Consider the following 72,089-nt stretch of genomic DNA (forward strand, 5'->3'; position numbering starts at 1 on the left):
AAGGCAGAAATCCTCAAATTAGCACCCCAACTTTTTCCCGCCAGCTTCTTCAGAAGACTGTTGCGTTTCTCTATCTTCAGGGCAATTCTTTCAAGATGGACCCGGAAGGTAAGGCTGCGGTCTATCTAGCGTGACCCCCACGCACTTCGGATTCAGCTCATATTAAGTGCATGTAGACACTACATATAAAATATGGGATTAAATAATCGATTTGAATCTTTGGATGAAAACACCGACTTCCTTCCCCCCCCCCCCCCCCCCCCCCCCAATTTCTTTTGGCAGCAGCTTGCTAATGGTGCTCACACTACTATGTTATGACGATCTATCCAGGATACAAACTCATTACCGCACTAGTGCACCGTCGCAAACCCACCCGGAAGCTTCGTCACAACGCACCATTCAACTAGATGCTATGCGGTTTCGGGCTTTTGACCACAACGGGTAGTCTAGACAGGTGACAAGTCTCCACAGATGTAGTAAGCGTGTTCATAAGCAGGATCTCGACTGCAGTCGATTGGCTGCTACCTAGGACTTCATGTCTTATCTTTTGATCTTGCTGGTGGAAAAGACTGGCCACATCTCCCCCAGTTTTGAAGATTCGATGTCCCCGCCCCCTCGAGGGATTGAATTCGTCCAAACCGACTTCCATCTCTTTATGCAGCTTTTTTCGAAGTCATGGAAGCTACGCACAAAGGTTGCGGGACTTATTTCGGGTTCGAAACGGGTGCACCGCTCATTATTCGCTAAACGCAAACGCTTGCGAATAGGCCACACGACTTTCTCACAAACGTTTGTCAATGACTTCCAGCTATTCGAAAACGGTTAAAATTTTGAAACGTTAGCAGTTAGGCCAGTGTTTCCCAAGCTCTTTGCATGTGGATGATATATAGCGTTCGTCTGGTCTTGGTGTTCTGTTTCAGAGCAAAATAAATATTTATAATTATAATATGTTTTCTCTATGGTCATTTGTTCGTGTTTCTAAGCGAGATTATTAATATATTTACTTATTTTTGTCTCGGATAATTTGTTGTTTAACGAGTTTTTATTTTCTTTTAATTTTCCTCCTTTTTTGCCACGATTATTTATAGAGCAGTAAAGTTAGGTGCCTCAAACGTAAACAAAGGTCGAGAAGCACGTGGCAAACCACATGTTCCTGTCTTGACAGCTCACGTTCCAATGTAAATAATAGAAAAAAATAACCTTTAAAATTTGGCTGTTAGGTGACAAAAGAAACACATATTCATAAATACTCGATCATGCATCAAATAATGTCTAGATATGGATATTTTATGGAACAAAAGGTAAAATTTTCTAAAATTTATCAAAAGTTACAGTCTATCTATTTTTAGACCAGAGCAAATTATTGCGCTGGTGTGAACAAAACGAGAATTATTCGGAGCCTGATTTTCATAATAATTTAGCCTTATATTATTATTTCTGCAACTGTTAGATTTTATGTAAACATATTTTCAATACTGAAAGTGTATTGCCTACAACTCAAACTACAAAATTGGGAGACCTATATTGTGCGTAAATTATTCCGGTCCCTAACGGAAATCACTAGCAACTTGTTATTGTTTACGTTTGGGGCACCTAACTTTACTGCTCTATAATATAACTCTCTCTCTCTCTCTCTCTCTCTCTCTCTCTCTCTCTCTCTCTCGCTCTCTCCCCCCCCCCCCCTTCTCTCTCTCTCTCTGATCATTTGATCGCGTTCTGAATGAGGAGATTTATTTATATTTTTATCTTTTTGGTTTATTTCTACCCATTTATTGATTAGTATGTACTTTTTGTTGCCTCTGATTATTATGTTTCCGATGAGATATTTATTTTCACCCCCCTCCCAACCTGTTTCTGAGCGAGATTAAAAAAAATATTTACAAAAAAATTTAACCATAGAAAAAGATCGGAAATGGGATTAATATCACAATTTGCAATATTTTATAGAAAATAGATAGATAGATAGATAGATAGATAGAGAGAGAGAGAGAGAGAGAGAGAGAGAGAGAGAGAGAGAGAGAAGGGGTGGAGCATTTATCATTCCTAAGAAAGAAGGGGGGGGGGGGTAGATATAGAAATTAAAAAGAAAAAGCAAACAGAAAAAAAAGTAGCCGCGCGATGGAACTCGTACACATAGTGTCAATTACAACAAGACTTCTCAGACAGACGGCTTACCCACTCGGCCACGCTAACCACATTTATATTTATATCATAGTAATTTATTATCCTTCGACTGATTTGTTAAGTAATTTTATACTTTTATTGATATTTTATTAGCTTTACATATTTCTATGTGCATCGCGACCGTTTTCTCGAAAGTGAATAAATGTTAAACAGAGCGGAGTTTTTAAAAAGCCGTTTGTGAATAAAATTAATATTCAGTAGATGGTCTAGGCTATAGACTGGTAGATAATCTCGGACAATCGTCATAATGTAAACAGTAGCAGTGATTGGCAGACACAGCAAACTACACAGGCTTTACTATGATGGTATGTGTCTAAATAAAATACCCACTGTTCTATCGCTTGATCAATAGAACTAACACAGAAAACTAGACTATATGTAAATTTAAACGTTTATTATGATCGAGAAAATCGTGTGATAACTCGCCACCCATCTGGCGGTATAAAAACAATAACAATGATCAGTGAGAGGTCGATTTCATTCACGTTATTGTTTGTAGTTAGACAACCATCTATGTTTGTCCGAGCACGTGTGAAGGTGTGTCACAAATTCCATGTTTTGATACAAATTTCGCGGCGGCGATGGGGGTTTGAACCCGCGACCTTACTGGTACGACAACTTCGCCTGGCCGGGGAGAGCGTGACTCTACCGTATGAGCTATCGACGATTGGAATAGGCCCTCCGTTTTCCGCTTTTCACCGTTCTCCTCTTTGGGAGTTCAAAACGGGTCCTCAGGAAAACAAACTTTGGGTATCAACGGCGTATCAAGACTTCCAGGTCACAATGGGGAAGGGGTCGGCAATTATTCAGTTTCCAAATTTAGTTCATACCACCGTCTAGGCCCTGGTCCCCAAACCAAGATCGCAAGCTTGCTAAAAAATTGAATGAAAAAAGTTGCACAGACTTTATTTGGTTCATTAATTTTTGAAAAAAAAGCATACCTGTACTGTACGACGTCCAGTCTATAACAACAAGACAAAAATAAAAGATAGAAATGTCGCCCACCGCTGATGATGTCGTTCGAGTAAAACCTAATGAATTTGTTCACGTTTTAGATTTGGTATGTATCAATCAATGTCAGAATCAATATTTATTTAAATGTGTTGTGATGATACAGGATATTAATTAACAATTACCATTACTTTGTTGTTCAAGAGATATGAAATTAGCTACGCTACAGACTATTTTATTACTGTACTCTCGCAACGCTCATTTTCTACGAACACGATGCACAGAAATGTGAAAGTTCGAACAGAGTGGACAGAAAATTCTGGCTAAATTGTCAAACTAGCATTTTTTAGGCATATTGTTGACGACAGATATGATCTAAGAATGACGTGTCGGCTCTGGGCTGTGCGCTTCACGCTGAACCATAGAACAGAGAACAGAAGTCGACCTAATTAACAAAACCGAAATCCTAAAACAGGAACAGAGGTTGAAAGACAGGAAAGCACAAACGCAGGATAGTGTAAAGGAAACGTGGGAATAGAAGACAAAGCAAGAAAAGAAACACCCCTTGAGCTAGTCTCGCGGGTTACACCCGAACCACCCACACAAAAGTATTAGTATGTCTAGATACCAGTTGATCCCGATTGCAAAATACTTTCTACAAAATCTATCATAACCAGTTGCCCAATGACTGCTGGGTGACATCTTGAGTTCTCCTGGGAGTGTATTGGTCCCTTTACTTGTAAAGTGAATGCTCTAGTCTTCATATTGAGCTATCTATAGTAGTATTGTGAACCACTATTTGTTCCCAAAGAATTTGTGCCAGTTTAGAAATACATGCAAATGTTGAAGGCTCCATACACGCATGGTTTTGATCCTGGTTCAGACCCCGATCAGGCAAACCAGGGTGAAAACGCAATGGGACGGTCCATCGCTCGCAAAGCCCGCCTTGCTTAATATTTTTCGAGGCGATCGGCGATCGGGGGCGTGGCAGTATAAGAAATTGGACAATTTTTTTCGGATTTTCGCTGTCTTGACGTCAGATTCGTGATCAGCGTCGAATTTACAATAGGTTTGATACCAAGAACTATGTTTTTACTCCAAAAATTGATGAAATTAGAAATAAATTTTAATTAATATTGAGGCTATGTGGCCGACAGAACAGTGCCCCTCCCTGTTTTATGATGGATCAAGTGGTATGACTCTCGCTTTCGGATCGGCAGGTTCAGGTTTCGAGACCCGCTCTGAGTGGCACAGAGTTAAGTCCTTGGAAAAGGCTCTTTACTCACATTCTCTCACCGTACTCGGGTGTAAAATGAGTACATGGCCGTTCGTTGTCTTTATTGGGAAAAAATGTCACATCGCCTGACAGGCGTCATGTCTCGTCTTTCAAGTTTAATATTGCTGTTGCCTTGGGACCCCTTGTAAAGCGCTTTGAGCACGTGGATATTGCGCCAAATAAATGCTGTGTTATTATTTTTTAAAAAATAATATTTTTATAAATGTTGTGCCAGGAAGAGGTAGATGGCAAAAGTTTCGTTCTTGATCATCGTAAAATTTATAAAGGATTTCATACAAAATAAAAAATAGGTTTCATAATTTTCAATGTAATGATATAATAATATGCCAGTTCTTTTTTTTTTTTTTTTTCCCTCATCCGTTGACGCGACATGACGGTCAACCTTGACACAGACATTTGGGATTGGCAGATGCCAAAAAGCCTTGACTACGTGATGACAGGGGTGGGCATTGTAACCTTGACTTATAATCTACAAACACCCCCCCCCCCCCCCCACAAAAAAAAAAATAAAAAAATAAAATAAAAAGAGCTGTGTGCGTGTGCGTGTGCGTGGTGGTGGTGGGGGGGTGCGAATGCGAGTAGTCCAGAGGAGTACCCGTTTAACCTGCCACGGGAGCACTGTCGATTTGTTTTACAAATAATAATAATAATAATAATAATAATAATAATAATAATAATAATGATAGTAATCTAAAAGCAATAACAACGGGTTGACTAACGTCAAATTAATTCCTTCTATTGATGCTCTGTGCTAAATTAAAATACTCACAAAGTCCGCCAGCCAGAAATATTACTCCAGCCCAAAAATTTACATGGACCCTTGAACGTTATAGTCTGATATATTTTAATGAGAACTAACCATAAAAATGGGTGTCTAAAAACAATAACAATGAGATGAGTGACATCAATTTGGTTCCTTCTATAAATATCCAAAAACTTTACTCACTCCATCCACTCTCTCCTCCTTCAATACATATGAATCTATTCTCTCATCACTTTGTTGTGCGTCTATGCATGTGGTCTTGTGAAATGACACTCGCCTTTGGATCGGACGGTACTGGATTCGAGTCCCGCTCTGAGTGGCGCACAATTGAGTCCTTGGAAAAGGCTCTTTACTCGCATTCTCTTACCTTGTTCACTGTTAAAATGAGTACCTCGCTGTTTACAACGTCGTCTCTGTCGGGAAACAATTGCAATATCGCTTAACAGTCATGTCTCGTCTAACATGTTTTTATGTTGGCCAAAGACCCTTATAAAGTGATTTGAGCACCTTTATTGAATATAGCGGTATATATAGCGCAAGTAAATTTTTCTCCCCTTCTCTTTCTCTCTCTCTCCTTCTCTCTCTCTCTCTCTCTCTCTCTCTCTTATAGCTATTGCTACATATGATGTGAATATCTTGGACGGTTATTGATGCTATGAGTTTAGGTAAAATGCTACAACATCCACCAGTCGGAAATAACGTACCGTCACACAAAACTATGAGTAACCTTGAACGTTAAAAGTCTGATTGATATAATTTAGTGAGAACTAATTACAGTGGAACCTCCCGATAACGACATGCCACGGGACCAAGTTTTTATGTCGTTATCCGGAGGTGTCGTTATTTAGAGGTTTCCAAGATGGCGGACAAAGTGGGCGTGGTAAGGCCCGCGGGACCAGGTTTTATTAACATTGACAAAACAAACAAAATATTGTAGTGTATTCCTCTTAGAGGGTTCTTGTGCGTGTGTCTGGATGAGACTTTTAGGTGATCTGAACTGAGTACACTGATATTGTGCTCTTGGAATCTACATCTGTTCCCTATTTAAACCAGTCCCCTTTGTCTTACTTTTTCTTATGTCATTTCAATTGTAAATATAGAATGTTTTTTACTATCCACTTTTCTTCCTTTTTACTGGCGCTGATATAACATAGATGTGTCACAGGCGCTGTAAAACCCTTTAAAACAAACAAAATTCCTCCTCCTCCTCCCACAAAAACACTACTACTACTACTGCTACTACTACTACTACTACTACTACTATACTACTACTACTACTATACTACTACTACTACTACTACTACTATACTACTACTACTACTACTACTATACTACTACTACTACTATTATTATTATTATTATTATTATTATTATTATTATTATTATTACTACTACTACTACGACTACTACTACTACTACTACTTATTATTATTATTATTATTATTATTATTATTATTACTACTACTACTTCTACTTCTACTACGACTACTACTACTACTACTACTACTACTACTTCTATCACCACATAATATCACATTTTCCAAGATTTTGTGTTTACTTGCTTACACTTACATTTATACCTTGGTTTTTATTAATGCATATCTCATTGGTTCAAGCAGGAATCGTTTTTATAAACTTTTGAGTACTCATACTCGGTATTTTTAGTATCAGATATCTACGAAAACTGCCGAAAATCGCCAAAATGATGTCGTTATTCGGAGGTTTTATCAAAAAGTGCGTCGTTATTTGGAGGTTATTTTTACTGATCTTAAATAGGAAAAAAATCGGGACCACGGGTCAATGTCGTTATCAGGAGGTTGTCGTTATTCGGAGGTGTCGTAATCGGGAGGTTCCACTGTACCAAAATGACTGCCTTAATACAATAACAAAGAGTGGAATGATGTCAATTTCGTTCCTTCAACAGTCTAATTGATATAATTTAGTGAGAAGTAATCACTATTGTGCGCAAGACGAAAGATAGAATAACAGACAGTAACTGGGATCGGTTCTGTCGGCCGCATAGCCTCACTATTAATTAAAATTTATTTCTAATTTCACCAATTTTTGGAGTAAACACACAGTTCTTAGTATCAAACCTATTGTAAATTTGACGCTGATCACGAATGAAAACAGCGAAAATCCGAAAAAAAATTGTCCACTTTTTTATACTGCCACGCCCCCGATCGCAGCTGTGTGTGGGCAAAAATCATCTGCGATAAACGCAGGGATCGGGTCACAGCGACCCAAAGGTAATCCGTACCGCAATCAGATGTCAGCGTCTATGGGGGGCTTTAGGTGCCATGTATTTAAATTTAGGAAGCGACTAACTATAAAGACATCTCACAGATACCAGATCCTAATGTAATGCTAGGTGCCTCATAATCTTTTTGACACTTAACGCCATGCTAGATATGTGAAAAATAATTCAAATAATGAAAGAGGGAAGCGGCTTTGGTCAGTTCGATTTTGTGGACACTGCTTGGATTTATATAAAATACGGTCATTAGAGTTCTAGCCAAAAGACATCTGCATATCATGGCCATGTCAATATAAAACGAATATTAGTTACATAAGACCCACTTTTAAAACTACATAAAGAAGTGTCATTCAAGGTAGAAATTCTTTTTAGATAGATATTGCTAAATTGTCATTGGTCAGGTGGCTGTGTGTCTTAGTGAGTGGTTAAGCTGTGAAACTTTAAGCTTGACTATCTGGGTTTGAGTCATGCAATGCCTGTCAAAATATATTGTGGTAGTAATTTAACATCATTGTCAGCATTATTTGAATACTATTTCTTATATTTTTGCTTGTTAAAAAAAATTCAAATGAATCAAGTAATAATGATATTCCAACGGATTCTTGGATAATGATTAATTTCTTTATTTTAGAGATAATCTAGGTTATTAATTATTAATTAACAATCTTGTATGACCACTTTTCATTAACCATAATAATGTTTTGGCTTTAAAAAACTTTCATGTCTTAACCCTCTATTCTCCAACTCCTTGGAAAAAAATAACAAAACAAAAAACAAACTCAAAGAATAAAAATGTGGCCCGCTTGATGGTTGGTCCCAAGAACTTTCTGCTCCAAACCAATGAAAAGCTAGTGTGTGGTCCATGCCCATCAATTGTCATTCCTCCTGGATTCTACTGTGTCATCAAAGATCCTGCCAGGTAAATACTGAAATTTAAAGCATTGGTTATAAGTCGATGATTGAAGGCAGTTTGAAGAAAAATGAATTTTGATATTTTTTGTATATGGAAAGAAAACACGACATTGGTGTTTTAGGTATCGGTTTATGCATGGCCTATAAGAGGAAGAGAGTGGTGGATTGGGGAAGGGAGAGGAAGGGGGAAGCTGTTGGGGACCATTTTAAAGAACGTATGAGAAATCTCTCCATGTTTTGATGTTTCAAGAGCCTTAGGAACATAGTATGGGTTTTATTCTGCCTTTGAATTTTGTTGTTGTTGATAACTTGAGACTGAGGCCATATTATATAAACAGTTTTGGAAATTTATGTTGTACATCTATTCACATGAAAATTTCTTATTTCTTGACTTCTTTTTAACATGTCATGTGGAGTCTTTTCTTCAGTTTATTCAAATTGGATATTTTTTCCACCTCTGATTTATTTGGTTTACAGAAATTATAATCCAGAAGTTATTGGAAATGCAGAGCTTAAACTTGATCTTGGCCAGACCAAAGTGCTCCTCCATAACCCTACTGTAAGTGAATTAGTTGGTTAATGTATTATTTTTTCTTGACATCACATATTCCAAACTTTAGTTATCTTTATCCTTTCTCTTTTCCTTAAATACATTCCGCTTATGGAGCAATCTATCTACCTGCCGATATGAAGTTTATAAAGAATATTGAGACTATTAAACATGAGCTTCATAATTTCAGGAAAGTTCCAGAATTAAAAAAAAAAATTTTGGACATAATTCTCAGTCTCAGTCGGTTTATGAAGAAAAATAGGCCTTAATTCATGTAGGTTTGCAATCCCAACATTTCTGCTAAGAAATGACTCTTGCCCCAGTGACTTCATTTTATTGGAAAGCTTAAAAACAGTTCAGGAAGAACAACTATAATGCTGACAATGAATTATGCAAAACTTCAGTCGCTTGGCAGAGAACACACTCTATTTTTTTTGTCAACATCATGCAGTTACTGCCAAAGCTTGATTGTCTTGTTTATATAAGATGTAATCCCTTTAAAAAATAAGTCATCAGTTGTATAACAGACATGCTAAGCTTTCGCTATATGTGTGAATTTTTGTTTCTTTTTTCACAGTGAATTTCCAACAGGCACAATATATCAATTTGTTTTATAATATATTGACTTGACTTGACTTAGAGAAAGAGAGACGGAGCAAACATAAACGGAAGATTTTTACAAATTACAGGTATATGGGGACAAACAGCAATATCAAAGACCACGAAGAAAGGAGTGTTGCTATCGGCTACCCCACTCCTGAGTGAATGCACACATTTGTTATTTTTTTTCAAATATAATAAGGGTATGGAATTTCCTCCCTTACTTCTTTAGACATTCTAACAGTTATGATGAATTTACTTGTCAATTAGAAAATATATCTGTCACAGGAGGACATAATTAATGTGATACAGACACAAATGTTGCATCTATCTTCAGTACTGAAGCTGTAACAGTATGGATTGGATTGGATTCGATGGGGATCCCTCAACCACCTCTTTTCTACTCTGTGTGAGATCTTTCCACCTTTCACGGTCTTCTGCCTTAAATCTTAGAGATAGAAGATCTTCTGTTGAATCTATTTTATGTTGACATTTTGTGTGTTTGATGTCCCTGCTTAACATGGTGTGAATTGTTGTTGGTGGTTGTCCTTTATATTGACCCTGTCCAGAGGTATTGAAAATTGAGTTCCTGGATTTGTTTGCTGGTGTTTTTGTGTCCCTTTTTAATACACGGCCATAAAGCCGCCATTAGACTTCTAAAATTTGATGATAGAGAGAGGTCTTTCATCACAATCGCTGTAGAGTGTGCTGTTGCTTATTATGCTCAAGACTTTCTTTAGTTGTTTCCTGTGAAAGCTATCAAATTTTTTCTCTTCACTTCGAGTTAATGCCCAAATATCAGTTTCATGTGAGTAGACTTTACAAGGGTTTTGTATGATTTGATCTTTGTATCGATTTTTACTTTGTATTTTTCAGCTCCCTTATCCACTCTATCCTGGTGAATCATTGGAAGGAGCCCCCAATTTTGGCAAAAACTCAAATGACTTTCATTCAGGATTAAAGCCACTACCTATCATCAAGGCAAAACATGCCATTAGACTGGAGGCCCAGATAGACATTTACGCAGATGGAAAGGATAGGATGGCTGGTGATCAATGGCAGCTAGAGGGACCCTTGACCTATGAACCTTGCCCAGGGGTGGTAGGTTGATAATGGATTAAACCTATCTTTACCAGTTATTTTCAATTTTCATCATTTTTACAATAATCTGTTTTACCCTTCCAAGACGTAATTGAATTTTGTTTTTTGTTCTTGTTCAAACAAATAAAGACTTTTATATAGGTTTTGATAATTGGGATTGAATACAAAATTTATTTTCAGGACATTGTTGGTCTTATAAAACCTAGGATCATCAAACATGGCCAGGTGCTACGACTGAAAGCTATTCAAGATACAGAGGACAGGTTTGGAGTGTAAGTGAATGTGCTATTAGAAATTTAAGATTCTTTTGTTTCTTCTATGTCATTTTGTTTAACATATTTTCAACATAACGACCACCACCACATCATCATACCTACAACCACCACCACATAATCATCCTTACCACCACCACGACTACAACCACCACCTCATCATCACCCCTGCCACCACTACTGCTACAACCACCACCACATTATTATCCCTACAGCTACTACTGTAACCACCACCACATCATCATCCCAACCATCACTTTACTACATCCACCACCACATCATTATCCCTACCACCACTACTACTACAACCACCACATCATCATTCCTACCACAACCACCACCACATCATCATCCCTACCACAACTATGACAACCACCACCACATCAGCATCCATACCTCAACTACTACAACGACCTATGTTGTAATTACACTTTCAACTTTTGGAATTCCTCTGAGTTGTGTCAGAAATTGCTGGGATACACATTTTGGATTGCATCACAATAAATTTTGATGACATTCAAATTTATCGGTTATGGTTGCATGGATGGGTCTTGGTCTACGCACTGAAAAATTTCCCCTTTTTTGTGACCAGTCGTATTCACCCCGGTTTTTTAAACTCATCAGGTCACATAAAACGGGAGAAGAATGGTTAATAAAGGAACCAGGATCTTATTTGCCTGATGTATTTGAACAGGTCAGTAGCCTACAAGATAGCATTGTCCATTAATAGTTATATTGTATTTGATTCAAATCATTTAACTATTGTTTTATTTTTTATGCTCATGATATCAAGTTAATTTTTCTTCTTTGGAAATGAACATTGTATTTTATTTGTATTTATAGAATACAATAATGCAATGAGCTTACTAATAAACTCAATTAATTCACATTGTTAGTATATATATTTTCAAGTTGAGGTTTTTGAGAGAAAAGAATTTGCAGCGGTCATCTTGTAGATGGTTTAATTAAATGCATTTTGTCATTGAAAGGAGTAGCAATTTAAATTATTGATTTTGGAAACAGACGAATAACAATGAAAAGCAAAAAAGGTATATGTAGGAAGTTTTGTTTTTGTTTTTTAAAGAAGTGACTGATTGTATGCAGCAACCCTTACTAACTACTCTATCTGGGGAAAATGTCTTTTACTGAATGGCTGTGTCATATTAAGTTGATGACGTTGATTGTAAGGAGTAGTAATTTTAAGTTATTGATCTGGTCTTTTAGAAACTGACGAATATAGATGATAAACACAAAGATGTACATAGCAATCTTGTTTGGTTTTGTTTTTTGTTTTTCTTTTCTTGTTGTTTTTATTCGTTTTTGTTGTTGTTGTTTTTTCCTTTTTGTGCAGTTAGACGGACTGTAACAACCCTTGCCAACTACTCTCTTTTACTTAGGAAAATCTCTTTTACTAAATAGCTGCGTTATATGAATGGATCATTTTCGTTATCAGCAGGTGCATTCTGTGTTAATTTGTCAAGTTTTGCAAAGTTCAGAATTAAATTTTAACGTTATGGGTATATATTTCTATATAGTAGGCATATTAAAATTTTTATAAAACATTAACATTTCATGAAAAGCCATGATCTAAATTTTCAAAACTGGTCATTAGTACAGGCTTTCTTAATCATGAAAAGTTGTGCTATTTTTCAAAGAAAAATCACCCAATAACTATGACCAGCGTTATTGCAATTTTCCCTTTGCATTTGTATCCAAATGATTTTGATTTTCAATAATATCAATCATCTGTAAGATTACATATGATGTGGGAGTAATAGACACAGGAAATTAACAAATTTGGAAAGTGATCCACATAACAAAAGGCTGAAAACATTTATATGACAACAATCAAATGAGACAATTTCAAATTCCTTCGTTAATAAAATAGAACTATCATATCATATAAATAAGGGTTGAGTAGATCTATTGACATTTGAATACCCTTTAAAGGTAAAGAAAGAGTCAAAGATCGGTGCAAATCTCAATCAGGCCATAAATAAAGATAATACCTAAATAACAGGTATGTAACAGTGAAACAGTAAGTTTTGACACACGAGAGATCATCTGCTTAACCAATTTGTTTGATCTAACATTAAATTTATCATTTAATTTAAGTTTAAGTCAATTATAAAGATTAACAAAACAAATGTGTTCACATGAAAAGGAAATATTTAAAGAAATCAAGAGTGTCAATTTTAATGTGATCTGGATAACAAGACAAAAAATTATGGGCAATAATTCATGGTTTTTCCTAATTCTGAAGTGGGACAGTCAAATCATCAAAGTTTATGATAACTTAAACATATTGGCTAGCATATAGTTTAGTTTCATTGAAATTTGCATTCTCAATTAGGAAAATTTCAGAAAATAAATTCCTTTGTCCAAAATCACCAGACAAATAGAAGATCCACCAAATACTCCTTTTGGCCTGTTTTACCATACATATATATATAATGATTCTTGCCCTACTCAAGTCGAATCATTTCTACTTCAATAAAACAAAAACTAATATTGAGTGTTTGCTTGTGAAAAGGTAGCTGAGGATAGTGATCTACATAATATGGAATGCACCAGCAACTAATGTCAAATACTTGTCAAACATTTTTTTTTCAGGTTATTTCAGTGAACGATATAATAGTTCTGACCACAGGAACAGGGTTGCACCTCAGAGCTACCCAAACATTGTATGACATGAATAAAAAAAGGTGATTATATCGTCAAAATTGGTCAATTCACACAAGCTTCAGAGCATCCCACTATCAAAATTTTAGACATTGTATTTCAAATTGTGAAAAATATCTTTAAATTTTATTTTAATTCAAATATTTGATTTCCTTTTTTTAGCAACTTTTTTGAGGAAAATGTTTGCCAACATGTCTCACTTGATTAAAATTCAGACTTTGAATTTCTTCCATGTATATGGATAATGATATACTTAAAAACTGAGACCCTTAGGCTAAATTGGTTTATATGATAATATGATATGTGATGATAAACACATCTCTTTTTTTTTTCTCTTTCTCTCTCTCTCTCTCTCTCTCTCTCTCTCTCTCTCTCTCTCTCTCTCTCTCTCTCTCTCTCTGTCTCTCTCTCTCTCTCTCTCTCTCTCTCTCTCTCTCTCTTTCTCTCTCTTACTCTCTCTCTCTCTCTCTCTCTCTCTCTCTCTTTCTTTCTCCCTCTTTCTCTCCCCCTCCCCCCTTCTCCCTGTTTGTGACTCTGTTTATTAATTGATCAATCTGTTTCCTTACTAAATAAAAAACGGAAAGATTTGAGAAAGAAGCTAATGCAACATTGGAGATGCCGACTGGTTGTTCAGTATTAGACAAGACCCTTTCATTTTCTGCCTTTGGCATTAGTGAATGGCCACACCTCAAGCTACTGGCATGTGGCATGAAAAAAAAAGTCCTTCAGAGCCACAAGGCCCATGGAGCCACAGTTTATCCCGGTTTCTCTAGTGTGAAACAGACACAATAGCAATTTCTTGCAACCCTTTGGAAAGGACGCTAGTCTATTGCAAAGTACTTTCTGCAGATCTAACAGACCCAACTACCCAATCACTGCTGGGTGGACAAGAGGGTCAGAAAAAAATCTCTCTGCACCTGGGATCGATCTCAGTCCTTTTGATTGTGAAGCAAGTGCTCTATCAACTGAGCTATCGGGACCCCCCATGTGTCATGACACCAAAACATGTTTACCAATAAAAAGGCTTTAGAAATCAATGAAACAAAGTTTTTGATTTCCACCCAGCCACCTCAATATATGTCTTGGTCATTTTAATTGCCTGCTGGGTACCCAATTGCTTACTATGCAGAAACATTGTTATTTCTTGCCAGTTTATCTCATTTATATGATTTCATTGTATTGTGAAACACGTTTGGCATTTTCCAAGCTTTAAAAGTGTTCTATTTAAATGTGAAGTTATTTTTTTTTTATTACGATAGTAATTATTTTGTTTTCCTCTGTAGTAATTTTATTTTGTTTGTTTTTGTTTGTTTGTTTGTTTTTCAACATAGGCTTGCTGGTGAAGAGTGGTTGCTTACCTATAATGATTGCCCTGAATATTATCCTGAAGTTGGAGTTGTAAGTATCTTCCTTAATAATTGTTAACTCTACTGCCGTGATAATCGGCATCTTTCTAGATTAAATTATTATATGATTCAATTAATAGCTGTTTCAATTTTATTCCAGGGGTCCCAATCGCTCAGTTGGTTGAACACCCGCTTCACATGCAAAGGGACCAAGATCGATCCCGGGTGCAGTTGAGATATTTATGACCCCCCTGTCCACCCAGCCGTAATGTAGCTGGTTCTATTAGATCTGGTGGAAAGTACTTTGTGATAGACTAGCTTCCTATCCAAAGGATAGCAAGTAATTGCTATTGTCCGTTTCATGCTATAGAAACCGGGATAAACTCCGGCTCCACGGGCCTAATGGCTCTGAAGGACTACTCAAATTTATTCCATCATGTCAATAAGTTCACCTTTCAAGGAAAAAGAATCTTTACTGGTTTCTTTCCAAATCAAACTCGTTACTTTATTGTCATGATTAATGATGAGTCTGTATAAATTTTTATTCATGTTCATTTGTTTTTTCTTTTTCTTTTTCTTTTAAAATTGTTTTTCGTTTTAATTTTATTTTACCATCATTTAATATCTTTTGGCATCAGAGGGGGGACAGTATACGACACAAAAACAAAAAAAATAGTTGTTTCTAGAGATTTGAAGAAAATTGACATAGAACTATTTAAAGCGGACCTCTCTCACTCTCTAACTACTGAGAAAGCAGTGACTGGTGACAATTTTGATAAAGCAGTTATTAGTGTTATGGATAAGCACGCACCTCTCACGACAAGATCTGTGAACATCAGAAAAGAATCACCATGGTACAATTTGGAGGTAAAACGTATAAAGAAAGAGAAAAGAAAAGCGGAGAAGAAATGGAAAAAATCTGGCCTGACAATTGATAAGGAAACTTACATATCATTCAAACATAGACTCAAAGAGGTGACAATTAAGGCAAAGCGTATCTACTATCTTGATAAAGTTGATAACATGAAAAGTCCGAAGCAATTTTATAAAATCTCAAATAAGCTTCAAGGCAAAGAGATCAACACAAGCCTGCCACACCACACTGACGACAAGCAACTCGCGGACTGCTTTGTAGAGTATTTCATTAATAAAATAACAACGATACGGAGTGAACTTGACACAGACGAAACAGAAGCAGAATATACCTCTTTTTATGGTGAACCCTTAACATCTTTCAAAGAAATTTCAATAAATGACACAAAGAAAACGATTCTCTCTAGTCCTAGCAAATCATGTAGGCTCGACCCCTTTACCAACATCCCTTTTGAAGGAGTGTATTGATGAACTTGCACCTTACATCACTGAATTGATTAATCAATCATTAAGGGAGGGAGTTGTTCCAGAAAGCTTCAAGAAAGCATTGGTGAAGCCATTGTTGAAGAAAGCGGGACTTGACAGTGATAATTTTAAAAACTTTAGGCCTGTATCAAATCTACCATTCATTTCCAAAATTCTAGAAAAGATTGTACTAAAACAACTTTCTTGTCACGTGAAACATAATAACCTCGATGAGTGCTTTCAATCGGCCTATCGGCAAAATCATAGCACAGAAACAGCATTGATGAGAATCACAAATGACTTGCTGCAAATTATTGATCAAGGAAAAACCACCATCCTTAGTCTTCTCGATCTTTCGGCGGCCTTTGACACCATCGACCATGCCATACTACTTCGAAGGCTACAAGTTACTTTCGGCATATCGGGCACTGCTCTAAACTGGTTTGCATCATATCTTACTCAAAGAACTCAATCAGTTTTAATTGGGGAAGTAACTTCGTCAGAGCGTGACCTTCATTTTGGTGTACCTCAAAGATCTGTTTTAGGTCCAGTCCTTTTTGTACTTTACACTTCCCCTGTTGTGAGAATCTTAGAGCAACATTCTCTCGCTTACAATATGTACGCCGACGATACCCAGATATATAGCATGTGTTTGCAATCCGATATAGTTTCAAAGATAACTGTTTACGAACAATGCATCAACCATGTGATGAGATGGATGTCTGTAAATAGATTAAAATTAAATGGCGACAAGACTGAAGCCTTATTCATTGCTAGTTTAAATAATAAGACAGATCCATTTACACTGGCACTGACAATCAACGATAATGACAAAATACAACTCACAACATCAGCAAAAAATCTCGGCATCACCTAAGAGAGTGATCTGTCTATGAACAAACATATTAACAATGTGAGAACAAGTGCTATCTGCATTCTAAGAAATATCAGAACAATCAGACCATTGATTAATAGGGAAACTTGCAACAAATTGGTAACATCTTTGATATTCCCGAAAATGGACTACTGCAATGCACTGTTTGTTGGTCTCACAAAGGACAAAATAAACAAACTCCAGTAAATACAGAACATGGCAGCCCGCGTTGTACTACAGAAAGACAGAAAAACTGCAGCTCCCGAATTACTACAGCAGCTGCATTGGCTGCCAGTGGACCAGCGGATTAAGTATAAATCTTCAACTATCGTTTTCAAATGCCTGGAGGGCTCGTCACCAGCATATCTCTCAAACCTCGTTGAACTGTATAACCCACAGCGATTGCTTCGATCAACGAACGACCTCAAATTGAAAACACCCCGCTGTCGAGTGAAGGCTGGGAAACGCGCCTTTCAGCATTCTGGTCCAAGGTTGTGGAATTTACTACCACTAGAGATACGTTCTTCGTCTTCACTAGAGGAATTCAAGCATCGATTGAAGACATTCTTATTCCGACAGGCTTTCTTTTGATTATGTGTATAATTAGCGTTGTTCGTGTACTGTGTTAGGGCTTCATGATTAAGTTAATCTATGTTATGCGCCCAGAGCCCTCCTGATGAAGGGATGTTTGGCGCACTATAAATCTATACCATTATTATTATTATTATTATTATTATTTTGGATTTATATGCTTTTATTTTTATTTCAACACCCGTTTCTAGATTCTGAAGTAAATTTTTAATCGTATTTAAGCCATAGAGGATGCTATCGCTCGCCACCGCCCGCTTCTGTATTGTGCAGGATCGCCCATGGTCACCCAGTATTTTTTTGTGTTAGATATACTCATTTTCAGTTCTGATTCAAGTTGTTTATTCTTCTTTTAGCCATGAACACATTGATTTTACTATAACTAAAAGAGTTCTTCTTTCGTTTCCACTTTACCGGTCACCGATTGAGACAGAGGTTACGGAGCTATGAATTTTTTATGGCTGAAAATAGTTAGAATTTGGAATTTTGTTTAAAATAGACGTTTATCATTCTTTTCATAGTCTTGATAATTTTATTAAATAATGTGTCATATATCATAGAAAAGGCAATTCATTCTTCTATTTTTTGATGTATGAATCATCTTTTTTTAAAACCTCATTCATTAGTAAACCAGAGTTATGCCCTTTACGTCAGCCATCTGAGGGGGGAATATTTGAAGAAGGTCAGCCCTTTAAGGGTTAAAGTAATTTTTGTTTTATTAATTCCCAACCTCCTCTGTGACTTTTAAATTAGCATGGAGCATTCAAATATTTGTGTTGTATAGGTTTAAGCTCTCTTAAGATGTGGCTATGTGGTCCAGTGGTATGACACTCACTTTCAGATCGGAAATTCCTGGGTTTGAGCATTGCTTGACAATTGGTTGCGTCCTTGGAAATGGCTCTTTACTCACATTCTCTCACCGTACTCAGGTGTAAAATGAGTACCTGGCTGTTGACAGCTTTGTCTTTGTCGGAAAAAAGCGTAATATCTCCTAACAGGCGTCATGTCTTGTTCTAATGTTTCGTGTTGCTGTTCATCAGGGACCCTTTGTAAAGCATTTTGAGCACGTTTAGTGAATATTGCACTATATAAAAGCTGAAGAATTTTTTGTTTGTTTGTTTTTTAAAAAATATTGTTGTAAACATGGATTTATTGTTTTACCTTTCCCTTTTGTAATAGGAAATTATCAAGCATGTTAAATCGATTGTACTGAAACAAGGCGAATATGCTGTTGTTCTGGATCCTATTGGCAATTGTTTTGAAGACAAACCACAACTTGGTCAAAAGAAACTCGTACTCGGTGAAGCTGATTTTTTCCTTCATCCAGGTAGCAATCACTTTTTATAACTTGCTAAGCCGTTTAATTCTCCTATGAACTATTTAATTAAACTATCTCAGTGACTTTTCTTCTTTCTTTTTTTATTTTTTTTTAAATGCCATGTCCATGTTGTGTGGCAATGGAGACTTGTATGACACTCGCCTTCAGTCCGGAAGGTCTAGGGTTCGTCCTGTTCTGAGTGCGGCATAGGTTAGTTTTTCTCACTGTACTCAGTTGTAAAATGATTACCTGGCTGTTAACAGCATTGTCTCTGTTCGAAAAAAAAATGTTATACTGCCTAACAGGCATCTTGTCCCCTTCAACATGTTAAATGTTGCTGTTGGCAAGGGACTTCTTGTTGAGAGCTTTGAGCACGTTTAGTGGATATTGCGCTTTATAAAAGTTTTATGTTTTCACTTTTGATAAAAGGTTTTAATGATATAAAAATTGAGTAATTCTCATAATTTTAAGACAGTTTAATTGAAATGCACTGTGTAAACAAGTTTTTAATGTTTTGTAAGGTGAAAGTCTGGAGTCAAACAAAATATGTGAATCATATTTATTGAGTGATCAAGAGTCTTTGGTCCTGCAAGCTGAGAAAGGTTTCATAGACGATTCTATGCCTGACGGTAAGTAGATTCATTAATGTAATGTTCTAATTCATATCAAATGGATTTGTCACATTGAGTGAAGAGTTGTAATATTTTGTTTGGGGGGGGAGGGGGGAGTGTTTGATTATTTTTTATCCACAGCTTATATTAATTTGTTCATAACTTTAATTCAGCAACATTTAATGATTTCCATGAACAAATTAGCAAAATATAATATTCGTGAAAAATTTTGCAATAAAACAGAAGAAGTATATGTGATAAAGAATGAACAGGATTATGGGCATTATGTCAATGTACAGGAATATTGGGAAGCATAAGGTATTGTCAATTGGAATTATATAGGGGCTCTTGAAGAAGATGACATAGGTTGCTTTTAGTCATGGATTTGAAGGAGTTAATTCTGGTGTTTTGTGTCCTCATGTCAGGAGTTTTTTTTTATAAACTCGAAAAGAATAAATTACAATAGTCAAATGAAATAGAAGCTTCAATTTCATTAAGGAACACAGATAATGTGGACGTTTTGGGTTTCCCCTTTGTCAACAAAACGAGGTGTATGAAAAGCTAAAGATGAATAAGAGATGGATTAGAAGTGCAATGTAATCAGAAGGTATGTTTGACGTAAATAGCTTGGTTCAATATTTTTTTTATATACTAGGTTATGTAACAAGGCAACCTGGAGAAACATGGATGATACTAGGACCTAGAGTTTATACACCCCCTGTTGAAGTCAAGGTGTTGAAGAGAAGGTGGGAATTTTATACGTTTTTCTTATTATTTAAATATTAATTACTAAATCCCCAAACAAAGAATGTGATCTTGACAAAATAACTACGCAATGTCAAGGTTTGCTCCTTTTGATCTTGTGCCCATAACGACCAACATTATTAATACGCCATTTTTGTCTAGAAGAGTCCCTTTTTATTATTAGACAGCAATTGTAAAACTGCTTAAAAAACAAAATCTCTGTCAAAATTACTTAAATGATAATCTCGCCCTTTTGAGCTTGCCTTTCTTTTTGAAAATTAGTATCAAAATAGCTTCTAATTTATCTTCATATCATTGATCTTTAAAAAAAATTATAGCCTGCATATCATTGTTACCATTCCTTTTAGACTGCCTTATAACAGTTTTTTATGACATTGTCTCAAGTGTCGACACTGACCAAACATATATTTTAAGTCACTTATATTTCAGTACTCTATTTAACACAATAGAACATTGTTTTCAAAATGTGTAAAAATGCAATGTTTTAAATCCAAAAGTACTGCACTTTCCCAAGTTCTGTTTCGTGTCCCATTTTGTTCAGTCTTTACTTAGGATGAAATGATTTCGATAATCATGCTTACGCTGATGACAATCAGTTATACAAATCTGTCACCAAAGAAAACATTCCTAAATTCATCTTTGAGTATAACAATTAACAAGGACTATCTTTCAAAATGACTGGAGTGAGATAGCTATCTTTATTTAAGATATTTCTTGAAAAAAATATTACAAGAAACCCCCCTGGACCATCAATCAGCTGTCACTTTTGGGAGTTGGCAAATTTATAACTTACATTTTGCTGATGACATTGACCTAATGTAATCTATTATTATTATTATTATTATTATTATTATTATTATTATTATTATTATTATTATTATTATTATTATTATTATTATTATTATTATTATTATTATTATTATTTTTTTCTTCTTCTTCTTCTTCTTCTTCTTCTTCTTCTTCTTCTTCTTCTTCTTCTTCTTCTTCTTCTTCTTCTTCTTCTTCTTCTTCTTCTTCTTCTTCTTCTTCTTCTTCTTCTTCTTATTATTATTATTATTGTGCGGCTATGTGGTCTAGTGGTATGACACTCGCTTTTGGATCGAAAGGTCCTGGGTTCGAGCCTCGTGCTTGGCGCATAGTTGAGTCCTTGAAAAAGAAAATGAGTACTTGGCCGGTAACAGCGTTGTCTTTGTCCGAAAAATTGTAATATCACCTAACAGGCGTTATGTCCCGTCCTACATGTTAAATGTTGCTGTTGACCAGGGACCCCTTGTAAAGCGCTTTGAGCACATTTAGTGGATATATATAAAAGCTCAATTTAATTTAATTTAATTTAATTTAGTTAATTTATTATTATTATTATTATTATTATTATTATTATTATTATTATTATTATTATTATTATTATTATTATTATTATTATTATTATTATTATTATTATTATTATTATTATTATTATTTTTATTATTATTAGATAGATTATAATTAGAGGAGTATATTCTATGCTCTATATCATAGACGAAAAATACTTAAGTTCATGAAAATTGATTTCAACAAGAAGTTTTTAAAAATACTTTTCCAGGAAGCATATTGTTCTCAGCGAAAATGAGGGATTGTACTTCCAAGATGTGACCACAGGACGGGTGAGTTATTATTTAGTTTAATTAGACTTAAGTCAATGGCACCTAAGCAGCAAAAAAAAAAAAAAAGACATGATGTCGGTGTAACAAAGTAACAAAAAAAAAAAAAGAATAACTAAAGAAAGAAAAATATTTGAGGAGAGTAGTGATTTGGAATTATCAAGTAAGTCAATTTCCTACTTCAAATCATTATTTCTCTTTAAAATGCAATTGTTGGACAGAATATATGTCTTGACTGAACAAATATGGTTTTCTTTATTCGATGTAGATAAACCTTTGTTGCATTCCATTTGAATCAAATCAATGTCTGATACAACAAAGAGGAGGAGAAATATAAAAACAGACTAGCTTATAACTTGAAATCTGAGATTGCTTTATTTACTTCCATAACAATGTCAATTTGAATGTGCTTATACCTATTCCAGTTTTCTTTTTTTCTTTGATTTGAGACATCATGATCGACACACATGGAACAAATTTATTATGAAAGATGAAGTGATCTTTAGTGTGCTGTAAAAAATTATTATATTACAAGGGGTGGAACTTAAAAGGACTTAAAATTGATTTGATTGATGTAAATTTTATGAAGGTTTGATGTCGTGATGGACAGGTGTGTTATGAATTATCTAGAAAATATTTTATAATCTGCAAGGTTTGTCTGAAAGGTCTTCCTTCCTATGCAATATTTTTTTTTTCTAATTGAAATGACATCAACAAATTTTGACACATTTTGCTTATAACATCACCTTTGGAAAAGCCAAACAACTTACACCTCCTTTGTGAGCAATTTGCTAAATCCATAGTTATAATTTAATGCCAGCAAAAATGTTGCAAAATAAGGACATTTTTTCGAACGGCTTGGACTTAGTGAGTTTCTTAGCTTTGAAGGGACATCAGGAATAAACATCCAGAAACGTTATTAAATTGTCTATGGAAATGCTTCTGTAGATGTGTTGACTGAGATGGTGACTTAAGGGAAAAATAAAAAAGGTAGCATTGTATAGCTGATATCCTAAGCTGTCGTTTAATGTTTAATTTTTATTTATAGAATGATCTGTTTAGAGCTTATGAAGGAAGAAATAAGACTTTTCAGTCAACTCTCGTAATAAGAAAATTTAGGTCTTTATTTCGTTGCAGTGCTTTCCTTACTTTACCATAACTTTAATTCTCTCAGCACCAGGAGGCACAAAAAGCCTGAACAGTTTCCCTCCATTTGCTCTGGTCCTTTGCTTCAGTTCTTGCTGCTTGCTGCCGTTGCTGTCCTAACACCAAATTTCTGCTTTAGTTGAAGCCCTGCCCAAGGTCATAGATGCCAAAAGATATACCAGCAATTCTCCTGCAGGGATCTCATCTGTTTCAATTGAATTCCTTGTTCGGTTTGGTTACAGTATGGTTTTTAACTAATTCAGTTGTAATCTTGTTCATTTGACATTTCTTCTTTTAGACGAAAAGGATTGTTTCATTAGAAATTAAAGTGGGCTGCCTTGGTAGAATAAGACTTTTTTATTCAAGAAGGTAAAAAAAACTGGTCTAGTTTGTCATTTCTCCATTTCATTTCAGCAAATATACAACTTATGGATGCTGTGTATGGGGGTCAGAGTTTGCATCAACATAGTTGTGCTGATTTTTTATAGTAGAATACTGAAACGTGCTTTATGAACTGTAGAGGGAGCATTTATTATAGAGGATGGCAGATGGCTATGATGCTGAAAGAGTCCCTTTGTCTTGTTTTGACCACTGCTCATAAAATCACGGGAAACCTTTATTGTTCATTGAACTAAATATTTTTTACTCTTTGTACTTTATAAGGTTTTTGTTAATATGGGTCCTCAAGCTTTTTTGCTGACTGATGACTGTGAACTGTGGGAGAAAGAACTCAGCCCTGAGACAGAACTTCTTCTAAGGTAATTTATAAATGGTTTTCCAAAAACCAGACAGTGTCTTCCATAGAAATAAAAAAGCACAAAAGAGTCTTTTATTCTTCCAACTCTCAGTCAGCAGACAATTTCTCTTTTTGGAAGCTTTTTGTTAAAGCAAGGGTTATTCTATGAGATAGTAAGAAGTAGGCACACTCTGATAATTTTTAGAATTAAAGCACCAACGATAATAAAGGTAATAATAACGATGAAAATGATGATAGTGATGATGATGATGATGATGATGATAATAATAATAATAATAATAATAATAATAATAATAATAATAATAATAATAATAATAATAATAATAATAATAATAATAATAATAATAATAATGATACTATTGATAATAATAATAATTGATTCGTATATATTTTACAGCAAAGGAGGTGGTTCTGGGGTGGGCACAATTCGTAAGATTGCCTACTTTGAGCAGTGTATTGACCCAAGCTATATCAAGGTAGGTTACCCTAAGCACATGATGATTATTTTTCTTTTTCTTTCATTGATTGAGCCCTCTTGCAATAATGCATTATATTTCAAATAATAGAAAGCTCATCGATGTTATGTACCTTAAGGCAAATCAGTCAGAGGAAAATTTCATATTTAAACTGTTATTTCTAATATTCTTCTTTTTTCTTATTTCTTTTCTGTTATACCCATATTATTTTTAAAAAAATATATATGTGAAGCAGATGTTGTTTTTTTTTTTGTTTTTGTTTTTTGTTGTTGTTTTTTTTTTCATTTTTAATGTGAACAGTTGTATTTGCTCAATGTACATATTCAATTAATATTTCCATCCATTCTCTCACAACAATAGGGTAGAGATAAAACAAAAGTGGTCACCTATCGCTGCCCCAGTAATACAGCTGTACAAGTAAATGATTACCAAGAGAAGAAGGCAAGAGTTGTCTTTGGACCTGATCTTGTAGTTCTTGGGCCATATGAAAATTTCACCATACTCAGTCTTAGTGGTGAGTCTTGCACAATGATATATGTTTCTTAAATTGTATTTTGTTAATATTCTTATAGAGAAAGCTGTAACAATTTTGATACAATTGTTTATTCTTTTTTTTTAATATAGAAAAAAAGTTTTATGTGCTTTTAAATTCATTTTTCAATGTAATAATCTGCCATTTTGGCATTGACAGCGTTTAAAATGTATCATTTACGTAGATAAAAAACAAAAGAAAAAAGTGTTTTAAAATTTTGTTCTTTAAATGGCCACTGAGGCTACTTAACGAACACAATGTAGGAATATCACTAAAATCAATAGATTCTTGTTGGAGTATTGCGGCCTTTGTGAATTTCTTCTTAGTTAAAACCTGATGGATATTGAGTGTTTTTTTAACAGATATTTCTTAACCTTTATTATAGATTTATCACTTTTCTTCGTTTTTATTTTTTGTAGACTACGAGAAAAATCACCTACAACCGTTTCTTTTTATCTGAACAGTCAATTTTGTAAAAAGGGCAGTGTGTGAGTTGGTTTCAGAATTTTTAAAAGTTTGCCATTTATATCCCTGTTGCAAATAATTAACACTGTAAACAATGTAAATCAGACACCTTTTTATAAGGCTTAAATGAGTGTCTATCATGAGGAGGGCGTTACATTGAACTCGTTAGATAATGCTTATGACTCCTGTCAAAAGTAACTTATCCACATTTAATTTTTGCATGCAATAAATGCCATTGATTGGGTCATGCAATTCTAAAATTTCAAGTGTTTATTTTTTTTGTCCAGTTTATATTTTGAGTCTCATCAAGTTTGAGACTGTTTGCACATCTCAGCTGTGGCTTAAAGCATTAAAAAAACAAACTTGCCAAATCCCCTTTATTTTCAGCTGGTAAACCCAAAAAAGCAGATGAACTCAAATCACTTTGCCTGATGCTTGGACCTGATTATATCACAGATATCATTGAGGTAAACATATTTTATTTCATTTTTAAAATGTGTTTCTTGACTTGAATATCATGTCTTAGAGAATGACTTGTCAGTCTACTTCCATACCTTTGAAATGACAATTAATAAGATCAGATTATTTGTTTGTCCTAAATAACCTCTCTGATATTTCCTTACATTTATATGTTATTGTAGTGTAATTTGTAACAAAGTATGCTAAAAACGGATGGTTGTTTATATTCATCATTATTCAAATTTCTGGTAATATATTGATATTATTTAGTCTTTTAAAAGGAAGTGGTGAAGACGTTTGGTTAAGAATTAAATCAGATTTGTTATTTTGTTTGAATCAAAAGTTGACTTTGGTGCAGTTTTAGAGCTCTTTTAAAATTACGAATTACTTATTAGTCAAGGTTGACAATCTTAAAGTTAAGATAAAAAATATAAACAATAATTTTTCCTGCTTTTTTTTTCTCAGGTGGAAACAGCTGACCATGCACGTCTTCGAATGCAGATTTCATTTAATAATCATTTTGAAGTGAGTTGAGATTTTATCAATGTAATCTTATCCATAGAGCACCTTTTGCCATTGCATTTTGATTTTTTGGAATTTTAATATTGTGTTTTAATTAAGACTTTCAGATGAAAATGATTAGCGGCGCTGCACTGCGGCTGACGCCTGGGTTATTCCAGTCTTCCATTGGAATAGACCCTAGAGACAAATTTCCCCTATGGGATGAATAAAGGGAGTTTTATTTTTTTAAACATTTATTTACAATGTTTTATCCAAAAAAGTCAAGTATATATTGTCATTTATCTAGTTATTAATACATATATCAAAATGTGATGAACACATCTTTGCCACAAATATATGTTTGAATTGCCTCTTTGTGTAAATGCACATACTTTTCCTTACATTAAATAAAAAGTCATTTGCATTTTGTCAATATTATATAAATTTCCTTTTTCCATTACAACTTATTAATAGGTTGACAAGACTGATCCTGTGGATGCAGCCAAATTATTTTCTGTTCCAGATTTTATTGGATTTGCTTGTAAAAAACTAGGTAACGATTACAAATCTCTCTTTTTTCTTCACTTGCTTGAATTTTTTTTTTCTGAATGAAGTATATAATGAGGTGTTGTTGCAGCTAATGATGTAGCGGCTAAATGCATTTTTATTTATTCTGTTTGCCGGAATCCTCTTACGTCAGACTGGTGATCTCTCTCTCTCTCTCTCTCTCTCTTCTCTCTCTCTCTCTCTCTCTCTCTCTTCTCTCTCTCTCTCTCTCTCTCTCTCTCTCTCTCTCTCTCTTTTCTTCTTATTTTTTTGTTGATATACCTAGAATTCCTAAGAACAATTCATAAATTATTCTGGTAGAGAAGTCTCCCCTCCCCCTTCTCTCTCTCTCTCTTTATTTCTTTCGCAACCATCCATTAAATCATCTGGTTATACAGAGATAATACATTAGAATAAAGCAATGGTGATTGGCTTAGTTTACTCTTCTTTCTTTTTACCTTTGGACTATGGCTTTAAATTTGAGAGATTCTTGGGTTGTATTTATAAGCTGAATAACCACTAGGTTTCGGTAAAAAATAAAAGATATTGTAGCCTGCTTTATAAAGTAAAAATCAAAACAAAACAACACTTTCTAGCCTTTTATTTGAAGAACATTGTAGACCTTTAACATGTGGAAAGAACAATTCATTAAATGTTTACAAAAAGTAAATTTATGTTTAATGATAAGAATGGATTTATACTAGTAATAGTAATATATTACATAATATCAATACAAAACTATGTTCCTGTTATTTTTACACTTTGCTTGTGTTTGACCGATAGACGGAGACATTTTCCTCCTTTTTGACAAATTGCTATTATTATCACTGAATAAAAAACACTCACCAAAACCACTACATCATCTCTACCACGACTACTATTACAACCACCACCACATCATCATCCCTAACAACACTACTACTACAAATAACACCACATCATCCCTACCACCACTACTACTACAACTACCACCACATCATCATTCCTACCACAACTATTACAACCACCATCACACAATTATCTCTAAAGGGCCACCACTACTACAACCACCACCAGATCATCATCCCTACCACCACCACTACTACTATAACCACCATCACATCATCTCTAAGACCACTACTACTACTACTACAATCACCACCACATCATCATCCCTACCACCACTACCACATCATCCCTACCACCACTCCTACTACAACCACCACCACACCATCATCCCTACCACCACTACTACTACAACTACCACTACATCATCATTCCTACCACAGCTACTTCAACCACCACCACACAATCTTGAATCCTTCCATGGTCGAGGCCGAGGGGCTATCCTTTTACCACCTCACCACAGTATTGCGCGTGTTGTAGCAATCAGTTCTCTTTCACAGGATTAACAGAGGCATGACGTGAACGTTTGCTACTTGCCCCCAGCCATCTATAGACTAGCGGGGATAGCACCACCACACATCCGCAGAGACGCACAGACCAAAGTCCAGAAATACAAATAAGAAAGTGACACCAGACATCCTGTTTATGAACATAAGGAGACTGAAATCTAGGAAAAGCTTCCTGACAACTGAAGGCATCCACCCAGACCATGCAGCCATATACAGAGTGCATTCATGGAAAGAATGGGACTGCTGCCCAAATGATGCCATTCAGGAACCCAAAGAAGAACTGCCAAGCGGAGTAAATCTCCCCAGGAAAGATTGGTTGACACTGAACCGGGCAAAGTCTAAAGTGGGGAAGACCAAAACAACCTTACAAAAATGGGGACTTTCTTCAGACTGCCGATGTCAATGTGGACACACGGCTCAAAATATGGACCACATCCTTCACGAGTGCGAACTTGGACCACATATCAGTGATATGGACCTGAGAGGCTGCACCCCTGAAGCCATCCAATGGATCCACCACTGGCGCGACATGATATGCTGATGACCACACAATCATCCATACGACCACTACTACTATAATCACTACCACATCATCCCTACCACCACTACTACTACAACCACCACCACATCCTCATTCCTACTACAATCACCAAATGTAATTACACTTTCAAATTTTGAAATTCTCCGAGTCGTGTCAGAAATTGCTGCAAGACAAATTTTGGATCACATCTCAGTGAATTTGAGTGAAGTTCAAATTTATAGGTTATGGTTGCATGGATGGGTCATGATCTTCACAATGAAAAATTTCCTCCTTTTATGTGACCAGTCATTCTCACCCCTGATAGCTATTGATATTAATTTGTCTATATTTTGTTTTCAGCACCTTATTTTATCAATTTGAAAACTGTCAACTCTCCTTTCTTTTGTGTGTTATTTGCTCTCAATTGCAATAATAAGCACTGAAACAATATTCCAAATTTGATATTTTTCAAAGCCCTACAAAGCCCTTGACGTTGACTTGTATCTCGTCCGCGCAAGTTTTCAGGTTTTTAAAAATTTGCCTGGTGGCATCCCTGTAAAAGCATCTGAATAATTTGAAGAGAATATAAAAAAAACATTTCCAATCCTAACCTCTCCCCCCCCCCCCCCCCCCTCCAAAAAAAGAAAAATGAAGGAAAGGCCTAATCAAGCGACGTCGATACCTTCTATTCTTCTATTTTAAAAGAAAAAAAAAATCAAAACGAATAGTTAAAACAACTTAAAGGCACACAACATTTATACCTACAGGAAAATAAATAATACATATTTGAATTATTTCCATTCATCCAGGTAGTCAAATCAGAGCAAGTGTCGCATTGACAACATTTGACGAGTTTCATCGTCATTCTGCTAAAATAATTCAAGCTGCAGTTTTTGGACCTAATTCTCTCAAGACCGGGAAAACTCTATTCAGATTTGATGTCAACAATCTGGTGAGTCCCAGTTTATTAATGTGTATAATGAACTATGTTTTTTGTGGTTGATTTGTTAAAATATTGAAACATTTTACATATAAAAAGGAAAGGAAAACAACAAAATTGTCTTAACTCTTAACATATAATCATCATTCATGAAAAGTATTATGATTTTGAAGGTAATTCAAGTATTGGGTGTGAGAAAACAACAGCAAAGAAGTATGGCACTATTTTAGTATGAAGTAGAAATCAAAGACATTCAGAAATTTACAAGCAACAAGAATATGACATTAAGTAATTACTTGCCAAATTTAATTAAAAATCCTCTATTGGTTAAGAAAATATGCCAGTTAAACCAGTCTTTCAAAAATGATGATAACAGAAGTTACAAATCCATTTGTTTTTCAACAAGACAGGTCTGATGGCTACATGCTTCTTAACTTTTCTGTTTCTTTTTCTTGCACTAGGTATATCTAAAGGTGATTAAATATTGATTGTAGCTTGAAAAAAAAGATAGAGATAGCAGATTGTTATGGATCGTTTTTTTCCCCCCTTCTTTTTAAAGGAAAGAAATACAATAGTCCTTGGAATCAACAAGTTCTGATCCAGTAGGATTTCTGTTTCAGAGAGGAAAATAAATATATCTGTTTTAAAACAATGAACACTATTTATTGTACCATGCATTCTATCAGAACTTGGATATATTAAGATGTTACCATCACTCCTACCAACTATGTAATACGGAGGCTGTTTATAACAAAAATGGAAACCTTATATGATTAATAAAATGCGAACTTTTTTTTTCAATTTTACCTCCATTAAGGTCATCAGTGGAATTGATATAGAAAGCATTGAGCCAGTTGATACAAAGATGAGAGACAGTCTTACCAAGTCTGTGCAACTTGCCATTGAAATCTCAACCAGGTTGGTGGATGGCAGTATCAGCATCTCTTATTTTTCATATGAAGATTCGGTTACAATCCAGAAGATTTACACTTACACTTTTTGAAATATATTGATTGCACTTTAGAATTATAATTAGATGGAAAATTCTTTCTAGATGTGGAATAATGTTAATTCCAAAACGATATCAATTTTAAAATTTTATTTTTGAAATATTCCCATGGAGATCTTAGCAAAATAGATGTCTGTCGTTTAAAAAAAAAAAAAAATCTAACCAGATTTAGGTCAATACAAATAGCCAACTTTAAAGATGCAAACACTGAACTTTCATTGAATTAAGTAAATGCCCATCACAATTTTTGAGGAAGCAACTGCAGAAATATTCTCTAAATACCTTCTTTAAAGTATTTGGTTCAATTCTAATAAGCTTCTTTTAAAGACATAATTCGCCCTTGGAACTTTTTAAAGTTTATACAAAAATTATAGAATTACACGGAAAATACTACAGTGGCTAAGTTTACTAGAATATTCACTATCAGACTCCATCATCACCTTTTAAATGACCCCTTCTATCATTTAGGAATGTTTTAAAAAAAGATTTTTCAACAACAACCAACTGCCTGTCGGCAAGACTTGTATTTCTGAAAAAATGAACAAAAGTGTTTGTTAGATTTAATGAACATAGATGAATCTTCTCATGTAGGGAGCCATTTCAGTATTTAATCATACAAGAAGCCAGTACTAAGGGCTTATTACACCTTAAAAGTACAAGGCTGAACAATATACACGAGTACGAAAGGGTTAATAGATTGTTATTAGCATAGTGTCTCTCAAGAACTTGAACCATCTTATTGTAAATACTTTTCTCTTTCTCAAAATCTTAGCTCCATTGAAGCAGCTGCCAAACATGAAGCAGACAGAGCAGAGCAAATTGCCAGAGGTCAATTAGAACGGCAAATTCTTTTGACAGAAAAAGATTCTGAGAGAGAACGAATCAAACTGAATGAACTAAGAGCCATTACAGCAGCTGTGGAGTCTACTGGTCAGGCAAAGGCTGAAGCACAGGCTCAGGCGGAGAGGGTTTTGATTGAATGCCAGAGTGAGATTGAAGGTAACGATGGTGATGGAATGATTTTACAGGCTTTTGCAAGACTTTACTGATTTGTTTTTTGCATTGCATTGTTCAAATCATCTTATTTTTTTCGGATTCTTTTACGGGTTAGAGATGTGAAAGCATATATTTAAATTAAGTATTTGCTTCCATTGAAAAATGATACTTAAAAGGAATAAAAACACTGGATTTTCACATACAGGAATATTGTTTGAATTGGTGTTTAACTTTTCTCCCAGCCTCTCTGTTAACTCAGCATTTGAACGAGGAGCTGTACAGTAATTGCGGCTATGTGGTCTTGTGGTATGACACTCGCTTTCAGATCAGAAGGTCCTGGGTTCGAGCCTTGCTCGGTGCATATTTGAGTCCTTGGAAAAGGCTCTTTACTCACATTCTCTCACTGTACTCAGGTGTAAAATGAGTACCTGGCTGTTAACAGTGTTGTCTCTTAACTAAATTAAATGTGTCAGGCTTAGGAAATGTGAAGATATGGTAATTGAATAGGATTGATTGCTCTAATTAATTTTTTAAATTTTTTATTGAGTACTTACTGTAAGTAATGCACTGATTGGGTAGCTAGCTGTAGCTTCCTATCTTCAGTGTAGCAAACATACACTACTATAAGTTATAAGATATTGTTTCTCCATGTCTGTAACTATAAATGTTAAATAAACTAGGGTCCAAAGGTAAGTCGTAACAGTAAAATTCTTTTTCTTTCATTCCGTAGCTGTAAAACTGAAGTCGGAGGCTGAGAAAATTTTACATGAGAGTGAGCTCTCAAATCAGAACAAGGTGAGAAAGTGATATTCTTAAAATCATCAGGTTATGGTTTGTATTTAATGATGTAATATAATGCCGTGAGAAAATGATAATGCATCAAGTGGCACTTTACTAGCTTCAATTAAAGAACAAACAGACAAAAGGTTGTTTTTTGTAATGTTTGACAGAAAAAAGGCAACTATATCATGGAAACATCATTTGTATCTCTGTTTTGAACAATGAAAAGTGATCCAAACACAGATAGACTGGTACTCAAAGAATAGTAGGAATAGCATCTTACATTGTCAAAAAGTGAGGACAAAGTGTTGAGTTAGAACAAATTGTTGAGTTAGAACATATTTTTCGACTTGAGAAATTTTTCCTGCCAATGTTTTGTGCCTGAATTTCTCATTTTGAATTTTAATAAACTGAATAAAACTAGATATTTTCAGAACTCTTTGAATTACTCGTCATTGTCACAGCCCCAAATACAAATAATAGGAAAATCATAACATATTCATTTTAGTAAGTCATGAAATGCATTTTAAAAAACACAAAATGTTGCTCTTTTTATTTGAGGTAACTATTACTTTGTTATAAATTTTTCAATTTTAAACCTTTGAATTTTACATCAGTTTTATGTTTGATTTTTCAGCTTCGATTTTCAGAGCTAGATTACATTAAGAGGAAGAATGAGATTGAGATTGCCAAAGCCAAAGCACTTTCCCAAGTTGAGGTAAGTCAGATGTGTCTGTATGATTCTGTTTTGAATTGTTTTCTATTCAAAATTTGATCAAAATGCCTAACTTTGTCAATAAACAGACCTACTCACGCAACAGTATTGGTCAACAAGCTATCCACCAACTTTCTTCAGTCCCTAATAAAAAAAAGTTAGCTAAGCCCTTTGCTCCGACTGTGTTATTTATAGTGTTACTAACTCCTTTTGCTGTCTCCGCAGTAGTAAATGAAAGTCTGTGCTATTGTTAGCCTTCTTCAAAAGCTCAATTCGCCATTTTTTTTGGACAATGGAACACTTGATACAGTGCAGTCCACTTAATCGTATCATTATCATTCTGCAGAAATCGCTCCATTTAAGTGGCATTCCAATTAACTGATTCCACTTGTAGTCTCCATTGGAAAACCTATCTTGCAGTGGTTCTGTATTTATATATATAATGATATAGAGCATCCTTTTATTTGTTTGTCTAAAATTTTCTTTTCTTTTTCTGTCTACATTTAACACAACATGTGAGTAGTTATGATGGTAGATGAAAGAAAATGTGTATCCGTATCTATAACTTTGCATTCCCTATACTATTGTCATTTCACTCATATTGCAAAAAAGAGGTAAAAAGGACACATGAATCCTATTCCACAATAATCCATAATACATTATACAATTTTAATCAAAATGACTCGTAAAAAGCAAATCAACCATTGCACCATTACCTGCGCTCTCATTAATCATTTATTGCTCACCAAGACGTCAAATGGCTTAGATACAACATATTACTATTACCAGATATAAGGGGATAGGTGGTGATTATCACAATGCCATTTTCAATTAACTGACCCTTTTGTTCATTTGGAGGCACGGGATGGCTTCAGTTTCATTCCTTGGGAATATTCATGTTTTTAAAAATTGGAAAGAAAAATTTTCTAAAACATTTGCTGAAGCTCTGAAATCATTCCAATTAACTGGCTTGATTCCGATTAAGCAATAGAAATTATATAGAAAAAATAACACCACAGACATATTGTTCCAATTAAGCAGCTGTTCCTATAAAGCAGCTTTCCAAATATTGGATTCTACTGTTTTAGTTATATTGGGATGAATAAAACTGCTTTGGCACAAAGGCAAAGTTACATGAAAATGGCTTTTGTTTTCATTTTTACAGTTGACTTTTGATTTTCAGATTCTTTTCTGACATTCTTTAAAACTATGATCTGGTTTTTTTTTCTGCTGACCTAAAAGGTATTGAGGGTGGTGTAAAAAGTAATTTTGAGTTTGAAAGAAGTTCAGATTACTCTGTTTTCCAGCATTTACAGATCTGAATATGATACTGTATATGACTGTACTAGCCTTCAAAAATTGAATTTATTTGTAAATTATGTAATTTGAGTCAAATGAATGGCCTTTACTGAGGTGAATAATAAACTGCAAAAATAAATAAAATAAATAAATAAGATAAAATTGCATTTCATAACTCTGGTCATCTTGAGTTTAAATTAAATTGAGAAATCTGGTTCACCCTGATTACTGGTTCACCAGATTAATATAGAGGGTCACATACTGTTGCTGTTGAGTTATTAATAATGACTGTCATTTTGAAAAATTACAAAATTTCACGCCTACTCAACCTGTTGCAATAGAGGTCATTAACTATGTCCGGGATGTTATGATAATAGATACAGCTTGCTCAAGATAAGATCCCATAGCCTGTACATATGATCTATGTCGTTAAGGTTTTATATCGATATTTTCCCCTTTGTGTTAATGTGTATTTTGTTAAAAAAGATATTCTACTAGCTTTTTTAATAAGCTGAATGTGTAATTTTCCACTTGAAAAAAATATATTTAAAAAACACATTGAGCATGTTGATAAAGTCATGGTCAAGCTTTGCATAGATATATTTATTTTCTGGAAAATCTTTTCTGCCGTCCAGTATTAGGCTTTATAACAACAAGCAATAATCATTTTATATAATTATTTCTCATTTTTACTTTTTAAAAATATAAATATTAATTTATTAATTTATTTGTTCTGCAATCTTTTCAATTTTCAATTTATAGTGACAGTTTTAACTATTTTACAGTGTTTGAAATTATTCATATTATAAAGCGCAGCTCTGGTTATAGAGCTGCTCCTTTTTTATATATATACATCCTATTTCCATTGTATTTTTATCTTATGTGTAAATTATAACACGTCTGTACAAAAAATTTCCTTTTTGGGATGCAATAAAGTATTATTATTATTATTATTATTATTATTATTAATTACAAAAAGCATATGTTGATAATACTTACTACTTAATCCTCTTTGGGCCTTGAGGCACATAGGGCATCCACCAGACATCTCCATTTTTTGCGATCGGCTGCTTTTGCGGTGGCTGTATTCCAGGACAGGCCTGCTTCCTTTAATTCTTTCTCCATGGTCCTTTGCCAGGTTTCTTTGTGTCTTCCCCGCTTTCTCTTCCCATCTGCTGTCCAGTACAAGGCTGTCTTGGGAAGTGACCCTTTTTCCATTCTGGCCACATGACCCAGCCAACGCCATCTTCTTCTTTTTATTTGGCTTTCAATGCATTTGTTGATAATGGCTCATTATAAATAATTGTAGTCATATTGGCATAATGTTTTAGTTTTAATACTGCTCAATAGGTCTTGGTCTTGAGTTCAATCCTGTCTTAGGCTCCATTAATTTTAAAGAATCACATCAAATAATCCCTATGTTTTATTTCTATTCAAGACGGGCAAGATGGCCAAAATGATTTCCACCATTGGCAAAGATACCATTGTGGCTATGAGCAATGCTGGACCTGCTAACCAGGTATGTCATTTAAATAAAATTCCCTTTATTCATCCCGTAGGGGAAATTTTTCTCTAGGGCCTATTCCAAGGGAAGACTGGAATAACCCAGGCATTAGCCACAGTGCAGCGCTGCAAATTGAGCTAGGGCTAGGTGACTTGCTCAAGGCCACACAGCTAGCGGCGGGTGATCAAACTCGGTACCTTTCAGATACGAAGCAAAGACTTAAACTTAATTTTATCGGTTCTCTGTATACAAGAGGCAGACTCACAACTGAATGGGCGTATTGTAAAAAAAAGAATTAGAGCTTTTATATAGCGCAATATCCACTAAATATGCTCAAAGCGCTTTACAAAGGGTCTCTGACCAACAGCAACATGTAGAACGAGACATGACACCTGTTAGGCGATATTACAATTTTTCCAACAGAGACAACGCTATTGATGGCCAGGTACTCATTTACACCTGAGTATGGTGAGAGAATGTGACTAAAGTCTCTTCCAAGGACTCAACTATGCACAGAATGAGGCTCGAACCCAGGACCTTCCGATCTGAAAGCGAGTGTCATACCACAACCCACAAAGTACTGTTTATCAATGTCTTTTTGAGTTGGCAACAGCAGCTGGACAGTTAACAATGAGTGTAAATTTAGTTGCCTATGAACTGTTATCAATGCCAACCTTCTTTGATACCTAAGATCTCTGGTATATTGTCAAAAGCTACAACTACAATTGATCATTCTCATTCGGCTTGTCAATAATTGGCATTTGATCATGATTCATAGAAAAGTGAGATTCAGTCTGTGCAGTTGCTGGATGGGTGACAATATTTCAATAATAGCAATTTTCTGCCTCAAGGGATGTGCCTTTTACTTTTGGTATGGTTTTTTATTGATGCTATACATTTGGGTAAAATACTCACAACATTCCGACACTCCCAGATTCCTGGGTGGGGTTCCTACCTCCCATAGTGGGCAGGGAGGTACTTGCTGTGTCTTCTATCCCCTCTTATCTGTTTTTCAATTGCTTTCTGTCTTTGTCTTGGAGTGAGATTGCTTGGTTTTTTCCTGACCTTGGTCAGAGTCCTTGGCTGAGAGGGAAACAGTCAAATGTGTAGTTATAGTTTTGGGAGATGATATTTTTTTCCTTGTAAATCATCTCTCTGTTATGTACTGTTACTCTTTTCATTTTTAACATATGATTTGTAAACATTTGAGTGTGTTCCCCGTAGTGGGGATCTGTGCTTGTGTCTGGATGAGACTTTTAGGTGATCTCAAACTAAGTACTTAGATGGTCTGCTCTTGGAATCTACATCTGTTTCCTATTTGAACCAATTCCCCTTTGTCTTACCTTTTTTTGTGTGCTTTTTAATTGTAATTCTAGAACTTTTTACTATCTCGGTTTCTTCCTTTTTACTGGCGCTGATATGACCTTATGTGTGTTGCAAGCGCCGTAAAACCCTTAAAAACAAAAACAAAAACAAACTTCCAGATTCCCGATCAGAAATTTTGCATTTATTTTGGTATGGAGTTACTGCAGTTGTTGCTCTCTCTCCCCCTCTTTCTTATTCTTCTTCTCTTTCTCTCTCTGTGTGTGTTGTTCTGTTGTTTTTGTTGCTACTGTTGTTTTTGTTTTTTCAAACATTGAATAATAATCTAAGGAAATGTAGTCGAAATAACACGCCTTTAGTAGATTTTAATAGGAAAAAAAAATAGTCACGCAAATAAATGCGGTAAAACACATTACAAATACAGCAGAGAAATAGGCAATAATCTGATGTTTTGTTGACACCTTGAATTAAACTAAAATCTACCTCTGATTGTCTTTAGTTGAAGTTCAATTTACTCCTCTGATATTTTTATATTTACCGACAATGATAAGAATCTGCAGAATTGGAGTGTCATAATACAGTTTTGGACCTATATTGTATATTTTAAGATCTCTGAGAGAGCCTCCCAAGGTCGGGGTTCCCGTCGAAGGTCGGGGTTCCCATCGGTCCAAACTCCAATAAAAGTCAAAAGCTGTATGATATTTTATTTTTCTTAATAAAATTGTGAGATAAGCTTTGAAAGTAATGAATTTTGTCAAATTTATATTTTTAAAGTAGTTTTTGTTCACTTTTCCCAAAACATTTTTAAAATAATTTTTCAGGTGAAACTGTTGTCAGGACTTGGCTTGGAGAGTGTTTTGCTCACTGATGGCAACTCGCCCATCAATCTACTGACCACTGCCCAGGGATTAGTGTCTCAGCCCAACAATTAGGAATTGAAGCACAATCCTAGATATCATCAACTATTGACCTGTTAGTGGATGATACAATTATTTCGTACACATTTGCAATGACATATGCAATGAAAATCGACTTTCAAGATTATCAAATTTATTAAGAAATAGTCAAGATATGCTTTTCACCATATTGTTTATGTTAATATTGGAAAATAAATAAAATTGCCTTACTTTCAGTGCAACTGCCTGATAATGTTTTTAAGGTCTGTGATTTAAATTTTTATTATATTAATGCAGATAGATTGTTTGTTACCGGTAATACATAGTTAATTAAAAATTGTTTATATTATCAACTTAAAAGTCACCAATTAAAGTTATATTAAATGATTATTTTTACTCTCATATTTTTATAAAAAGAGTTTTTATCATACATATTTCAATCTGTTGTTTTATTAATAATTTAAATATACTTTCTCACTTTCTTATAACTATATATATATACAGTAAAATTACTTTAAACCGAAAGAAGCTAAACCGAAAAATAATAAATTGTAGTTTCTTCATTATCTTTGTACAAATTCTTCCGATGAACCGAAATACTTCTAAGCAGGACTTTCTTTAAACCGAAACAACTTGAGAGCACCTTCCCTTTTTCTCTCTCTATTTTTCTTCAAAAATTCGGGAAAGGGGCCACACGTAATAATGCCCGGCGTAAGTATATAAGAAGAGGGCGAGGGGTGGGGTGTAGGCAAACATTTCAATCACAGCACTTGGGCTTGACCAACACCACAATCGCGCAGACTGGAAAAGGAAGACAACGGGTGACTGGCAGGGGAATGGGGGAGGTATGGCTGTAGAATCACGCAGGCGAGATGTTCTCGCTTGTGTGTTGATGCTTTGGAACGGACTGGATTTTCAACACGATAATAAGGGGGGTGGGTGTAGAGACTTACCATTGACATGCCACTTTGTTTAAATGTGTATGTGAGAGGGGGGGGGGGGGTTCTATGTAATTAGGCCTTTGAACTTAATGGCTTTTCAACAAAAGAGGGGTGTGTAGTAGACAGCTTAGCAATGACATGCCTTTTCAATTCCATTTCACTTCACCTCTGAGTAGCTGCGCATCATTCATTATCAATTATCACACAAAAACTTTCGATCTTATTTTAGCTTTACATTTTACTTAAAAGATGTTGAAATAAAGCACTGTGCTTAAACGCTGGAGTTAAAAACAAAATACTATGTGAAGTTGATGAAAAAAAGTTGAGCAAGACGGAGATATGTTAAAAAACACGGCATCCCGACTCAACTCTTTCAACATTTTTGAATGGAAAAACAAAACCCCCAAAAATATTTTTAAAATACACCAAAAAGAAAAAAAAAGAATTTAAAAAAAAATTAAATGGTTACCAAGACGACATTTATTCAACAACTTTATTTAAGGGGAAACAACCCATGATACGATTACATGAGCAATTAAATAGTACCACCTTTGAAAAACATCGCAAAACGGGAACTTGCTTTAAACCAAAATGTCTTTAAACCGAAATGGTTTAGAAGGTCCCCAAAATTTCGGTTTAAAGTAATTCTACTGTATATAAATATATTATATATATATATATATATATATATATATATATAATGTGTGTGTGTGTGTGCAAAGCCTTAGACGGACACTCCAAGGCTTGGAGCAGCCTCTCAATGTTCCATGAGGTTGCACTTACAGCATTACGAGTATTCAACTGCTGCCATATCATGTTATGTTGTGATTTAATATGTAGAAGTCTGTGCTTTTAGAAGAACGCGTACTGTATTATGTGATGAGTTTTTAAATTCTGATTTGTCAGTAAAAGAAATGGTGCAAAATGATGACCTAAGGAAGGAAACATTTGTTATCATATATGATATCATTATTGGCTATGGCATTCTAGGTTCTTAGGAATTGATTGTTGATTGTCATAAAAATAAAAAGCGACAACAATCACATTTGTCAAGTTGTATATATTGACCACAACAGATACCATGATTGGGTGGGGTTCCGAACCTCCCATAGTGGGAAGGAGGTCACGTACTGTGTCTACTATACCCCTTTATCTGTTTTCTGAGTTGCTTTCTGTATTTGCCTTGGACTAGGAATGAGATTACTTGGTTTTGTCCCAGCCCAGGCCGAAGTTCTTGACTGGGAGGGAAACAGTCAAATGTATAGCTATAGTTTTGGGAGACGGTATTTTTTTGCTTGTAAATCACCTCTCAGGTATGTGTTGTAAATTAAACATCAAGTCGTATTCCTCTTAGTGGGGATCTGTGCTTGTGTTTAGATGAGAATTTTAGGTGATCTCAAAGTACATTGATAGTGTGCTCTTGGAATCTACATGTTCCCTATTTGAACTCCATCTCCCTTGTCTTACTTTTTCTCATGTGCTGTCAATCGTAAATCTATAATTTTTTTGACAATCCCATTTGTTTTTTTTTTACTGTTGCTCAAATGACCTAGATGTGTCGCAAACACGTAAAACCCTTAAAAACAAAGCAATAGATATCATTATCATAACAGGTGCTTTAAATGTATCAAAAATAAAATTGTTTTCCCCTGATTTTAATTTTATGCATGTAGTTACGAGTATTTTTGATATCAATGTTTCAACATTCTGAACGTTATCATCATACTCTCACTTAATTTTATTTTATGTTAACTTAACTATACAAATTCTTATTTAGCTGTGATACATCTTTTTTGAACTTTTGAAAAATACATTTTTGGAACTATAATTCTAACACACCCACTATTCATTTGAAAAATAATAAAATGTATTGCTTTTATTTCTAAAGACCTTGAGTAATGCTGTTTTTTTTTTTTACATTCCAGTTTAAGCAGTAATTTGATAACCTTGTTTCTGGGTGGGGATCCTGACCTCCCATAGCGGGCAGGGAGGTACATACTGTGTCTTCTATCCCCTTATATCTGTTTTCCAACATGCTTTCTATCTTTGTCTTGGAATGAAATTACTTGTTTTTTTCCTGGCCCTAGTTGGAGTCCTGGCTGGGAGGGAAACAGTCAAATGCATAGTTATTGTTTTGGGAGATGATATTTTTTTCCTTTTAAATCATCTCTCCGTTATGTATTATTGTATGTGTTATTTTAAATGTATAATGTAAGTATTTGAGTGTGTTCCTCTTTTGTTGGATTTTGTGCTAGTGTCCGGATAAGACTTATAGGTGATCTCAAACTAAGTACATTGGTGGTATGCTCTTGGAATTTACATCTGATCCCTATTTGTGTTGGAAGAGACCTAAAGCAACGAACAACAACTATTTGTTACCAGTTCCCCTTTGTCTTACTTTCTCTTGAGTGCTTTAATTGTAATTCTAGAACTTTTTACTATCCCATTTTCTCTTTTTACTGGCGCTGATATAACCTAAATGTGTTGCAAGCGCCGTAAAACCCTTAAAAACAAAACAAAACAAGATAACCTTGTTTGGTACTTTGTTTGGTTCTTTTTCGAAGCTGTTATATTCATTTTTGATAATTAATTTTAGATTATTTTTCAATTCTCAATGAGATGAGATCGATGGTATACATACCTTGTATATTTCAAAAGTAACTGGAATAGTAGTTGACTTTTTTATCTCTTTGCCTTGCTCCAATGAAGAATTCATAAGGATGGAGAGAGTGATGCAACTTTTGAAACAGTCATTTTGAAAAGCTTTACCTGTGACTCAACCTGACAGCTGTTGACATGTCGGCTGTAAAAACGACCAATTGTCGGAAGGTCAAGAATCTTAGGAACCAGTTGTTCTTTTGTTAAATTTGTTAAAGTTTGAAATATGGTGATTGATGGACGCATGAAGTCGTTCCTGGGTGGGGCTTAGTCATGGGCGACTGTTGTGCGGCTTATACATCAAAGGGAAGGCTTAACATGATTGACATGGCTATATGGAACTTGTTATCTTTTTTCTCAAAAAATTAATCGGAACACAAGAGTGATGGGCCTTAAGGCAGTCCCAAGCCCACAAACTTATAATACTCATGATAAGTGCTTATCAGGTACTCAGAGGGAAGAGGACATAGAAAATTTTAGAAAGAAAGGGTTAAATAAAGTGTAACAACCTAAATGTCAACATCAGCAGCAACAAAACAAAGACAACCCAACCACCAAACAATGGAAAAACAAATTCTTTTTTTTTAAAGCTTGCACTATCAAGAAATAAGATAATACATAGATATTTATCTTGAGCTATGCATCATCTCATAGTTTTAAGGTTTAGCGGCTTGTTGGCATGGATATATAAATAATCGTAAGTTGTGCATTTTATGTGTCTTCATGAAGAAATATGAAAACATCTATATTATAAGATCAAAATTTGATTATAACTATAACAATTTTTTCTCCCATGTCCATTTGGTTCCATCTTACACAGTTTTAAATGCACTTTAGTTCAGGTAGCTCACTCATGAGCTACTATATACAGTACACTCTGGATTCGTCGACGTTGCTTAAGTCGATTTTTTTTCTTGGTCCCTCTCCCTTCTTCCTATATAACATTCGTAAAAAACAAACACTCCACATAAGTCGATGTTCTTGTCACTCATGACGACAATAAAATCACAAATAAACAAGTATTTCCAATAGTTTAAAAATCTACCAGTAAGACTTTTCATTGGTTAAGAATATCTGCGAATGATTGGCGCACACCGATGTGACGTAGGTGCTTTGCCTGACATCTGTGCTCAATGTACATAAGCAGTATCGAATAGCTTTGATTTATCCATCTCACATTTTACATGGTCGCAACCTCAAGTCAAGATTTTTAGAAAAAATTTTTTTTAAAACTGATTCCAGGCCATCCTATCTAATGACCCTCTTAATAAGTATCAATTTTATCAAGAATTCAAGTCAAGTCTAGAACTGAAATGGCAAACAGAAGGTTGACAACCCTATCGCTGAAAATAAAGATCAAACTGTTAGATGCAGTTGAAAAGTCTGGCATGCGACAGAAAATCATGCAGACAAATTTGGCATACCAGCCAATTCAGTCTCGACGATTTACAAGAAGCGCGACCACTACGGGGACGTCTACTTCTTGGGTCAATTCGATGCAAGGAATTCGCAACATGGGCCATACTTATTTTAGATTGGCTTGCTTTATTAGCACGCATTTTTGCTCATTTGGTTACACTGCCCTCCGGTTAAGTTGATTTTCAGTTAAGATGATTGTTTTTTCCTATTCCCCTAGGCATTGTCTTATCCGGAGTCTACTGTAATTAGGATTGTTAAAAGGTATATGTTGCATTTAGAGAGCAGAGTATTCATATGAAAGGATATACATATATTTTAATCACTCAACTTTTCGATTATAAAATCAGGTGTTCAGAGCTTGGGTGCGAACTAGTAGAGACGTTAACACTAAATTATCAGATTTTGAACGAAGGCATTTCTTACATCATAATGATGTCAGCGTCTTTCAAAGCATGATACAAAGGGCTGTCAATTTTTAAAATACGTTATGTGATAGTGTCACTCACAGCGGGACTCGAAATAAGGACCCACTGTTTCAAAGGCGAATGTCATACCACAAGACCACAAAACCATTGAAAATGGCCCTGAATCGGGTGACCATTGGAGAGCATAATTGAAGCCCCATATGTACCCCAACAGGAACCAAGAGGATTAAAAAGTAATTTAAAAGAAAACACCTTAGCATTTATATACAGCAATAGCTACTCAATGCGCTCAAAGAGCTTTACAAATGGTCCCTAGCCAACAGCAACACTTTACATACAGGACGTGTCACCAGTTAGGTGATATTACATTTTTTTTCTGAAAGGGACAACGCTGTTAACTGCCAGGTACTTATTTTACACCTGACTACAGTGAGAGAATGTGAGTAAAGAGTCTTTTCCAAGGACTCAATTATGCACCATTAAGAGCGGGACTTGAACTCTGTATTCTCTGGTGAAAAGGCAAGTATCATACATAGCCGCGCTTGAAAAATTACACTATATAAGCCTAAGAACATATCTGTCCTTCAAATATCAATTAATTTAAATGATCCTCATCTTAACAAAAACTCTCAAACCTGGGACATTTTGCTGTTGGTCAGGAACCCTTTGTAAAGCACTTTGAGCACCTTTAGTGGATATTGCGCTATATAAAAAAAAAGCTCACGATCTTGCAAGATCCTAGGTTTAAGAGTTTTTGTCAAGATGAGGGTCATTTAAACCAATTGATATTTGAAGGACGAGTTTTCTGGCCAAATTTTTAAATACATGTCTTTCTAGAGTATGACAGTGAACCGGTAAAATCAGTTATTGCTATTGGGGTAATTACAGAGACCTTAACTCACTCCACCCTAGCCTTCTACCTCTGTGTGATCCGCTCACTCTAGATATTTTAGGTGCTTTTACCAAATGTAAAACAAAATTTACTCAATACAATTACTAGCATGAGTTTTATTTAATTACCAATATCGTGTAAATTGAAAAAAGTATCTTTAAAGACACATGCATACACACATACACACAAACACACATATGTTATCAAGTGTTCACAAAAAAACAAACGCGCCGCTATTTCTTTCTATCTTGTGTAAAAAAAGTTATAAAGATATCTTTTGCAAATTAAGAACAATTCTTTAATAGAAATGCAAAATATCAAATGAACGGTTTTTGAATAATATAAAATCTTGTACACTATATAAAAGTTTTGATATCGAAAAGATGACGCAACTTATTGTGACATTTGCGAGTTGTAAAGAAGACACTTGTTGCTATGCCTGAGAAACTCTATGCTGATAATTACATAAAACTATTGGAAAAAAATCTTTTGTTAGACTGTGAACACCTTTATCCAGGAAGCAATTTCATTTTTCAACAAGATGATGCTACATCCCATAATATGAATATGAGCAAAAGAACACAAGCTTTTCTTCGAAGTAAAAATATTTAATTCATAGGGAAAGACAACTGGCCGCCTCAACCACCTGGCCTGAAAACATGGATTACGCAATTTGAAATTCTTTGACCGAGAAGGTTTAAAGTGGACAAAGATCTGCATTCACAGAAGAAACCTTAAGAGAAATAATTATTTTATGCTGGGAGGAGATAACCATTAAGGAAATTCGGAAGTGCATTTCGAGTTGAAAAAAGAGTCTACGTTGAGTCATTAAAGAGGACGGCGGTGCTATTAATCACTTAAAGTGCTAATTTTGTAATCGTTGGACCAAAATAGGCATGTGAGTGTTCTATATAGACGATTTCTTACATGATGAGGAGAATCATGAGAATCATTGTATTTCTGACCGCGGTTTATAAAAAATCACTGTATCTTTTTTGATTATTGATTCATATTCATAAAATTTTGACAATCTAGGTATAAGAATTTGTTTTATGAATTTGAAAGAAATCCAATGAAAAGTCTCAGAGATACAAGCCAACAAAAAGTAGCGCATATTTTTTGTGACCACCTGATATATATATAGATATATACACAAACACATCATCAAAAAGTCAGAAATAAAATCTTGTTTCGGATAAATCTTAAAATCTTGACAAATTATAAACATTGAGTCGAGACTCAAAATGTAAAAAATAAAATATGTATATTCTATAAACTTTGATTTTAAAAAACTGGCACCAAAAAATCTCAATAGGGACATGTTCTCGTAAAAAGAGGCATGCTCTTACTTATGCATTTAAATGTGTTTCTTGGAATAAAAAAGGCTTAATGATTGCATCATGGAAACAAGGTCAAGGAATGTATGAAACAATAAAATATGATCAATATCATTTTCAAAGTAATAATGTATTTATATATAATAAAATAGAGATTAACTGAAACTACGGGGACTTCGTAATCAATTACATATTAGACATGTTAATGTTTGCATACTGAGGTTGCTTATTCTCGAGCACTACAGTTCTCTTGGTGAATATTAAGCTGTGAGTAGCTGTGGACTGTAAAACTATTGAACAAAATGAAAAGTATCAAGGGATGCTACTCATTCCTAAAGTTGTCTTTCATTTTCCTGAGTTACATAACTTCAGTCAGAGTCAGAGTAAAATGTTTCGAAAGTGTCTTAATCATGACAAAAAAAGGAAAATGGCATTTTTGGTTAAGTCGTATTCAGACTGTCTACAGTCATGAGAGATGCAATACAGTAATAGTAACCATGTCCTAACTGTGAGCTGAGAGATTTTAATTTTAACCAGATGCTTTTAGGATTCATAGACAGGTTATATTTGCTTAGAGTGTAAATGTTGTAATGCATAGTTAAAAAAATAAAAACACAACAAAAGACGTGAACTTTTATTTAGCACACCAAAAAAAAAAAAAAAGCCCTTTACAACAGGTCCCAACAGCAAAACTGAACTGCCTATGAGGTGTCATTGTAATATTTTTCACTTCGATCAACGACAGCGTTGTGTCTGCTCGTTATTCATCTAATACCAGAGTACGGTGAGAGAATGTGAGAAAAGTCTTTTCCAAGGACTCGACTTGGATATACCCGCAGTAGGTCTTGAACCAAGGATTTACAGTTCAGAAGCCAAATTTTATACAAGACCACATAGATGCTCTAAAAGTTGCTATCATCTGAGGAAACTTAGAACTAATAGTCGAGATAGTCCAATGACCAAACAAACATTGTATCTGAGTGTCATCCTCGCTTAGTGAGCAATGTGAGGACGATTTATCTTGTTGAAAATGTTAATGAGCACAAATGATAAAAAAATGGCGAAATGTGTTGGCCATCGAAAAGTATGAGATTCATTAAATTGAAATCAGATAATTACAGAGCACCCGAAGGTAACTTACAAAACATTTAAAAAATTGGCAATAACTTGACATTGCCTTCTATTCATCAATTTATATATATATATATATATATATATATATATATATATATATATATATATATATATATATATATATATATATATATATATATATATATATATATTATTATTATTATTATTTTAATATTTACCACAATGTTGGAGTCAGTCTACATCGATGTTTCAGGCCTTTTAGCCATCGTCAGGACTGTGTTTTACATGAGTTTGGTTTGTTGTCTGTTGTTGTTTGAACAACATCGATGTAGACTGACTCCAACATTGTGGTAAATATTAAAATAATAATTCGCTCCATTGCTACATGTCGAGCACTATCTGTACCATATTTGTATCAAACACGATTCAATATATATATATATATATATATATATATATATATATATATATATATATATATATATATATATATTATATATCTTACAAACACACCTGCACGCTTGCTCCCGATCAAGTCAGGAAAAGTTGGCATCTCTATATAATGAATGTAATACTTGATACACTTGACTTACATACCATTATTTCTGTTTTCCCTCTCTTCATCTAACACTATGACTTAATTCTTTCTGTTTAAATAAGTCAGTCAATCACAGTGAGTTGATTTTAACCAGAATTGCTTCTGAAGTTTTTGAGGTGATATAAAATTTGGAAACAACAATAAAGAAAGAGAAAAACAAGACTGTAGTCGGGTGGTGATATCGAGTGAGAGTTGCCTACTCAATATACATTTGGATCTGTTATGACTGCTTTCAGCCATATACCCTAGTCTCATTGGCACATTGGGATAATACACATATATATATATTTAATACTGTATATCACTTTAAAACATGGTTCATGACTCTTTGAGAAAACTAAGTTGTTAATACAATATAAATATTATTGTGTCAATGAATGAAGAATGCTAAATAGTAATAATAATAATAATAATAATAATAATAATAATAATAATAATAATAATAATAATAATAATAATAATAATGATAACGATTCTAGGACGTATTGTAACTTCTAAGCCATGCTAACGGGCACCCTTCCATGATGATGATGATGATGATGATGATGATGATGATGATAATAATAAAAATTCTGTTAAAAGTTGCATAAAAAAACAACAAAAAGTAAACCTTTAACTATTCAATTAGGAGCGGGCACCTATATCACCAATAATGAGAAATATAAGATATAGAGAAGTGCCAGATGAAAACGGAATAAAAAGATCATGGTGCTAGAGATCAGAACTTGGGATCCAATTCCTTGAGAGAGAGAGAGAGGTAGAGAGAGAGAGAGAGAGAGAGAGAGAGAGAGAGAGAGAGAGAGAGAGAGAGAGAGAGAGAGAGAGAGAAAGAGATTGGGTGAGCAGTCGCAATAGCCACTAAGCCATCCAGCTTCACATTTGTTTAAATGTGTATTTCTTGTTTCATACAAAGAAGAGGTTATTGAAAGCTAGTAGGGTTAGTGAAGCAGCCTTGTTGTGATCTCCTTGATAGTTGAAAGTAGGGAGTCTGCACGATAGGTACCAGGTTTGAAAGCCATATTTGTATGGCTGAAGTGGCTCTCTCTCTCTCTCTCTCTCTCTCTCTCTCTCTCTCTCTCTCTCTCTCTCTCTCTCTCTCTCTCTCTCTCTCTCTTTCTCAGCCAGACAGAAGATGTCATATCAACTGGATCCCAAGTTTGGCTCTCTCTACACACCATGATATGTTTATTCTTGGTTTTCATCTCTATGCCCTATATCTCTCATCAACTATTACAAAAATGTTTGGGAGCCATACTTTGTATGAAACTCAATTAAAACAAAATCGTTTTGAATAACTTAATGGCACATTTTTGCAATGAATAAACCTTTTTTTTTCTGTATTATTTGTTTTATTACATTTTAGGTGCAATTAAAACATTATGTTTGCAAATACTATTTTGATAACAAAGTTATTTTACTCAAAAGATCATTCACATCCCGTTGCAATTGCTCATCATCCTCATTATTCTTGATGACTATTGTCCACTCTACGCCTGAGTCAAGGCCACACTCAGATTCAATGTCATCCACACCTATTTTTAAAAATAATAAAATGAAAGGTATGAGGTTGTATTAATTTCTGATATTTTTATAAAATCAAAAATTTATTACTGACTACAGACAACTTTTAAGTAGGCACAAAGCAAGTTTAGTATGGGATGAAAATATTCCAAAAATAAAAGTACATTTATTGAATTGGTTATCTTGGAAAATCTCCAGATTAGTCTAATTTTTAAAATAGGAAACAAAGTAAAATGTATGTAACAAATTACATTATAACAAAACTACCCATCAAAACAATATGGAAGCAAGCAAAAGCAGTTAGGGTAAATACTGGTACTAAGCATTAATGAAATTATATGGTCACACAATGAATCTCTATCATTAAGATATTTAAAAAAAATTCTACCAAATATTTACTACAATCTAAGTGATTTATCGGCAAAAGCAACTGTTCTTGTGTGCACTGTCAGCGCTATTTGATTTAAAGAAAAGTAGAGTGATATGTCTAAAACTGTTGTTGGCGATTGTCTCATCAGAGGAACAAAGTCATACCTGTTCAACAACATGCTTGTAGTGTTATGAAGTGTAAACTTTTGCAAGATGTTATGACATAACAAATACCCTCAATACCTTTACTTATTTCCATATTTCCTTTCACCTGTTCATCCATATATTTAGTACAATCAATTCTGCCCCAACAGCAACTTTTTAATGTGTAATACCTTTGCATCGTGTTTCCTACATAAATGGCCTTTCCATAGAGTCACCTGATTTAAATGGTCTTTTTTATTTGCAATTTAGAAAGACCATGATTTAATAATGTTCTAATTCATAACATTGTTAAATAATTATATACCAGAATTCATTGGAAAAAATCTCACCTTTTGTATATACAAATCCCCTTTTTCCTCTAACAGTCTCCTCTGCAAATATTCTGACCTTGATCAGACAGTGAGGATAATTTTCTTCAAAATATTGCACATCTGTTAACCGCCTTGCATCACTGATTATCCATACATCTTTATCACTTCCTTCCCCACTAGTGGCCAGACGGCAGAAAAATCCAGGGTCCTTTTTCCTCTTCTCCTCTCCCCACGGAATCATTGCTGCTCGATACTTTTCTTTGTAATCAGATGCATCAAGAAGACGCTCATAATCCAAATTATGCTCCTATAAAAAACCATAAACAGAATTTCAAAGTTTCAAATTCAATTAAAATGTCAAATTATTAATCTCATGTTAATATAGACATTAATAATTTTCATAAAACTACAGTGGTGCTTTAAGTTTAACGTCATCGGAAGTAATGAGAGCTCAGCAATAACAAGACTTTTTCAAATCCCTAATTGCATTTGTTTTTAAGGGTTTTACAATGCTTGCAGTGTCAATAAAAATGAAGAAGATAGGATTGTTAAAAATATTTCAGATTTACAATTAAAACACCAGAGAAAATGGAAGACAAAGGGGACTGGTTCAAATAGGAAAACAGAAGTAGATTCCAAGAAACTGTCATTGTTCTTAGTTTGAGATCACCTAAAAGTTCCATCCAGACACAACAAGATCCCACTAAAATCCTTCCAAATATTCTCATTCCAAGATGGAGACAAATAGCAACTATGAAAAGGAATATAAGAATAGGGGGATAGAAGACACAGCATGGAAGGTTTAAAGAAGTATTGCCTAATTTTCTAGGGGCTATAAGGTATGAATACAGTAGGTATATACAATGCAACTGTTAGATAATGACACTCCCGAATAACAACATCGAATTCTTGTCTCAATTTTATTTTTTTGCTATATATTATTTGTAGTAAAAAAAAAACAACTAGCGATGTACATTTTAGTAAAACCATGTTTGTAATATTTTTTCCAATGACAAATTGTTTTCATAGTGTAGTTGATTATTTATTAATCACAACCAATGAGTTTTTCAGGAGGGGTCAAAATGTTTGTAGTGTTTGGCCAAATGACATTTTATTTGGCAACTTTTAATGTCGATATTAATCACGAGGACCTCTGGCAGCAGCAGCTTCTAATGGACTCACACTACAATATCAATATGGTCTATCCAGGTGGCCAATTGATTGCCACATTTATAAACAGTGCCAAACTGAACCGGTAGCCTTGTCATAGCACAACGCTCGACCAGATGTTCTGTGGTTTCTTGTTCTTTGCCACATCACGTGGCACTATCGACAGTATTATTTAGCAATGACTATGAAAAATGTTTTTTTCTCTTTTTGAGGAAAATTTTTGTCTAAAATCCAAGCCCTATCTTCACTGAGTAAAAATGTTTTTTGATTTTGAAAATCCATTCATAAATAAACAAGTTATACAGTTTTAAAGGTGTCATTTATTTGGATGACCTGCAAAGAGGAAAAAAACGCAAAAATATGGGACGCTTTTTCGGCATTTTTTTTTCGACCTTTGGTTGTATCTTGCGTAATAAGTGGATTAAAAGGTTGAAACTTGGGATGGTGTTTTGTAAAATACGGGAAAAGTACTCGTCATATTAATATGAAATTTTACAAGCAAAAAGAAGAAATGTTCATGTATTACCTTGTCAGCGACAAAACCTCCACGCCCGGTAGTTTTAGAAATATTTTACTCCAAAGAGTAAAAATCTATTTTTAACGGTCTTCTGGTAATCGCACGAGTTTTGTCGCTTGACATAATCGAAAATGACCTTTTTTCTAACTGTGTGCCAACTTTCAGTCATATTCATCGATAAATAGCTTCGTAATTAATTTTTTAAAATAGCATATACGAAACGGCTTCGTCCCATATTTTGACGCGAATTCGGGCACTTCGTGAGTGAAAAAGAGGCCCAAAGATTTGTGCGGGGTAGTCATTGCTATATTATTATAGATCGTTGACAAACTCACTGATGAATTAAGAATTGAGATGTGTTCCATTGTATTATTAAAACAGTAACAAGCCTAGATAAATGGCGTTTGAGCACTGTTGACGATGAAATCATTGACAATACACAACCGAAAGTGAAAGCTTAACTGACCCTTTGTCAACAGAAAAATACACATTCTAACATGGTTTTGACATGTGAAATCACAGGCATGATATCCGTGCATTGTATCATTATTGCAGGTCTCTTCACATCCCCTTTTCCAACATTTTGAAACCCACAGAATTACGACATCCCTGGATAATGACATAATTTTCCGTTCCTGCGCACTGTCGAGGGGTTGCACTGTACATCTACTTCTCCTTCGTTCTGTTAAATTTCCCTTCAGATATATATTTAGGAGGCGTTTTTATACACCTCCAACGGTACAAAATGCACCATCTTTATACACCTCCATTGGAGGTGTACAAAAACGCACCGTTTTTATGCACCTCCGTTGGCGGTGATGGTAAATTAATGAAAATGTTGCTGCATACGTCCATGAGGTTTAAATAGTTTTAGATTGTAGTTTAGCACGCTGCTTAGTGATTACCGATGTACAATGATAATAAATTAAAGAATAATAACAATAATTTAAAAAATCAAAAGTAAAAAGAAACATGGCACACAAATACTGATCTCAAATAAATAAATAATTTCAGAAAATTAAAATAGAAGTTTTTTAAAAACATGATAAAAAGTTTTTGAAAAAAAAAAAAAAAGCAAACAAAAACAAAGTAAATCAAAAAAAAAAAAGTCAACAATGGGAATCGAACCCGGTACTTTCAAGGTTGGAGTCTGACAGCTTGTCCACTGCATACCTGACTGTTCATCACATTTAATAAGGTCTTTCTAAAACATTATTTTACCTTCAATGCAACTTCTATTTTCTGGTTTTATATTTCGATTTTTAAAATTATTATTATTTTTATATAAATTTATTAACAAAAACACCCTACAGATGTCACAATATAACTTTCGCCATGTCCAAATACAGAAACACAATATCGCGCATGCGTGACGGAGGTGTATAAAAATGATCCGTTAAGATACACCGTCAACGGAGGTGCATAAAAACACTACGATATATTTATCATTAGAATGAGGGGTTGGATATTTATTACAAATTTAGAAAAGTGTTATTGCGTACCTTTGCATATTGTGCCTTCAAGGGACCTGAAAGTCTCAGAATTGAGCATTTGCTTGATCCTAATCTGAATAAAAAAGAAAATATTTGAAAATTACTTAGGACGGACAAGCACCGCCAAGATAAAAATGAATAGAACCCAAAATTGGTATATTCTTGATCCAATTTTCTATATGTTTGAGCTTTTAAATAGCTTAATATCCACTCAATTTGCTAAAAATGCTTTAAAGGGGTCTCAAACCAACTGCAACAATCAACATGTAGGTCCAGACAAGACGTCAATGCCCCCATTTATTTATATTATTTCACAGAGTCAAAGTCAAAGCTGTTACTAACTCTGTTACTGTGACAGGCCAGGTCCCACTTTACAATTTACACATGTGTATGGCGAAAAAATGGGACTCAGCTCTGTGCCATCCACAGCGGGACTGGAACTCGAAGAACTAGGAATCTAAAACCTAAATCACTAAAGGTCACAAATTGGCCATCATTGCCATCATCAGCATCATACTACCAGTACCAGAAACCAAGAGTGAGCAGCCATTTTAATAAAAAAAAGGCCAAAAAGTTGTTTCCTACTTCACATAAATTCATATCCATTAAGTTGAATTGTCTTTGACTAAACATGCTTTTAAATCACATGCATATATCGATGTCATTTTCTTACTTATTGAATAAAATATCGCTGACGAAGTCCTTTCCAGATTTCCTTTTCCCACTGAACAGAACAACCGCTTTTGGTGCCATCGGTAAAGTAAATGTACACTTCTTGTTATGATATGTTGATCTATTTGGTACTCACTTTCTAATGACTCCTAAGATATAATTTGAAATAGAAGCAACTGAAAACGAACAAAAAATTGTAAACGTGAAAATATTTACAAGAGACTATAAGAGAAGATTTAGAGAGCTTGATACCCCAAGTATTCAGTGAACATTGAACATTGCCCCCTCAGTGGGGCCCTCAGACATCAATTTTACTTTCGATTTTAGGACTATTTACATCACATGATCGTAATGACTTGGTATTTTTAAACAATATCCAAAATACATAAACAAACGAATAGATAAATATTATAATAAATATACAGATATATAAATAAATAGATAAATAAATAAGTACATATAAATAAATAATTCAATAAATAGATGATACATAGATAAATAAATAATGAAAAAAAATGATGATGATGATGAATGAATGATGTAAATAATAATAATAATAATAATAATAATAATAATAATAATAATAATAATAATAATAATGATAATAATAATAATGATGATGATGATGATGATGATGATGATGATGATAATAATAATAATAATAATTATTATTATTTTTACCATTATTATTATTATTATTATTATTATTATTATTATTATTATTATTATTATTATTATTATTATTATGTTGATGATGATGACGACGACGATGACGATGACGATGATGAGAACGGTGATGCTAATGATATACTATGTGTCTGCTTTAAAAAAAACCCCACAAGATATCCAAAACTGATCATTGCGGGCTCAACGCTCTTCCTATTTAATTGAATTGTTACCTTTTAATCTGTTTCTGTTATGGATGAATAAGGACGGAGACAATTAATTAGAGTTACTCTCGTTGTCTCTGATAACGGTTTTTAGTCACAATCATTCTTAGTAGAATAAGAAGTATTAGAATGTTGGTCTATTCTGAAGCTGTACGTATAATAAATACATTTAATGTTTAATATTATGGTTCGGATCGACTATATTATAAAGAGATAGGGAGAGAAGAGAGAGAGAGAGAGAGAGAGAGAGAGAGAGAGAGAGAGAGAGAGAGAGAGAGAGAGAGAGAGAGAGAGAGAGAGAGAGAGAGAGAGAGAGAGAGAGAGAGTTTATTTGATCTCAAAAATATTTCGGGTTCTAAATTTGGTAGGCTACCGCCTCGTTTTCACTATGACCGGAAGATAAGGGTAGCTTTGTTGTGGGTATTGAAGTTGTAGTGTAGAGATTATCCATCTGAAAGTTATACATTAAGTACCGAGATTGTTCAAGAAGTTTTGTGACTTTTTATTTGTGCTTTATTTTCTCATTGGATTAAATATCTTTCGTAAAGTCAGTTGGATTTGCAATTGTGGAATTATTGACGAAGTAAAGTGAGTCCATACATGCATATTTATTTACTTGATGTTGTTTCACTCCAATCCAAACACACATTCACATTCACATTCACATTCATTCTACTCTAGACATCTAGAGTAGAAGATAGACTCTTAGAGTTCTACTGGACTTATCTTGGACTAGAGTACTAAACTGTTCAGCAGAATTGGTCAGTTCAGAGTCAGGGCAGGTAAAGGAAGACGATGTTTTATTTGTTATACTATCTCGGTCACTCTGTGTGCAATCAAAACTAAAACTGAATTTACTTCTCCAGTTTCTCTACTCTAGACTCTAGACTCTAGACTCTCCCTATTCTAGAAAACACCGTTAGTGCTAGGATCTAGCTCTAGTTAGAGAGTTAGACTAGAATGTATAGATATCTATCTAGTTACAAATACAGTGGAAGCACTCCCAGTCCCTGGCCTCCAGTCTTACTCTTCTTACCTCCATCCTTACATACTCTTACTTTGATTTTAGATCTTGTTTTAGTTTTAGTCAGTTATCTCTCTACTAGATAGTCACTGACGAATGTGTCTGACTTTATCTGGAAACTGGAAGTGTACAAAAGAATGAGACTCTCGACTCTCGGGAGGGTTTTGCACTTCGACTTCAGTTTGAGGGGAGACCTTCAAGCTACTACATCCCAAGTATTCTTGTTTTAGTAGTAGTAGTAGTAGTAGGGGGGTTTGGGAGGGGGGAAACTTTTTTTTCTTTAAAGTCTCCCCCCTCCCAAACCCCATACACTAGAACTTCTAGTATGGGGTTTGGGAGGGGGGAGACTTAAAAAAAAAAAGTTTCCCCCCTCCCAAACCCCCTACTAGTTAGAACAAGAATACTTGGGATGTAGTAGCTTATGGAAGGTCTCCCAGTTTGAGTTTAGTCAGTTAAGTTTAAGTGTGAGTGTGAGCAGCAGCAGTGGGAGTAAAATTGTGACCCCACTCGCTCTTTATAAATATGAAAGTTAAGGGCGGGGGGGGGGGGGGGGGGGGGGGGGGGTTAAGACTGGATATTGCCGTTCGCGTAGGGGGGTTCAGTAAAAGATGCAAAACTTTGTTAGGAATATCGAAGATATTTTGGTATCACTTGTTTTTCGTCTTTCAATTTCCTTTTAAATGGTGCCAAATTCCAAATAATGGAAAATTCATTAACATTTCAGTAGTTATTATTAATTAATGAGATTATAATTTGGCAATTCTCAAATACATTTTTTTTTAAAATTTCCAGCGTGGGTTTTTTAAATAAAGGCTGAATTCTTACTTAAGCAACAGAAAGCAGGTAGTACACAAGTAGATTAAACGACTTTATGCAGTTGACACCCGAATGTACTGATTTGATACACAAACAATATCCTTCTTTTAATTCCATGTCATGTATGGAGGACTGAATCAGAGATGTAAAATGTTTGAGATGGAATCAAACATATTGAAGATGGTGAAAAGACGGAATTGATATTATGTTGAAATACCATTGGAAAAAAATAAAGTTTTATTAACAGTCAGTCTGAATATCAATGGATGTCCGATACAGTCCTCTTTATGTCTTAAAAATCTTGGTGTCTATTTTGGTAACAATGTATCCATGCAGACACAAATTGAAAACCTTTTAAAATTTCTAATATATAAAGAAAATTACCACTATCAGAGATATTTGAGGCTTGTTACTACTTTTATTTTTTCACATATTGATTACTGTAATTCCCTTCTTTTAGGTGTAAGTCAAGATTAAAATCTCTCGTCATTCAGAACAGCGCTAATATGTCCCACTCCGTCCCAGTTCTCTAAGAACTGCACTGGCTACCATTCAGAGAGAGATTAACTTACAAAATTGCAATGAAATGTTTAAATGATGAAGCCCCTGTCTAATTAAAAAAACTATTTCATCCTTAGACACCTCCCAGATCACTAAGGTCTTCATCTGACTTTTAGTTCCACTTTCAAAGTTCAATTGTTTTGGTGGACGATCCTTTTCTGTCATGGGCCCTTTGTCTGGAATCCTATCCCTAGAATTATCAGTCAGGGAACAACCAACTTCAACTATTCTATTAATTCTTTTAAATCGAAACTAAAACATTTCTTTTTCACGTCTGCTATGTTAAATCTGAGACATACTTTATGGTTATTAACCTATATGTGACTATTTATAGGTCTGCATGTGTGTGTTTGTGGGGGGGGGGGGGGGGGGGGGGGGGTGCACAAGAGATGCAATTTTTTTTTTCAACCAATGTAAAGCGCATTGAGCATTTTATATAATTTTGATAATGCTCCATACAAATGCCATCTATTATTATTAATTATTATTATTATTATTATTATTATTATTATTATTATTATTATTATTATTATTATTATTATTATTATTATTATTATTTATTGTTCATGCCAAATTTTAGGGCTCTACTATATATGTGCCTTGTCAAATACCATGTTTTCATTGTCTTCTCATCATGGCTACCCGACGATATAGATATTCATATTGATATCTTTCAATTTAGATGTATTATTTTAGATTTAGTAAATAATGTTTTCACTGTAACTATTTTTTCTAAATGGGCACGATCAAATATTTCCACAAGCTGGGTGGATTTGTAGTGTAGTGATTAAGCTGTTTGACTCTTGATTGGAAGGTCGACGTGTACATATATGCAAGTCTGACATCCGAATGCAATTATGGACCTAGTTTAACATTGTTGTGTAATGGACAATAATTTTGTCATTTTTATTTGAGATTTCCATTACAACAATGAGCCCATAATAATTGGGTTTTCAGACCTGCAAATAAGTACACGTCATCCTGGGTTCAAATCCCAACGTGGACAACTTTCAATATTAATTTTTTTTTAGAAACTTCTATTCACATGTTTTCTTACCACTATTATTTTTTAAAATTTCCTCATTTATTGTTCCTTCAAAATATCACTGGGAAAATTCAAAGGCTCTGGCAGTTGAAATTCTATGCTATGCATGATATGATGATGTGATGTATAGACTAGACATCTAGTATTGTTAGGTGCTTTTGTAAAATATTAAAATTAGTTTGATCTTATTGAAAACTACATCATTGTAAAGAGCTTTTCAACACAAATCTAATGATACCAATTTTATAAAAATTAAATAATCAGACGAAAGTTCTGAATGATAGGACTAGTCTAAAGTTTGTGCCTTTGCCTTTGTTATTGTTATTAACTAATGGATTTTGAGTCCTTAAATGTCACATTTCTGTTGTGACCACCATTTCAATTTCAAATCTGGCCTAATGCGGCCTTTAGATTTAAGTAAAGAGGCAATTCGAACTTGAGGCAGAATAGTCTCTCGTGGCTTTTTTGGACTCAAATGCCATTGTTCATGCACAAAATATATATATATATATATATATATATATATCTCTCTCTCTCTCTCTCTCTCTCTCTCTCTCTCTCTCTCTCTCTCTCTCTCTCTCTTTTTTTTTTCTTTCTCTCTCATTAAAAAAACAAACAAACTGAACTCAAGTTGTCTGAATTGATAGCCAACCTGTATAAGAAAAATACCCTCCATTCCTGATGAAAATGTCCCTTTAGTTAAGTGACCAAGGTAGATAAATTATGCCCAACAACTTCATACAGTCTTAAAACTGAAACGACTTTGAAATGTCCCACTTGTCTTTCTTGATGAGTTTTAGCCTTTTGATCATTTATGAAGTAGCATAAAAATAAAACAGGTTTTGTTAAATGTACAGCAGTGTTACAGCTTCTGTGGTAGTTGCACTGGCCTTGACCTTTTTTATTCCCAGAGTTTTTGAATCATTAAGTATTTTGGATCAATCCTGTCTATTCTTTCCTTGTTTTCATGTCATTCCTGGTATTCTCAATGACATGCTTTGAGAGAATCACATTGCATTGTCCAGTTGTTTGATTCGTATTATAACAATAAAGTAACTAAGCTTAATTAACAATTAATTCACTCATTTACAGTGTGGCAAGGTGTGATATCCCCATCCATACTTAATCTCTATCAGCCTTGCTTATCATGTGAAATTACTCAGATGTCGTCAAGCAAATCGATTGAGTCGCATATCAATCTTGACGCCGACTAAGTCAGACAGCCTGAAAAGATTAACAACTGTCCCTTCTGCTGTCCATGTCCGCCTAGCTTATTAAGTAAACACATGGTCTATTGCATCATGAATTTTAAGGTTTGGCATCATTGATGATGGTTAGTGGCAGACAACATTTGGCCTGAGTAAAATAGAGAACTTTGTCAATCACTATTGGTTAACTGTCTGTCTAACCATTGACCATTTTGTATGCCTTATTAAAAATTATAGCACTGTTTTGTAGGAAGAATGCCTGTCTGCATAAATATTGTGCACATTGCCACCTTATACACTACAAAAATAGAGAGTAACCGACTATCTTAAACAGCTGTCAATCATTATATAGGTGTTGGTCATAACAAGTTGGACTGTAAATTATGGTTTTTAACACAGGCCTTTACTCACGTTATTTCAGGATCATTGGACAGACATTGTTGGGATGATGAGATGACAATTGTTTCAACGAGATTGGGACAATGAATGGGCTAAGCCCTGGCAAATATGTCCCCTCCACAAATATCAGTACTGAACCATTTAGTAGTCACTACACAGTGCAGGAGGATATTGGCAGGTAAAATATTTGTTCTAAACGTTGGTCCTTGTTGTGATGTTCGTTTAAATTTTCAATGCTATCAAGGGATATGAATTATTAAGTATTAGCTACATTTTAAAATTATACTATCATACTATTGATATAATGTATGTGCCTCTGATTAGCAAGTCTTCTTTTGATGTGGATGTTATATACAAATCTTGACAGACTTGATATGCCATTGACCTGTCTTTACTTTCTATGATTTTGTACTTGCTTTAACACTCCTCTTATTGTAATCTGAAAATACAAAATTGAGCTTTTTCCAAAACACTTTGATTGTTACATCAGGTGCCTGCATGCTGATATATCAATTTTAGTTTTTATGTCTTAAGCAAAGCTAAATTTCCAGAACAAAATTTGGGAGCAATAGTTTTGATATGAGACTGGTATCCAACAGACTATTTTTGGGGTTGTTTTATTTTTCCTGCTTTGTTTCATATACACTTGTTCAGATATTTATCTTACACCAGTGCCTTCTCCCTAATTTGTCGCTTTTGGTGTGAGAGTGAGACGGAGTCGCTTATACTTATAGATTGGGCAAAGGTGCCCTTGAACATAGAGCATAAGTTGTCAAATTTTTCTCCATCAATCTCTCCTGGGCCTCCAAAATTCTCTTCAGCTGGTTCCAAAGTTGAATCTTTCTTGGCCAACCCAGTCTCTTACCTTGTGAATTTCAAGTCAATGCCTGTCTGTACAAATTGACATTGCTTGCTGGCTTTCAGAGGATGTGACCAAATCATTTCCCCTTTCGTCTTTCAAATCATCAAAATGACAGGGCAAGTTCCTTAATGCATTTTCCCTTAGCTTGTTGTTGCTGGTCCTCAACTGAAATATATATTTGTTTCTTTCAGGAATTTAGGGTTATATCTTTTGCTGAAGTGTTTCTGTTCCATTGGAAGGACAGCTTTCATATTGGTGGTGAAGAAATATTTGTATTTTGTGGCAGTATTGATCTCTTTTGAATCTCAGGTTCTGTGGTGAAGGCTGATCTTGCTTTTTAAATTATGGCATTTACATCTTTATCACATTATCTGTTCCTCCATCTTCTACTCTGATTGATGTAACAACTGTTGTGGTAATTTCCATTTATTATCGTTTACTTTTGGAATCTTTAGACCAAACGTCGAAAAATTTTATTTTCAGATTTTTCAGTTTCATTTTGCATTGATCAAAGTAACTTGAAAGGTTATAACCTCGTAAGTGTCAGTGCATTGATAACGACAATAGCTTGGTGGGTGGACCGAGGAGAGAATCGTTTTCATAATTATAAATTAAATAAGTTGTTGCTTTAAAAGTAAAAAACGAAAATAAAGACTTGTTTCATGACCTGAAATGATAACGATGATATGATCGCCCTGGGTCAATGTCAATGTTAAAAACTTCATATATAGTTATCCCGTGTAATTACGCCTACTATACATTCTCTGATGGGACTTGTCTTTTTTGTTGTTGTTGTTGTTTTTTTGGTTTTTGTTGGGTTTTTTTTTTTTTTGTTCGTCTCTTCGCCTTTTTCCTCCTCTTCACGCTTTTGTCTACCTCCACCTCGTCAAGCTTCTCGTTCTCTCCTCACCTTTTTTTTCTTTTTCCTCTTCTTTCATTTCGTCCTCCTCATTCGTCTTTAGTCTTACTGATAACATTGGAATTTAAGTAAACATATAACTTCTTCCTGGAAATTCCAAAAGCGTGCGTCTGTGTGTGTGTGTGTGTGTGTGTGTGTGTGTGTGTGTGTGTGTGTGTGTGTGTGTGTGTTGATAAAATGGCAACGTAAAGGGAGAAGAAGAAATGAACCGTGCAAGTGTCACAGGAGTAACGGTTTCGGCTTGAGCCACACACATACCTTCACTACCCTAATCCGGATCAAATGTTACAGCTTGTGCCACGATTCATTTCATTTCATTTACCCCTGTTGTTGTTCTATTCTTTTTCCCAATGCAGATCAGCTGCTTGGGGCTGACTGCTGACGACGTCAAACGACTGATAAGCAAGCTTTACTGATCGGTATTATGACATACGTTCAATGAAAAGTCCCTTCCATTTTTAAATAAGGTGCTGGAAGAATTAATCATGAACATTTCCTGCTTGTTGTATTACAAATAAGTTACTCTCAGATTTCAAATTAAATACATGATCCGTTCTTTAAAATTTTCATTTCCACGATTGTGACATGTTTATTCACAAGACTACATTTAATTCCCAAGCAAGCCATATATCACAAAACTTTTGATTGCACACGGTTCATGACGCTTGTCGGGTTATATTTTTTTAATGTACTTAAACTTTTACATTACCGGAGTCTGCCTGAGATTCTTATCCCCCCGCCCCCCCTCTCTCTCTCTCTCTCTCTCTCTCTCTCTCTCTCTCTCTCTCTCTCTCTCTCTCTCTCTCTCTCTCTCTCTCTCCATGATAATCGTAATCTATTTTGGAAGTTCGTGAGAATTAGTATTGTGTCATCAAGGTTTTATTCTACAAGACTATTAGATAGGATTAGACATTGGCTATTGCAGCCTTTCTCACTGTATTCTCTTCCCGTCTGTGTGATGCCCCCGATGTTCATGTCTAGTCACGACCATGACTGACCGTGATATAGAGGGAGCTTTTAGGATGACTGAAGTTTTTACTAAATTTGACATGATATATTGCGGCATATTCAACAGATTGTTGAGAATTTTATTATGATTTTTATAGAATTTAATAAATGAAAACGAGTTTATGAAACTAACTCAAAGGATAGCAAGCGATTGTCATTTATAAAGCGTTACGTGAGAGAAACCAGTATATACTCCCGCTAATGGACCTAATGGTTTATGATGACTATCTGAGAAGAGAGTTTTACTTGAAACGGTATCGTTAATTTTAAAAAAAGAGTGTCTTTATGAATTTTCGGCCAAATGGTTTACAGTTCGCTATAATAGCTGTCGGGGGTCCCGATTGCTCAGTCGCTTCATACGCAAAGGGTCCGAGATCGATACCAGGTGAGGTCGGAATCTCTTTTAGAACCCCCTCCCCCTTCCCCAATCCCTTTTCCACCCAACATTGATAAGGTAGCTGGGTCTGTTTGATCTGGTGGAAAGTACTTTGCGATAGCCTAGCGTCCTATCCAAACAAGCAATCGTTATTGTCTGTTTCACGCGTAAGAAACCGGTAAAAACTCCGGCTCCACGAGGCCTGTGGTTCTGAAAGACTACATTTTTTTTATCATAGTTATCAGTATTGCCAGTGGACTACGCAACGGCTTCACATCGGTATTTAAACTCTGGGGAACCCATGGGCTGTATATTGTAATTTATAACAATACCGACCTCTCAACACCCTTCTACTCGCATTATTTCAGACCATAGGATCTATTCAATAGTAGCCCGTGTCCCCTAGCTCCGTTGTATTGTATTGGTAATTGCACCTTCAACCACATACTCGTAGCTTGAGGTATGTCCACCACGCCTTACGAAAGTGAAAAATTGGTTTTAAGGTTTGTGGGGAGGAGGGGAAGTTGGGGGGGGGGGGGGGGGGGGTGAAAGGAGTAGACAGTAGAAAATAACCTTGGGGTGGTGGTGGGGATCGTTTGGATTTCTTGGTGGGACCTTTAGTGAAACTGTCACCGTCTCAGCAAGGCTGTAATCCCGAGCAGCTGTATTGACACGGCACGACCCCAAGGAGATTGACCGATCGGCGGGCGGACCGGACGATTATAGAACAGGGATGGAATGGAAATATTTCGCTGACTTTTATTGTGCGTTTTTTGTCAATGGTCCATAAATTTGATTCAAGATAATAATACTGATGATGATGATGATGATGATAATAATGATAATAATGGTTGTGCGGCTATGTGGTCTTGTGGTATGACACTCGCTTTCGGGTCGGAAGGTCATGGGTCCGAGCCTCGCTCGGCGCATAGTTGTCCTTGGAAAAGACCCTTTACTCGCATTCTCTCACCGTACTCAGGTGCAAAATGAGTACCTGGCTGTTAACAGCGTTGTCTCTGTTGGAAAAATAATTGTAATATCGCCTAACAGGCGTCATGTCTCGTTCTACATGTTATGTGTTGCTGTTGGCCAGGGACCCTTGTAAAGCGCTTTGAGCACGTTTAGTGGATATTGCTCTATATTTAAAAAGCTCAATAATAATAAAAATAGTGATAATAATAATGAAAATGGAGAGTGTGCTTTCATGCAATTTCTCTTAAGATTTTTATAATGTGCGGAAACATTATGTTGAGCAGGCCCAAACATGAATTAATGGATTACGAAGATGTACTTGTATAGCTATGACTTAGAAACATTTAATGAACAGTATGACCTGTTGAGGTAAATTTTCAGAGTAGTTTCAGTTGGGATTATCGGAGATTTGTAGGGAGACTCCAGCTAAACAACAGAAAGCTCGCATCGACGGCATTCAAACCAGCATTAATTCGAGTATCAGCGGATCTCGTTCTATGGTCAATATACCGCCGATTTTGATTGCACACTGATAAATTAAAATTCCCTTTATTTATACCATAGGGGAAATTTGTCTCTAGGGTATATTCCAAGGGAAGACCGGAATAACCCAGGAGTCCGCCGCAGTGCAGCGCCGCAAATTGAGCTAGGGTGAGGTGACTTGCTCAAGGCCACACAGCGCAGCGGCGGGTGATCGAGCTCGGCACCTTTCGGGTACGAATCAAAGACCGTACCGCTGAGCCACGCTGCCCCCAAGAATGACTTTATACGCAAAACATTGAGCAAGTTAAAGGGTCCATCACTTGTCAAGAATCACGAAACCCGAGACTTCAAAGTAATCTTGGTTGTGAGAATATTTGGTAAGTTGGCTGTTATTTTAATCGTGCTACATAATGATATAAAGTAAAAATTTTCTGCCCAGTTTTTGTAAGCACGACATGAATGCCTAATGAAAGGGAATTCACAAACTCCTTTGACATATCTTATTGGCCGCAGAATTGCCTTATAATGGCAAAACATACTTTTAAAAGAATTGCCAGATATTTTTTACTCAAAGTCCCAGGTTTATTTTTATTTATTTATTGGGCATGGGGGGGGGGGGGGGGGTCATCAAAATTAATCGATACCGTGTTATAAACATTGGGCAACACAGTCGTTTTGTCTGTGTATGACTTAATAAGGAAATCAAAAGCCCAACAAAATTATCCTTTATGTTGTGCAATATCCGCCGAATGTGTTCCAAGAACTCTACAGAGTGCAGGGGGCACCGTATTTTTTGACATGACGCGTGTTTTGTGAATCGCGAAGTCCCATGTTTGAGGGGTTTTGCCGGGATGACGGTCATTTATATCGATCGATATTTGAAGGACGAGTTTTCTGGCCAAATTTTTAAAACATGGTTTTCCAGGATACGGAGGGTAACTGGTTAAACGAGTCCTTTCTACACACCAATTGCAAATCAATTTATCCGCCATAGACATTGATCATTTTTAATTAATTAGAAGAAAAAAATTCCCTTCGTTCATCACGCCGGAGAAATTTGTTTCGAGGGTCTATTCCAAGGGAAGAATGTTAAACCCAGGCGTCAGCCGCAATGCAGTGCGGCAAATTGAGCTAGAGCAGCGCAGCGGCGGGTGATCGAACTCGGTACCTTTCGGGTACGAAGCAAAGACCGTACCATTGAGCCACGCTGCCCAAAAATCTTTGTGTCTCCATTTTGCATCTCATATTCCACACAATGAGTCATGATGAATTATTGATTCATTTTGCCGCCGTATGGCATTCATCATGCTTAACAATAATGATGTGTGTATTAGTATCACTTTGAAGCTCTTGGTTTTTAGGTGCTTGTTACATCGTGCATAACCGATTGATTGAATCGTTAAAGCATTAGAGATACAGAATTGATACCAATTTTATTGACTGCTGGATTTTTAAGTAAGTCGATGTGAAAAGGAAAAATAATATAAAAATAATGGAAAGCACTTAATGGCGCTTTCAAGTAAGAAATATACAAATATTAAACTCCCCATTGTGCAAAACTTGCAAAGGAAGATGTATATCTTGACTGACATACATTGGGGGCCAGGTGGATAGGTATCTGGACATCTGTTACACTGAAACTCCACTATAACAACATACTTGAGCATTTATATAGAGCAATTTCCACTAGTCGTTACTCAAAGCGCTTTACCTAGCCAACAGTAACACTTAACAAGTAGGACCGAAGAAGAAGAAAAGAAGAAGGACGAGACATGACGCCTGTTAGGCGATATTACAATTTTTTTTTCCAACAGAAACAACGCTGTTAAAGGCCAGATACTCATTTTAGTCCTGAGTACGGTGAGAAAATGTGAGTAAAGAACTTTTTCCAAGGACTCAACTCTGCCGGTCCGATGGCGAGTGTCATACCTCAAGGCCACATAGCCGCCACAAATGAAGCTTATGTATTTTTCTTCCTGAACACAATATTTAAACTCATAATGAAATATTACAAGAATATCTGGTATACGCATTTCGAACCCGAGCAGACCAACAAGAGAGGCCTGTCGATCATGGCAAAAGTAAACGGGCTTTTACTTTGGGTTTATTTTTATATTTGGGTTTTAATTGTAGCGTATCGTCTTGTAACAAAGTCAAGTTTTAAACTGATCGTGGTAAAGCTTTTGCCACCCCCCCCCCCCTTCTCTCTCTCTCTCTCTCTCTCTCTCTCTCTCTCTCTCTCTCTCTCTCTCTCTCCCTCTCTGTCTCTCTCGACCCAGATGTGATTTTTGAATTATATTTTTTGATTTGATTAATTGATTTATTGATTTGTTTATTTATTTATTTATTTTAAATTACGCACCTATCTAGATACACATCGTAGCAGGTCTGATAACCTAACGCAATTATGGGCTTGATTTAGCAATACTGTTGCAATGAACAATATTTTGCGTTGCTTTGGGGAATAGATTTGGGTAATCAGACCTGCAAATAAGTACACGTCGATACTTATCATATTATGAGTATGGCTTCATGCTCATCAATCAAAAGTCTGCAGTTATTAAAATAAAAATAAAAATAGTAAAAAATAGAGAAATCAATGGATAGATATTGAACTAAAATTAATCAGTTAAATAATGTGGCTGATTAGCAAGAGTGCGTATAATTAAGATGACTTGATAACCTCGGTACTCTCGTTAAATGATGGGGTGGGGGTGTGTGTGTGGGGGGGGGGGGGGGGGGGAGTAGTGGGTTTATAGTACTCAGATGTGATTATATGCTGGAGGTAAGGCACTGACAGATATTATGTTATTATAAAATGAAGGTTGACTAAAGGGTGACTTATACGGTATGAGATGGAAGTTTGGTTCCATTGCAGTATGTGTCCTTTAACTGGAAAAATTATGGAGCAATGCCTAGTATACTGAAGTCGGGAAAACACATTAATTGCGCAGTATAAATATGCATTTCAGTGCATAACTAGCATTGTTCCGCAGTCCAGTCAACCGTTGGATCCATAACCCCCTGCAAAATCAAATTTGAATATCTCGTGTAAAACCCAACTTCAGATATGCAATTATCCATTCGAATGCTTCTCCTCATAATAGATGCCTTTTTTGTTGTTTGTTTGTTTTTTAATTATATGTTATGAATGCTGCGTGTTGAGTGCAAGTTATTTATTTAGTCGGGGCGGGGGGGGGGGGGGGGTGCACAGGATGCATTTATATAATGTAGTTAGTGTCTACTGGACAATATCGTCAGAATTATGCATTATTCATTATTGATACGCGGGAGAGAGTGAGAGAGTTTTTTCCGTCTTTTGTCTGAATGAATGGCCGTGACTTTGGTCGTGACGTCCCGTTGCCGTTGGCTACTGTTCTGAAATATGATTCCAAAATGATTGTCCTCACTGGCTGTCCAATTCCACGCCTCATTATGTTTTGTCTCCGAGATAAGAAGTCCTATCGGCTTGTCAAATAAATTCCTTATATGTATGGGGTTTCAATCTCATTCTCATTGTCATCATCTTTATCTTCTTCCCCATTTTCTGCCTGCCGTCTTCTTCTTCCTCCACCTCCTCCTCCTCCTTCTCCTCCACCTCCTCCTCCTCCTCCTCCTTCCTCTCATTCTTACTGTGTTCTGTTTTTTTTTTTACTTATGTTTATATGTTATGTATTTTTACATTTACACCACACCCTCCCACTTTCTCTCAGTGCGTCCAGTCTCTTTGATTTTGTTGCTACGTCAATTCTGTTTGGGCGGGTCACCAGTCCATTTAAAGCTCGGATGCCTTTTTTTTTTGGGTTTAAATACATCATTGGGTCAAATTCATAATATAACCCGCTTCAGGAAAGCCGACTTGCACATCTTGGAAGTCTTAAGAATTTTTTTATTTATTTTTTTTTTTTTTAGTTTAAAATTTTTTTTGTCAAGCTTGAGCATCATCTTTATTCATCGGTGTTTGAATTAAATATTTCTGAGTGTGACTTAAATGAAGAAGAAAAGAGGCGTTTTCATAATGTACAACAGAAAGCACAGACTTTTCAATTTTTGTATACTTGTTTCTGAACTCTTTCACTCTAACACATAATATTAGACGCAGCAGATTATTTGTCAAACAAAATCCGTAATTATGAGGCGAGGGCATGATTCAACGGGAAGTAATCATATTCGCCATCAGTAATCGTATTCGCCATCTATTAGCACAGCACTTAATCGTATTCAACATTAATGCTAACAGCTTTTTGGCGTTTTATGCAATTTGTGATCTTTATTTATGTTTGAATACAAAATTACTACTGAAAAAGCCTTCACACATTTACTTATTGTTTTCTCCTTTTCTTTCATTCAGGGGAAAATTTGCTGTAGTAAAGAAATGTTTAAATATAAAGACAGGGGAGATAGTTGCGGCCAAGATCATCCGCAAGCGACGCAAGGGCAAGAGTTGTCGCGATGAGATCCTGAGGGAAGTCGTTATGCTGGAATTTGCCATGACCCATCCACGATTGGTCTCTCTCAGAGAAGTCTTTGAAACCAACACAGAACTCATCCTTGTCACTGAATAGTAAGTATTTTATTTTAAATGAGAGAGAGAGAGAGAGAGAGAGAGAGAGAGAGAGAGAGAGAGAGAGAGAGAGAGAGAGAGAGAGAGACTTATATTACACATTCACATACATAAAACATTATCCTCAAATGTATTGTAGATAATTACAGTTTCATATATTATTGTTGTAGATCATTACAGCCAGCAGATATTATGTCACGCCGTTTCATTATGAATAAAGAATGAAAAACTCATATTCATGTAACACCTTGTGTATTGTTTAATAAGGCAGAAATCACGATGACCGGGCAACAGTTGTTGGTTCGAATTGAATTGGGGTATAAAATCAAATGGTGTCTACCTATGCACCATGTGAATTTTTAATGGCGGAGATGGCGTCTTGATTCGCATTGAGTAGGGGGTGTATTTTGTATCAGAGATTATAATTTAATTGTGCCCTTAGCATGTATGGTTAGAATGGTTGGATTGATTCATATGTGCGCGCGCGCGTATGTATATTTGTGTGTGTGTGAGTGTGGGTTTTAAACTTTTTTATTATTTTTTACATATGTGCGCGTTGATAACCTTTTCGCTACAGCAGTTTTCGTTGTTGGATAAATTTAACAAGAGAGAGAGAGAGAGAGAGAGAGAGAGAGAGAGAGAGAGAGAGAGAGAGAGAGAGAGAGAGAGAGAGAGAGGGGGGTGGACAACTATTATTAGTTTAGAAGAATGTACTGCATGGGTTAATCATATGACAGATGTAAGATTATGCCTTAATTTGTTATTTTAGGGAGGGGCTGTTACTGTATCATAAAAAATTTAACCCGGAAGTAGATGCTTAAATGCTTCTTTGCTTCCCTAGTCTTATACATAGTTGGAAGTTTTCAAAGAGAATTGGTTTGGTGATACTTATCAATTAAGTGTTGGTTGCATGGTTAGACCTGCCCCGAAATAATGGGATTGATGTAAGTTTAATTATAGTTTCCTTCTTTTTCATGATTAAATTAATAAATGATAGAATAGCATATTAAATGATATTAAATATGACCAGGAATTTTAATTTCAAAAAGTGTTTTTAAACAATAGGTCTTTTCCAGTTTTGGTACCTTTTTTGTGAAACCAAATAATAATAGAATTGTATTTCAGTTGTTCACTGACAAAACGGCTTATTTGTTATTTGGTCATTTCCACCCCATCCCCCACTCCCCCTCTCAAACATCGGTGAATTAAATTGATCCTTTACTTGTCGAAACTTTTTGTTAATGTTTTTTTTTTTGGACAAGTTGTGCATCCTCTTATTATATATATATATATATATATATATATATATATATATATATATATATATATATATATATATATATATATATATATATATATATATATATATATATATATATATTCGTAGCAAATATTGCATTCGTTTAAACTGAAATACGGGCGTAAAGTCAGTATACGCATAGTTGACGGACCTTTCTATTATCATGCCCATCTTTGAGAATTCCATTCCGGAATGCCCAAAGGGATTCGAACACGTCATCCTCTTGAAGTGAGTTGTTTAATCACCTCGCCACTGGATTGTCCCGGCTTTACTCTTGTTGTGTAATGATGAAATGTCCACCCATAAATGATTTAGATCCATGAAAGAATTGAAACGACAATAATAAACCCCTCCTCCTCCTCCTCCGCCAACACAATTGTAACTTTTTATGGCATTTACACAATTGCTTTTGTTTCTGAGGCTATTTAATGAATTTTGGTTATATATATATATATATATTAAAAAATCTTAACTTGGGTTTCCGTGTGGGCGAGCGATTGTTAAGCTGTTCCGATGAACCCCTTTTTATCTGTTTGTTTAAGAAGCAGACGTCTTGGTTTTAGGTCATGGCTGGAGTCTCTTCCGGACAAGAGAGTGTTGGATTTGAGTCCCATCTGGTGCCTAGTGTGTTTTAGTTTATCATCTTTCCGATTATGTTTGCGGCTATAATATAGCTTCGTGGTATGACACTCGCTTTCGGATCGGAAGGTCATTGGTTCCAGTCTCGCTCGGCGCATAGTTCTTGGTTCTTTACTCACATTCTCTCACCGTACTCGGGTGTAAAATGATTACATGGCCGTTAACAGCGTTGTCTCGTTAGAAGAAAAAAAAAATGTAATTTCGCCGAACAGGCGTCATGTCTTGTTCTACATATTACATATTGCTGTTGGTCAACGACCCTTTATCAAGCACTTTGAGCACGTATAGTGGAGATTGCGTTATACAAAAGCTCAGGTTTAAGTTTAAAGAACAACTCATCTGTGTGTTTCACTTTTGGTTGGGTGGAGTTGGAGGGGGGGAGGAGGGGGGGGGGGGGGGGGTCGTGCATGCGTCGGAGTATTAGGTACTCGGTGGCCTCTGGCTGGGTACTGGGGTTTTTGCTGATTTTGTGTACTTTGTGAACTTTTCTCGTTTGTCTTACTTTTTTCTCATGCGCCTTTAAACCGTTTCTTACATTGTCTTAGGCGCCCTTGAACTGAAAGTGGTTTCATGTTTGAGAGTTTTTTGTGAGTCATCGATATTTATTGAAGGACGTGTTTTCTGGCCAAAATTTTAAATATCTTTTGTTGTTTTTTTTTTGTTTGTTTTGTGTTTGTGTTTTTTTAAATTAATTTTTGTTGTTGTTTTTTTTTGTTGTTGTTGTTATTTCTTCTTCTTTTAGTGTACGGCAATGTTAGACCTCTTTTAAAAATATTTCGAGCAGGAGGGGGTTAAAAACAAAGACCAAACTAATTACCGTCGTTGATCATTAACTTTGAAAAAGAATTTCGTTGGTCTTGCGACTTAAATACAATTTTGAATTTATTCTCACTGTTGCACTAAAATTGAATGATGGGAAAATCATCTTGATTACCCATTAGATACAGTATGTGTGTGTCATGTATACTATCCCTATTTTCTTCCGCAGTTGCACGTCTTTCCCCTTTCTTTTTATGACCTTTTTGTCGTGATTTGAAAAGGTCGCGAGAGCTCGCGCCGTCACAACTCCTTGCAACGAAGACAATAAAGACAAGAGGGAATATCCGTAAACAAGTTATTTTTGCGAAAGTAAC

General features: G+C 35.1%; 3 protein-coding genes across 4 annotated transcripts in view; 2 read left to right on the forward strand and 1 right to left on the reverse strand.

Moving 5' to 3' along the window:
* Positions 1-2,917: 2,917 nt before the first annotated feature.
* Positions 2,918-38,711, forward strand: LOC144964825 (major vault protein-like). The gene is made up of 25 exons (XM_078899481.1): positions 2,918-3,244; positions 8,238-8,371; positions 8,842-8,923; positions 10,391-10,615; positions 10,796-10,887; positions 11,512-11,581; positions 13,501-13,592; positions 14,901-14,967; positions 18,895-19,042; positions 19,555-19,662; positions 20,300-20,390; positions 21,992-22,052; positions 23,859-23,953; positions 24,350-24,428; positions 24,789-24,942; positions 25,813-25,892; positions 26,350-26,409; positions 26,860-26,938; positions 29,655-29,797; positions 30,603-30,703; positions 31,567-31,793; positions 32,521-32,585; positions 33,208-33,288; positions 36,023-36,103; positions 38,233-38,711. The coding sequence occupies exons 1-25, from the start codon at positions 3,179-3,181 to the stop codon at positions 38,341-38,343; spliced, it is 2,592 nt and encodes an 863-aa protein (XP_078755607.1). The 5' UTR covers positions 2,918-3,178; the 3' UTR covers positions 38,344-38,711.
* Positions 38,712-47,584: 8,873 nt separating this feature from the next.
* LOC144964826 (phosphomevalonate kinase-like) lies at positions 47,585-54,194 on the reverse strand. Its single transcript, XM_078899482.1, has 4 exons — positions 53,892-54,194; positions 53,228-53,291; positions 50,057-50,345; positions 47,585-49,204 (listed from the first exon to the last, which is right to left on the reverse strand). The coding sequence occupies exons 1-4, from the start codon at positions 53,969-53,971 to the stop codon at positions 49,065-49,067; spliced, it is 573 nt and encodes a 190-aa protein (XP_078755608.1). The 5' UTR covers positions 53,972-54,194; the 3' UTR covers positions 47,585-49,064.
* A 974-nt stretch (positions 54,195-55,168) lies between these two features.
* The window catches only part of LOC144964827 (serine/threonine-protein kinase 17B-like), a 37,862-nt gene continuing 20,941 nt past the window's right edge, over positions 55,169-72,089 (forward strand). The window contains exons 1-3 of one of the 2 annotated variants that reach the window (XM_078899483.1): positions 55,169-55,368; positions 59,856-60,011; positions 68,805-69,017. In XM_078899483.1, the coding sequence (XP_078755609.1) occupies positions 59,917-60,011; positions 68,805-69,017 (308 nt within the window). In that variant the 5' untranslated portion in view covers positions 55,169-55,368; positions 59,856-59,916. Of the gene's footprint in view, positions 55,369-55,482; positions 55,563-59,855; positions 60,012-68,804; positions 69,018-72,089 lie in introns of those variants that run through there. The other variant, XM_078899484.1, reaches the window with a different exon arrangement.

The sequence above is a fragment of the Berghia stephanieae genome, chromosome 2, assembly GCF_034508935.2.
Source record: "Berghia stephanieae isolate SIO BIC M18660-M18661 chromosome 2, UCSD_Bste_1.3, whole genome shotgun sequence".
Lineage (NCBI taxonomy): Eukaryota > Metazoa > Mollusca > Gastropoda > Nudibranchia > Aeolidiidae > Berghia > Berghia stephanieae.

Bases quoted from the DNA above. Each gene is read 5' to 3' on its own strand.
- LOC144964825 (XM_078899481.1), top strand. From the start codon at position 3,179: ATGTCGCCCACCGCTGATGATGTCGTTCGAGTAAAACCTAATGAATTT. The intron at 3,245-8,237 runs GTATGTATCAAT...ACAAACTCAAAG, and splicing joins TTGTTCACGTTTTAGATTTG to AATAAAAATGTGGCCCGCTT. The intron at 24,943-25,812 runs GTGAGTCTTGCA...CTTTATTTTCAG, and splicing joins CACCATACTCAGTCTTAGTG to CTGGTAAACCCAAAAAAGCA.
- LOC144964826 (XM_078899482.1), bottom strand. From the start codon at position 53,971: ATGGCACCAAAAGCGGTTGTTCTGTTCAGTGGGAAAAGGAAATCTGGA. The intron at 53,292-53,891 runs GTAAGAAAATGA...TTTTTTATTCAG, and splicing joins AGCGATATTTTATTCAATAA to ATTAGGATCAAGCAAATGCT. The intron at 49,205-50,056 runs GTGAGATTTTTT...TTTTAAAAATAG, and splicing joins GGGATTTGTATATACAAAAG to GTGTGGATGACATTGAATCT.